General features: G+C 36.5%; 6 protein-coding genes and 2 long non-coding RNA genes across 9 annotated transcripts; 2 read left to right on the top strand and 6 right to left on the bottom strand.

The window, feature by feature from the left end:
- Positions 1–12369: 12369 nt before the first annotated feature.
- On the bottom strand, positions 12370–12705 carry LOC110935377. The gene has a single exon (XM_022177770.1). It carries the CDS (start codon positions 12703–12705, stop codon positions 12370–12372), a length of 336 nt encoding a protein of 111 aa, XP_022033462.1.
- A 2930-nt stretch (positions 12706–15635) lies between these two features.
- On the top strand, positions 15636–16729 carry LOC110934259. The gene is made up of 2 exons (XR_002588186.2): positions 15636–15966; positions 16094–16729. It is a non-coding gene; the product is annotated as an uncharacterized LOC110934259 (long non-coding RNA).
- A 2189-nt stretch (positions 16730–18918) lies between these two features.
- Positions 18919–20273, bottom strand: LOC110935439 (RING-H2 finger protein ATL3). Its single transcript, XM_022177822.2, has one exon. It carries the CDS (start codon positions 20133–20135, stop codon positions 19314–19316), a length of 822 nt encoding a protein of 273 aa, XP_022033514.1. The 5' UTR covers positions 20136–20273; the 3' UTR covers positions 18919–19313.
- Positions 20274–21686: 1413 nt separating this feature from the next.
- LOC118491291 lies at positions 21687–23387 on the top strand. Its single transcript, XM_035988925.1, has one exon. It carries the CDS (start codon positions 21687–21689, stop codon positions 23385–23387), a length of 1701 nt encoding a protein of 566 aa, XP_035844818.1.
- Positions 23388–25804: 2417 nt separating this feature from the next.
- On the bottom strand, positions 25805–30400 carry LOC110935438 (protein STRUBBELIG-RECEPTOR FAMILY 7). Its single transcript, XM_022177821.2, has 16 exons — positions 29628–30400; positions 29226–29358; positions 29066–29137; positions 28919–28984; positions 28781–28852; positions 28614–28685; positions 28447–28518; positions 28302–28367; positions 28153–28215; positions 27768–28075; positions 27381–27664; positions 27032–27291; positions 26826–26958; positions 26441–26559; positions 26212–26368; positions 25805–26134 (listed from the first exon to the last, which is right to left on the bottom strand). Exons 1-16 carry the CDS (start codon positions 29704–29706, stop codon positions 26000–26002), a joined length of 2091 nt encoding a protein of 696 aa, XP_022033513.1. The 5' UTR covers positions 29707–30400; the 3' UTR covers positions 25805–25999.
- An 8756-nt stretch (positions 30401–39156) lies between these two features.
- LOC110935437 lies at positions 39157–41228 on the bottom strand. The gene is made up of 2 exons (XR_004891879.1): positions 40887–41228; positions 39157–39849 (listed from the first exon to the last, which is right to left on the bottom strand). It is a non-coding gene; the product is annotated as an uncharacterized LOC110935437 (long non-coding RNA).
- A 7450-nt stretch (positions 41229–48678) lies between these two features.
- Positions 48679–53472, bottom strand: LOC110935436 (vacuolar cation/proton exchanger 3). Of its 2 annotated transcripts, XM_022177820.2 has the most exons (12): positions 53137–53421; positions 51756–52167; positions 51403–51678; positions 51247–51314; positions 51138–51166; positions 50813–51009; positions 50520–50732; positions 50184–50435; positions 49364–49417; positions 49166–49282; positions 48993–49083; positions 48679–48921 (listed from the first exon to the last, which is right to left on the bottom strand). In XM_022177820.2, the coding sequence occupies exons 3-12, from the start codon at positions 51676–51678 to the stop codon at positions 48911–48913; spliced, it is 1308 nt and encodes a 435-aa protein (XP_022033512.1). In that variant the 5' UTR covers positions 51756–52167; positions 53137–53421; the 3' UTR covers positions 48679–48910. The 2 variants fall into 2 exon arrangements, with proteins under 2 accessions (XP_022033512.1, XP_022033511.1); XM_022177819.2 differs by lacking the exon at positions 51756–52167 and having other exon boundaries at positions 53137–53472.
- Positions 53473–56502: 3030 nt separating this feature from the next.
- LOC110935435 (mitogen-activated protein kinase kinase 4) lies at positions 56503–57854 on the bottom strand. The gene has a single exon (XM_022177818.2). It carries the CDS (start codon positions 57691–57693, stop codon positions 56641–56643), a length of 1053 nt encoding a protein of 350 aa, XP_022033510.1. The 5' UTR covers positions 57694–57854; the 3' UTR covers positions 56503–56640.
- Positions 57855–72089: the final 14235 nt, after the last annotated feature.

The following is a 72089-nucleotide window of genomic DNA, read 5'->3' as shown; positions in this document are numbered from 1 at the left end:
CATGTGACAACGAAGATGGATGGAAATTCTAAGTGATTACGATTGTAATATTCAATATCACGAAGGAAAGGCAAATGTAGTTGCAGATGCCCTAAGTCGTAAGTATCATGAAAAACAAAGACGAGTTCGTGCTCTTAGATTAAATCTTCAAGTAGATTTAATGGAACAACTAAAGAATGTTCAGGAAGCAGCAATCAAGGATGATGCTGAAGGAATGAAGGGACGGATAAAGGAACTAGATCAAGGAGTTGATGGAATTTGGAGATTCCACAAGAAAAGAATTTGGGTACCTAAACAAGGAGACTTAAGATATAAAATTTTGGAAGAAGCCCATAAATCTAGGTATACTATGCACCCTGGAAATAATAAGATGTACCAAGATTTAAGAAATAACTTCTGGTGGATAGGAATGAAAAAGGACATAGCTAGATATGTATCTAAGTGTCTAACTTATTCGCAAGTGAAGGCAGAACACCAGAAACCTTCAGGGTTATTCCAACACTTAGAAATGCCTGTTTGGAAATGGGCACTAATAACCATGGATTTCATTACTAAGTTACCCAAAACCAGAAAAGGTAACGACGCGATTTGGATAATTGTGGATCGATTAACCAAATCAGCTCATTTCTTACCCATGAAGGAAACTTTTAGTATGGAAAAATTAGCCAAGTTGTACGTAGACGAGGTAGTATCCTTACATGGAGTCCCACTCTCCATTGTATCAGACAGGGATAGTCGCTTCACATCACATTTTTGGACGAGTTTCCAAGAAGCAATGGGGACCCGACTCAATTTAAGTACTGCATACCATCCTCAAACGGACGGACAGAGTGAAAGGACGATCCAAACCCTAGAAGACATGCTTAGAGCATGTGTGATAGATTTTGGTGGAAACTGGGACGACCACCTACCCTTATGTTATCATGCAAGCATTAAAGCTGCCCCGTTCGAAGCACTGTATGGACGAAAGTGTAGAACTCCGGTTTGCTGGGCAGAAATAGGAGAAAGCCAATTATCAGGTCCTGAAATCGTACAAGAAACCACTGACAAGATAACTCAAATCAAGGAAAGACTAAAGACGGCTCGAGATCGCCAGAAGAGTTATGCAGACAACCGACGTAAGCCGCTAGAATTTCAAGTTGGAGACAAGGTACTCTTGAAAGTTTCTCCTTGGAAAGGGGTAGTCTGATTTGGAAAGAAAGGAAAACTAAGTCCAAGGTACATAGGACCATTCCCAGTAATTCAGCGTATAGGACGAGTTGCTTATCGTTTACAATTACCAGAGGAATTAGCCGGAGTACATGACGTATTTCATGTATCTAACCTCAAGAAATGCTTATCTGATGAATCACCAGTAGTACCTCTTCAAGACATAGAGGTAAATGAAAATTTAAAATTTGTTGAGAAACCACTCCAAATAGAAGACAGAAAGGTCAAGTTTCTCAAGCATAAAAGACTAGAACTGGTCAAGGTCAAGTGGGATTCAAAAAGAGGACCTGAGTACACCTGGGAGCTGGAATCGGAAATGAAGCGAAAGTATCCTCACTTATTTCAGTAAATCTCGAGGACGAGATTTTAAATAAGGTGGGGAGGATGTAAGGACCTGCAAAAATGTCCCAAAACGACTCGTAAGTGAAAACCCGGACCCCTGAAACCCTAATATGCATAAAAAATCAAGAAACTAAGAAATTTGGGTTCCACGCGGGCCGCGTAAGACATAAGGGTAGTCTACGCGGGCCGTGACAGATCGAATTCACCGGATAAGCGAACAGGCCACGTGTCGCACACGTGGCCGACCTACCTGTGACACGCTAGCCCTAATTGTAGAATAGATGGCCCTCGCGGGCCGCGTAAGCTCTTGTTAAGGTTTACGCGGGCCGTGTAAAACCTTAAAATCAGCTATAAATTGCCTGTGCATGGGACTTGCTTCTGTGTTCGAAAATTTAGATCAAAAACGAAGTTTACTGCTCAAAATCACAATTTCACTTAGGGAAACGCTGCTACGGGTACAGGGTATTAACTTGATCACTGCTACGATACAATGTCCGATTGATTGAAACCGATCCGATGGATGTTTAAGTGCTGCCCGTATTTGGGCTATATTTTGTCATTCGTCGTGAGGGTTTTGATTTCATGAGCTTATCGAAATGTTGTATTAAGTTACTGACCTAGTTTCATATGCATTGTTATTTAAATTAGGTTACAAGGTTAAATCAGTAGGAAAGGTTCTGTCCCGTTAAACTTGCAATGTGAGTCATTCTCTTTTTATCAAATTGCTTAACAAAACCCTAAATGTTTTCCAGTTATACTTTACAGTGATTAAGTCTTTGCTAATCTTTAATTACTGGCAGTATGTGGGGGTTTTGTGCACATTACTACTAACGATTTATCACGGTTAGGTGGGCGAGCCTAACTAGTGGTATGTCCACAGTCATAGATTCGGTCGAGTGACAGCTGAACCAGTTAATTATATGATAAGGGCAAATATAAAAACCCTTAATGCTGTATAATTATAACAATGTGTCTTTTGTGCAAATTGAATGACTTGCCAGTATTTCCCCGCTGATAAAATCTTTTTAAACATGTTTCAGGTGACTTACTGTGAATCAAGGAAAAGTGCTAGGTAGAACTAAAAAGCTTGAAGAGGTGGCTTAATAAAATAAATAAACATGTTTTGTAAAATAAGGGATTTCCTCATGAAATTTCCTTTACTGTAAATTATGGGGGTTTGTCCCAAATCGTGAAATAAAATAATTGGGCATTTTCAAGTTTTAAAAGATCATGTTAAACTTCCGCTGTCAAATCAAATAATAAATACCACGGGTTTCTGTCCCGCGGCTCCTGGACCGGGTAACACCGGGACGGGAGCCGTGACAGTTAACATGATTCAAAAAAGAAGAAAGAGACTGGTGACAGAGAAGATTTGGAAGTTCGATTGTTTATGTATTCTTTTTTTTATTTTCCTTTTCAGTTAATTGTTATATAATAAAAACGTCATATATAATAAAAACGCCAAAACAGCCAAAATGTTTGTTTAAACGATATCATCCAGTTAAACGCCACCAAAAAACTCTCAAACTATAATAAAATTACTTTGAAAAATTATTATAAAAAACCCAAAAAACATTAATAAATAATAAAAAGCAAACTTGAAAATGTAACTAGAAACAGTAAATACAAAATTAGTAATACTGAAGAAACTAAAACGCCAAACTTGAAAGATGGGACGTGTTACAGATTTCAGAGATAAAGCTTATCAAAAACATTAATTACAAAACAATAACTGAAAAGACGAATACTTTATTATAATAATGCACCGCCTAATTTAGGCGCCAAAAAGACATCCTATAAAATGATACGTCTCAGCAACTTCCATTTGATCAAACCAAAAAAACAAACGCCAATACTACTAAATACCACCCACTGTAAAACGCCAACAAATAAACTGAATGAATTGTTATCAGAGGGGAGTAACTCAGAAAGATTTTGCTGCATGAGATAGACAAAATTTCAAGAAAAAAATACTGATGCCAGTCATATGACATTTTGTATTTTTTGTTCTTGAAGAAGGTTTGGATGAGGAGAAGAGATCAATGACACTGAAGAGTGGGTTCACTATAAAGATGAAGATCCGGATAAAGAAAAAGCGAAAAACCCACTCACACGCCATAGATCTATGTCCCCAAACATCAACAAAAAAAAACCAGTTCAACAGACGAGCAGGCAAAAAAAAAATCAAACCGATGGGTTTGTTAAGTTTTACATAAAACGTCATATATTTGGTGACAGTTCTTGTACTATTAAAGAAGAGAGAGACCGATGACAGTGAAGATTGGGAAAAGAGATCTGATTAGGATTTTTAATTTATTTCCTTCCCTTGTATTTTTTTTCTGTGGTTGAAATATAATTTAACAATAGTAAAACGCCAAAATGTTTATAAAAAATAATAGAACAATAGGCCATCTTGTTTAAAACCCCTTGGAAAACGCCATTCAAATATATTTCCTGCCCCCTGGGTTCCAATGGCATACGATGTGAATAAACGCCATAAAAGCCATAAACGATAAAATGTTGATATAATGAAACCATTAAACGCCATTAATTATTGAATTTGGTTAACGCCAAAAATCTTAAAAACCAAAAATTAAAGCAACATTGGGAAAAAGCAGAACTGGAAAAGCAGAAGATGAAAGGACAAAAAAACCCCTCCGCCCTTTTTTAAGCGGCGTGACACGTATTGGACCAGGAAGCGTTCTCACCGTTCTCACACTTTTGAGCGTTTTCTCCCGATCCCGTTTCTATATATATATATATATATATATATATATATATATATATATATATATATATATATATAGTAGAGAGTTCAAATGAGAAGAATTAAAAATTAAGAATAAAAAGAATAAAGGATACAAAGGTAATTTTCTATTATTTATTTTTGTTATTCAAATTAATGAACTCTAATCATTTAATGAGCCTATCTTATAAAATAGTTGTGCATCATCTTACACAATAAAAACAATCATGCACATGATCTTACATTTTCAACGTTTTCTACACCATTAAAACAATATGTTGGTATAGGATACAAAATATGTAGGACTCAAACACTTTTAAATAATTTTGTGACTCATAATAAAATATGTGTAGGACACAAAATTTTTAAATAATTTTGTCACTTCTAATAAAATTTGTGTAGGAGCCAATACATTAATGATGGTGAAGGAGGAATTTATAGCCTATATATATATATATATATATATATATATATATATATATATATATATATATATATATATATATATATATATATATATATATATATATATATATATATATTTCGGACCAAGTTTCAAATCAAGGACTCACCAAAACTACACATAATCGACAAGTGTACTGGTCGCACAATAGTATAGACAGTAAGATCGAGTATCGAAGCTACGGACTCTATGTAGCAACTCTTAATACTTAACCTCTACCCAATTCCCAGCCTAAAGTTGATTTGATTTTAAGTGGGTTTTAATTAATTATTTAACCTAATGAAAACTAATGAGAAGTAACGAAACTAAGACAAAGACTTAGGCAACTAGCAAGTGGAGAATTAACCAATGAGAATGAACAACCACCCTGGTAACGAATCCCAAATGACATGCAATGACCCCTAATTTGACAATTGACCAAGTTCTTATTTTAGACCCGACTAATCTCTCGTTAAAGAAGGTAAATCCTATAGTAATTAGACAATTCGGAATGTGACCCACACTCACAAAATCCTAGAAACTGATATATGTGAAGTGCAATCAAAACGTGTGTATGAAGTGCTAACATGGAATCAAGTTTCCCTACAAATCCTGAATCCTACAACTATCTGAATTGGAAAAGTAATACCATAACAATCTTCTAATCGGGAAGCTAGTTCTAAGATGATCCACTGAAAACCTAAGAATCACTAAACGCAAATAAACAGAAGAACCTCGGGCTAACGAGTGTCCATCGCTATGAAACAACACAGAGATCAACCTAGCAATCCCAAATCATCTTTCAAATCATCAAATATTGGATGCAGACTTGTAACACCTTGGAAATTCTTGACGAATAATATGGCAACACGTATCCATTTAACTCTCAAATAATCCCGGTAAGTTGGACGAGAGAGACCAATTATGTAAAAATGTGGAAGTTTGGATGTTGAGGGGTCAATTGTGAGAAAAAGCCAAAATAATGGTTTCTGACGGTCCCTTACAGATCGCAAGGCATAATGCCTTACGGTCCGTAAGGCATTCAAAACAATGGGCGCCAAAAGCCCTTACGGACCGCAAGGTCGTACCTCTTGCGGTCCGCAAGAGCATCGTTGGCAGAATCATTGCTGGCAGCAGCAGCCTTCCATTTCTGTCACCTCTCTCGCAATTTTGCCACTTTGATCCACCATTAGACACCTGCTAGGACACTCCTCAGTGTCTCAAAGCATCTGGGACATGTGGCATGATCTTGTAGCTCTTGTATAAGTATAAATAGAGGTGTTCTTGAGCCATTCAAGAGTTGCACCTCTCAAATTCTCATTCTCTAATCTTCTTGGATAGCTTCTTCTATATAGAGGCTTCTCTCCTAGAGTTATAACACTCCTTTGAACACTTGTAAGTGTTCTAACTCAGTCTTGTTTCATTTATAGGCTAGTTATTAGCCAAAAGTCAAGCAAATTGACTTTTGCTTTGACTTTTGGTTATGACCATTTTGGTCAAGCTAATGTTCGGATCGAACATAGCTACGTGATCGTAATAATGTAGCTGTTAATCCCATATGAGGGTACCTTCTTAAGACACGGGCACATCTAACAAAAAATGTTTTGTTTGTCGTGATCGTTAGAGTGGCCACGAAACCCTTATGGAGGATTATTTTGTTGAGGACCCGAAATACAACGAAGATATTTTTCGTCATAAGTTCCGTATGTCAAAATGTTTGTTTCTAAAAATTGTGAACGACGTGGAAGCGAATAACCCGTGGTTTTGGTTTGAAGAGGGCGTCGATGCGAGAATGAAGAAGGGTTTTACATCGTTGCAAAAAGTTACATCGGCTATTAAACAACTTACAACCGGTAACCCTTCATACGAGAACGACGAGTATTTACATATGGCCGAAAGAACTTCGCGCAAGTGTCTAGAATATTTCTGCGAAACGGTATGTAAAATATACGCTCCCGAGTTCTTACATAGGCTAATAAGCCACGACATGGCGCTTTTGTACCAAGCTCGTGAGGAGAAACATCACCTTCCTGGTATGATCGGTAGCCTTGATTGCGCCCATTTCGTTTGGAGAATGTGTCCCATATAGTTTCGGGGCCAATATTTGAGAGGAGATCACCAATACCCGACAGTTATGCTCGAAGCGGTGGCCTCTAAAGATTTGTGGGTTTGGCATGCTTTTTGCGGTCCTCCAGATGCACAAAACGACATCAATGTGCTTCGGCAATCTCCATTATTTCTTAGTGAACGAAATGGAACTGCGCCAAAATATCCATTTTACGTTAACAACCACTTATACAAACGTGGTTAATATCTCGTGGATGAAATCTACCCTACATGGTCCGTGTTTGTCAAATCATTTCCATATCCTCACTTACTAGACGAAAAGAAGTTCAAGAAGCAACACGAGGTGGTAAGAAAAGACGTGGGACGGACTTTTGTTGTTTTGAAGTCAAATGGGGTATAATGAATCGGCCAATGCGAGCTAGGAGTGTAAAAAAAAATTAGGCATGTGGTGTATACGTGTACTATTTTACATAACATGATTTTAAAAGATGACGGAAACGCGATAGCATCGGTACAAATTGGGATCCTCCAGTCGAACCCGCTGGTGACAGTGTGTTAAACGAGCTTATGGATGAAGATACGCATTGGAGACTAAAACATGATCTCGTTGAGCATCTTGTAAGACTATATTTATCTCACCTATTTGTGGAATCCGACGAAGATGAGTAATTTTATTTAGTTTAATTTAGTTTATTCTTAATTAAATGTAATTTTAATTATTTTTAATTTGATGTAATTTTTTTTTAAATTTATTATACTTTTATTTTGTTAAAAATATGTTTTATTTATTAATTATGAATAGTTTATAAAAAAAAGAAAAAAATAGTTTATCATTATCTAAGAGTGGTGACCACTCCTAATGTTTTTTTGGGCAAGAAAGCATTTAGAAAGAGAAGTTGATATGAGAGCATTCACATCCAAGGAATCAAATTATGTGTGTGTTCTTTTTAAAATATAATGAATATAAAAAGTGATTGTGAGTGGAGGAGAGAGAAAATGTTACTGTTCATCTGTATATTTGGGGGACACTGTTCACCCCCTATAATTTTTTAGTATATTTTGAAAGTGGTTGTGAGTGGAGGAGAGAGAAAAAGTAATGATAAAGGTATAAAAAATATTATTTAATTGAAAATGAGAGAGAAAATGTAGTGTTTTTTAGTGTAATTTAGGGTGAAAATATAATGGATTAGATGTGAATGCTCTGACAATAGATGATTAGATGGGTAAAAAGTCTACCACTTTTGAAAAAGTGACCACCCTCTCACCCTAAGATTTTCCAATTGAGGCTAACGACACGACAATCTGGAGAGTTGTCGAGAGGGGAAACCCCCAAAACAAGGACAAACTTCTTTTTACAGAAGTGGGCCAAATCCCAAGGGAGGATCAAGAATGGGCCTAAGTTAACTGGACCAGGTCCAGGCTTCCGTTTTGTGACAGACTATCATACATTGAATTGAATGAATGGTACTAGGAATTCTTTTTATTTTATAATCACCATGTTTCTCTTGTGGGTAGGACATCATCTTTTCAAAATAACTTGTGTAATAAGTGAAAAGAGATAACAATAGAACTAGTGCTGTTCAAAAAGCTTACGGCTCGGAGTTTGCTCGGATTTAGTTTGAAAAAAGCTCGCTCGATGTGGCTCGGTTTGAAAGTGAGCTGAGTCAGCTCGGCTCGGTAAGAAAGTGAGTCTAGCTCGGATCGGCTCGTAACGAGCCGGATTAGCTCGGTTTGGCTCGCATACTAACTCAGCTCGGCTCAGCTCAGATGATTTTACTCTTGATATATTTTACTTTTATATACATTATAATAAATCACAAAATTGATTATTATTTACATGTGATTAGGAGTATAATTTGATATCTATACCACATTTAAAGGTTGATTACCATGCTAATGAACTTCTATTGTATATTCTTGAAATTAAGAACGTATGTTGTGTAAACTTGATTTTGGCTTGTAATGTATTAGGTTGAGCTTATTTTGGATATGTTCTTTTGAATTATTGAATAATATTTTAGATTACTGAATTTTGAGAGCCATGTATTAATTTTTCTTTTCAAAATCGAGCCAAACAAGTTGAGCCGAGCCAGCTCGGTTTAAAACCAAACCGAGCCCGAGCTTTGATTTCCAGCTCAGTTTCAAATCCGAGCCAAGCCAAGCCAACTCGGTTTATAATCGAGCCGAGCCCGAGTTTTGACTTAGCTCGGCTCGGCTCAGCTCGTGAACAGCTGCCTACAACCTACACATGGTTACTAATAAACGTATAGAAAATATAATTCTAAACTAACTGAAACATGTTGGAAAAAATTGGTGACATGATGAAACTTATTAACTTTGAACAAAGGATAATTATGAAATTAGTGTGTTTGTGGGTTTCGTGAACTCTTCCTAATCTTCCTAAGTTATTAGAATCAACTAGGATTTATTTGGGGTATGTTTGGCAAAAGTAGCTGGTGGTTGGTGGCTGGAAGCTGATAGCTAGTATTTGTAACTTTTTAGATATATTTGGTGTTTGACAGAGTAGCTGGAGCTTTTAATAAAATGTATAAAATTACCAAAATGGACATAACTAAAAATTTAAAAAGTTTGTGCATTAAAAATTCATTATCTTTAGAGGTTAAAATAGTCATTTTTCCCCTAAAAGCTTGTAGCTCCTTCTAAACGCTACTAGTAGGAGCGTTCAACCAAAAGATTCAAGCTCCTAACCTAAAAGCTTCAAGCTCCTTCAACCAAATAAGGTTTTTTATTAAGTAGGGGCTTTTTCTTAAAAGTTTAAAGCTAGAAGCATCTAAAAGCTTCATGCCAAACATACCCTTGGTAAGCTTGTAAGCATCTGGTATGTTTATTAGACCTTGGGGTGTATCATAACACCTGGGGCGTTAAGGGTGACATGGAATGTTAACGTGCACTGCACATGCACACCACTTCCTCTTTATGTTAAGGGCGTTAAAAGGGTTATTTATTAACATGTAACGGGATATTAAGAGATTGAATTATTATTAATTTTTGAGAAAACTGCCATTTTGGTCCCTGTGGTTTTGGGCAGTTTTGCCATTTTAGTCCAAATCTAAAACTTTTTAAATCTGGGTCCCTGTGGTTTGCATTTTGTTGCCATTTTAGTCCAAAACTCAAAAACTCTCATTTTTTACTGTTCTAACATCCCTTTTTTGTCTTTATCTGCAGGGGTAGTTTTGTCCATTTAGTTTTCATTAAACCAATTTCTTTATTAAAAAAACCCATAATAAATACCCCCTATCATTCTCGTTCCCAATTACATCATCTTCAACCCTCTTCTCAGATCATCTTCCCCTCTCCCAAAATCATCGCCGACTGCAATCTTGCCAAGACGATTCCGATGGACGACGATGGGGATGATTTTAGCTGCTGTGTTCGAAAAGAAGGCGTCAATTTTGATCCAGAAGTAAAATACGATACGTATTTGTCGTTAATAAGCTGGATTTGAAAACCCCTGTTTTTGATTGAAAGTTTTTTTCTTATTCCACAGCAAATCATCCCGAGTTATTCACCCTGAAAGTGCAACATGGTGGTGATTTCACTGACGAGGATGATTTTGAATACGGCGAGGGTAAGGTAGACAACGTTGATAATGTGAATTCTAATATGTTTTCGTTGTTAGTGATGAATGATATGTTGTTAGCATTTGGTTATTCAGAAGAGGATGTTGTAGTTTACCATTTTAGGGTTCCAGGGGAAGATTTAATGTTAGGTTTAAGGCCTCCAGGCACTGATAGTGATGTATTGAAAATGATTAGCTATGTTGAAAAAAAAACAAGGTGCTAGATGTGTATATTCAACATGTTAGCAGGTTTTCGAAAAAGGATGTTGAAAAGGAACCTGAATACGTAGACCTTAGTGATGAGGGAAGTTATGAGGGTAGTGATCAGCAGGATGAAGACAGTGAGGATAGTGATCAACAGGATGAAGATAGTGAAAGTGAGAGTGTTGATGGTAGTTATGAAGGATCCTATGAAGGTAGTGCAGGTGAGGGTGAAAAGGCAGAAGGTGTAGAGACCGCCCCTAGCAAACGTGTAAAGTCATTTCATAGGAAAAGTGTAAAGGCTAAGAATAGGAAAGACAGAACTGATAAGGTGGGTCAGGATGAGGATGATGAAGATCCAGATTACATCTTTGAAAAAGATAATGTTGTGGAAGATTATAGTGTTGATATGAAAGAGTATTATGCTGAGGTAGATGCTGACATTAGTGAACAATATGAACAACAAGTTGATGTAGATGAGGATGATGAACATGTTGATTTAGATGGCTTCGAAAGTTTAACTGATTCAGATGGTGACACAGCTTTTGAAAGAGCTTGTAGGAGTGTTAGGAAAGACAAAAGAAGGTCTAAAACATCTGGTGAATGGGTACATCCAATGTATTGGGTTGAGATTTACAAGCATAATGTAGAACCAGTTAATGGCAGTGATTTGTGGCCTAAATCTGCATGCCCAACCACTTTGATCCCTCCAAAGTATCATGTCCAAATTGGGAGACCAAAAAAGAAACGAAAGAAGTCTGCACAGGAGATTGTAGAGGCTAAACTTGCAGCTTCAAAGGAAAAAAAAAGAAGGCTAAAGTTACAGAATCTGTTGAGAATGTCAGCAACATGATCCCTGCAACTGGTAAGTTTCCAAGGAAGGGAGGCTCAGTGACATGTAAAATCTGCAAGGGTGTGGGGCATAACAAAAGAACTTGTGGCAAGTCTAGAAGGAAAGGGGCACAAGCACAGGCAGGGGCACAAGGTCAGGGGGGCCACAGGCTTAGGTTGAATGTTCAAGCACAGGCTTAGGTTGACTACAGTTGACATTTTTGCAGTTTGTTTCAAACTGTGATGTTTAAAGTTTGTGTCAAACTGTTTTGGTACATTAGTTCATGTCAAACTGCTTAACTTTTAGTGTTAATGGTTGTTTGGTACTTATGTTTTGGTACATTAGTTCATGAAAGTGTTTATGTATGTTTGGTATTGATGGTCAGTTGTAATGTTAAAGACTGCACTTTGTAGATCTGTTTCGGTATGTTAAATGCTGCATATTTGGTATTTGGCTGCACATTTGTTATGTTAAACTGTTATTTAGTATTTGGCTGCATATTTTGTACACATTTGGTGCACATTTGGCTCACATATGTTAAACTGTTTGGTACAGATTTGGTAAACTGTTTGGCTGCACATTTGGTGCAAATTTGGTGCACATTTGGTGCACATTTAGTAAACTGCACATTTGGTATTTGGTGCACATTTGGTATACTGCATAGTGTCATAAGACATTAGATGCACATGTCGGCACATTTCGGCACATTGTCATAAGACATTAGATGCACAACACATTAGATGCACATGTCGGCACATTGTCATAAGACATTAGATGCACAACACATTAGATGCACATGTCGGCACATTGTCATCAGACATTAGATGCACAACACATTAGATGATTCATTACAAAAAGCCCCAAACTTTCCATTACAAACTTACAAAACAACCATATTAGCAGGTCGATAGTACAGACCAAACTTACAAAATCCAAACAAAGGTCAAACCCTAACCAGACTTAACATAGTAAAACATGAACAACAAAAAACTGAAACCTAAGATAACTTTAAGCATCTTCTTCTCCTGTGCCAATTTTTTAGCTTCTTCTTCAAGCTTCATATTCCGAGCAAACATCTGTCTTGCATTCTCTTCATGTCGCTTGATGGTGTCCAACAGTGCAGGAATCATCACAGCCGGGTTATCAATCTTCGGTGGCTCAGCCCAAGCAACGAATCCACAGCTTGATGGTTTGTTGCACCGGTGAAAACGACGACCTGGGGTTTGTGTTGTCCATGAGGTTCTCAGTGAGGTTGAGGCTCCACAAGTGCAACCCACCATTGTCATTGCTTCGATCTCCTGTGGGTTAGGGTTTTTTTTGCGTTTGATCTCTGGTTAGGGTTTCGCTCGGGAGGTTGAAGATGATGATGTAATTGGTCTGCCACAGGGGGTATTTATATTTGGGGGGTTTTTTTAATAAAGAAATTGGTTTAATGAAAATTAAATGGACAAAACTACCCCTGCAGATAAAGACAAAAAAGGGGATGTTGGAACAGTAAAAAATGAGAGTTTTTGAGTTTTGGACTAAAATGACAACAAAATGCAAACCACAGGGACCCATATTTAAAAAGTTTAAGATTTGGACTAAAATGGCAAATCTGCCCAAACCACAGGGACCAAAATGGCAGTTTACTCTTAATTTTTTTAAGCCAAAAGCCACTAAAAATAGGATTAAGTTAAGTTAACAAGATTAAACCTTTTTTTGGTGTGGGGGTGAAATGAGAAAATAGGGTGATGTGGCATCTAAGTGGAGTTGAGGAGGGTTAAGTTTACCCTCGCATTTCGGTACTGGTATCGAAAAATACTGGTGCCGAATTGATACCTTATAGTAATTTCTAGTAAAATGCGAACCAAATGTAGATTTATAAAAATAGAATCTATCTAAGAGGGTAAGGATAGTGTACAAAGTGTCTAAAGTGTGAGAAGTGTAAGAAGTGTTTTAAACCATTATATCTTTGATCTAATGGTTGAGATCAATAGGGACCAAATTATAAATTGTATTTTAATTATTTGGATTGATTTGAAAATTGTAGGGATAATAGTGTCTTTGTATGTGTTGCAAATTGGGTAACCTCTCCTAAATTCTAGCGATTCACTCCTAAATTCTAGCGATTCAATTTTAAACTTATTCTAAAATCCGGACATTTTATAAAAATCCAGAAATGTGTAACTGCTAGAAGAAATATATAGCACTATACATCCATCATATAACACTATATAACACCATATAACACCATATAACATCATATGACACTATATAACACTATATAACAATATATAACACTATACATCTATCATAGACATGCTATCAGAAAAATATAACACTATAACACTATATAACTCTAAATAACACTATATAACACCGGGGAAGGATCCACTAAAAAGTGGATTTTGCCTAAGAAGGATTGTGATGATGACATGTAACACTCCTAATAAGTAGGAATGAATGGCATTTTGGTCCTTATAAATAGGAGTGAAAATGACATGTGGCACCCCTTTTGTTTTTTAAAAATACAACAAAAAAAATATAGTACAAAAAAATCTAGCACAAAAAAATCTAGTACAAAAAAATATAGCACGGAAAAATTCAGCAAAAAAATGTAGTACAAAAAAATCCAGCACAAAAAATTGAGAAAAAAAAAGTTAAGACAAAAAAATTCAGTACAAAAAAATTAGCACAAAAATATAGTACAAAAATTAAGCAATACAACATAGAAATACAACATATTTTAGTGGGTTTTTTAGTCTTTATATTTTATATAGCAATATGGTACTCAAATTAAAGATAAAAAGACGCTCGATTTTATGGTGAAATTTTTATAAGAAAATAATGTCGTATAAAAAAGTTATGAACGTTTAAAAAATGAGAGTGGAATATGCATGTGCCTTGCATGTGGACAGAGAAAATCCATGAATATGATTTTCCCAAGATACCCTTGCACTCCTCCTTTCTCCTACACTTTCATCTTAACCATTGATTTGAAAAAATGAATGGTTAAGATTCCTTCTCATCCTACTTAGGCAAAATAAACTTTTTATTTGATCTTACCCCATATAACACCATATAATAATACCATATAACACTATACATCCATCATATTAGAGCATTCACATCCAGCCCCCTAAAATTATACATACACTCCACTAAAAAACAACTCCTATATCAATATATTTCCACTAAAAACAAATACTTTTTTTCTCTCCTTTTCAATTAAATAATATTTTTATACCTTTATCATTACATTTTTCTCTCTCCTTCACTCATAACCACTTTCAATATATATAAAAAATTATAGTGGGTGAACAGTATCCCCCCAAATATATAGATGAACAGTAACATTTTCTCTCTCATCCACTCACAACCATTTTTTATACTCTTTATATTTTAAAAACCCCACACTCACAATTTAGTTCTTTGGATGTGAATTAACACCAAAAAACACTATATAACATCATATAACACTATGTAACACTATATAACACTATATAAAAATATATAACACTATACAATCCTGAATGGTGGTTGGAGTGTTATATATAATGTTGTAGTGTTATATAGAGTTATAAAAGGGTTATATGGTGTTATATGCTATTCGTAGTGTTTTATAAAGATTTGTAGTGTTATATAAAAACCTTCATTCTGCATCCATCACTATATAACACTCTATAAAAATAGATTCTATCTAAGATATCTATTAGTTGGTATCATTATATATATGATGGTTTTTTGGCAGGTTTCAGTTAACATGTTTTATTTGAATATAAAATAAATGATAGTTTTTAATTGATTCTGAAACTAAAATAAAGTAAACTCATTTCCCCTATATTAATTATCAGTTTTGCTTTGTGAGGTAAAAGTACTATTCATTTTTTTACAAGTAGATAATGCACATTATCCTCTTATACAATTAGTAACTTAGGGTGACATGGTATACACATACTTTTTCATATTGGTTTCCTATTAACCTACCATCGCAATGTTTCATTGAAAAGCTTCCGTTTGATTTTATTTATCTAACAAATTACGAATAATCTTACATTCCGAAACGTCGTAGTACATATTTGTTTATGATTGCGTACTTGCGTCGGTTGGTATACCACGTTTTATATAACAACTATAAAAGTAATACATCTCACATTTAATCCTGTAACCGCCACATGAATTCACATATGCATGAACCATCGCATCACATCAGGTATTTATTACCAAGCATTGGAAATCAGATATGCATGAAAAGCCACCTTGGTTAAAAAATTAAAAGGCATGCACCCCTTACCGATCAAACAAACTATACCCATCTATTACCCAACATCTTTCTTAAACCAATAATAATATATAAATAAAATCTCAAAACCACATATACAAACAAAATCTCAGAATTCCGATGACGAAAGTGAGGAAGATTGTACAATTAGATCGTGACAGACGAAATTAGCAATTACGGCTACCGTTACCGAGATAACTTGCGGAATTTGAAGTTCTTGAGACTTATGTCACGTCGTGTTCTTTGGTGAAGACATGACGGTTCATCGGTTGGGTTCAGGCAGGTATAAACACGCCGGTAGGATCATTTGTATTTTCGTTCATATAGAAATTATATTACGTATTAGTTTGTGTCAATTGATTATATGTTGTTCTTGATTTGGTTATTATGTGTTCATTGATCCTTTTAAGGGCCATCAATTTGGTATTAGAGCAAAGGTCACCCACCAAGAACGAATCAAGAAGGATAACATGATTAGGAAGTGAGTGATTTCGATTACTGATCAAATCGGAAAAAGGAAAAGAACCAGACTATGATTTATTATTGAAATCGGCATGTGTTTTCTGTTGTATTTAAAGAATTGCATAAATTGCGAATATGAAGAAGACAGGCGAAACGGAATTCGAACGGGTGTTAATCAAACGGAGAAGAAGCATAGGAAACATCGCAGAGGGGACCAGCGACAAGAAATAAGAATGAAGAAGAATTTGAACCGCCGATTGCAAAAGGTTTGAGCATTCGCTTGAGGCCGGCGGCAGAAAAATCACAAAGTGATTGGAGGAGAGAACCGGCAAGGAAGAAATAGAATGATGCGTTTGTGAATCAAAAGTTTGACCAAAATTCAAAACTAAAGAAAGGTGTTTAAATAGTATTCAAACACAATCACGTTCAGTCAAAATTAGAATTATATTTTTTACTCGAAACTTAAAATCCGTTTTGAGGTCTTTTTTGTATAAAAAAGGCTTCTTAAATCCTTTTGTCTTTTCAGTTAGTGTAATTTCGCTTAGGTTTTGTTAATTAGTAGATATCTGCATTTAGAATTGTTCTATTCGGATTTGATTGTACATTTTGCTTCACGGGAGATGAATATTACATATGTATGTTTCAAGAATTATCTTCCATCAGATCCATGTTTCGCAAATCCTTCAGATCATAAATAGAGGGTAGATTTTGATACATGAGGGCATACAGAGTGGGCGGCAAAGGGATTTGGCAAAGTGACTTTGCCGCTCAGGGCACACTGCCGCCAACCTCCTTTGCCGCTCGGTGAAGATGGAGAAGCGGTGATGGGTTGCCGATGCGGGGAGAGGGAGGGTAGGAGAGAGAAGGGGTGTGTGGGGTGGGGTCCATGTCATCTCAACCAATCATACCTTTTTCTTTTAAATAGTTTACCAATTCATGAAGTGTCTAACCATTGCCTTCACTTTTGTGCATAGTTTAAACACTTTTCATTGAATGACATGACACATTCTCATTGGTTGATTTTGAAGTTTACCACTTTCAAGTGTCTAACCACTCCCTACACCCTGATAATGGTGCACCGTCTATTGTTTTTTGCTTTGCCGATTAACTTGATGTGTGATTACATTTTTTTTTCAATCCGTATACATAATGGAATTCCTTTATAGTATATATAATTTGTTCTCCAAATACCTAACCTCCCCATGCTAACAATTGCGTATAAACATGGATCTTTTTTTTTCTGCTCAGTGAACAATATTATTGGAAAACAAGAATGGGCATACATCTTATAAAGGAATTCCATTTAAATATCCCCCTTATCTTCAATTAACCAGGGCTTGGCTGGGGTATGTCGTTGGCTGGCATTCAAATTTCAGATATATATTCATATGTGTAATTAAGGATGAGATAGGTACCATACCGGTATCAATGTCAAAATTGAAGAAAAGTGTGTATCAACATGTACTAAAAGCATTCTAATCAATATCTCATATAATGATAATAAAGACATTCATAATCAACATCCGCTGCAACGCGCGGGCTGCGTCAACTCGTTAGATTGAGTTTACAAGTTGGTGATGTATTATCACCCTTCTTCACTTTTTCAATACAAGTATGTTTCCCTCTCCTCTTTCACTACTATTCAACCTTCAAACACAAAAGTATCCCAAAATCACACTACACAACCTCGCCGGAAAACCAAAACACCCGCCACCGGAGTTGCTTGGTGGTGGACTACCGGTGGTACGAACTTCATTTGGATCGGGGGAGACGAAAGGTTCATCACCATTTGCGTATTCTGCCAAACAATCAAAAAATACCCGAATGATAACATTCCGGCAGTTCTATGTTAGGGAGAATGTTTGTAGAGAGAGAATTGGGGCAGTGGCGTTAAGATGGCGGTAAGATGGGTTGTGGTGGATGGAGGTGTTGACTCTTAGTTTCATCAATAGAGAGAGATAATGAAGATGGTGATGACGGTGTTGCCGTGTTGGTGTGGTTGTGGTGCTGTCGTGGTGGTGTGCTCCGGTGGTTGGTGGCGGTGGCATTTTGATGGTGCTGATATTGTGTTGTTGGTTATGGCAGATACAGAAAGAGATGTAGAGATGTTACATTGTATATAGTGTCATTATTGTAATTAATGATTTATATTTGGGCCTTTTGGTAGATAATATATTCGGACCAGCATAAATGGCGACTAAAAATTAATGTTTACAATATATTTTGCTACTAATTTCTGTATTTTACTATTAATGATATATTTGAACAACCCATAAGAAAACACTATCAAGAAATTGAGTTGGAACTAAAAATAGGCTTAAGTGTATTAGGTCGCACCAAAGGTTGATGGTTAAACGTTTTAATGTCTATTTTTTCGGTTTAACATACCCGGCGTAACATGTGGGTTTTGAAAACTCGTTTGAAATCTAATTAACAAATAAGAGAAAAAAAAAAAGATGACAAGAGCATAAGATAAGAGACACACAATCACTTTGAGTTATAGGTTTGGGTACTTAGTAGCAATACTTCATGTGTTATAAAACAAATGTTAAATATGCTACACATACACATTGTATATTTCTTTTAGATTTAAACGTAGGCACAATCACAATAACAAGAAATTCCCTAACTACATTACCCAAAAACGTCCCCATTGGAATAGAAAGTGTCAAATGTAGAGAAATTGTGTATTTGTTTCCTATTGATTAGCCATAAATAATAGTCTTTTTTTCTTAAATGAATCTTGTATTCTACTTGTAATCAATAACAAAAGTCAACAAATATGCTCAAAGCAAAATGAATAAACCCTTTTTCTCTAACAGCACAATCATATTGTGACTTGCTGAATACAATCTTGTTTGGAGTTTCCAAACATTTTTCAAAGCTTTAACACAAACTTGTACCTCCTTTCTTTTTATGTAGTTGCCAATGCAATGCAATGCAAAACCTATCAACACTCAACTTAACTACCACCACTCTTCTGCAGGAGAAGAGGGCGGAACCCAAACTACTTACAACTCTACCCATTCTATCAAACAAAAACAAAATAAGAAAAAAAAAAAGTCAAAAATTAAGGTTTTGTGTTGTGAACACGTTTCTAGGTAAGTTCACATGCCGTATACACACATAATCAACAAATAAACAAATTTTGATTGATCCTTACTTAATTCAACTTTGGGGTTGTTCAGAGGCAGAGGCAGAGCCAGGGCTAAAAGGATTAAACCTTCTACTGTTACTCAAGATTCTCCTTAATGATCTCATAATTGGAGTTCTCTCATCTTCTTCTTCTTCCCCACTACCCTGCCTTGGTATATCAATCACTAAATCTGACTTCAATCTATCCTTATAATTATTAGTCTCTGATGATGATGACGACGATGAAGAAGCTGTTGGTTCAAATGGTAGAACAGGACCTTGATGATTGTTAGTATTGGCTTCTTCCAGCTGGGAAGTCAAGGTGCTTACTTCGGTTTCATCACCCCAAAACAAAACATTTGTCGGGAAATCCCCTGACCGTTGTTGCGTCTCGAGTAAACTCTCCACTGAAACCTCGGTGGTTTGTTCCGAAACAGGGTTTCGACAAATGGGACAGGTTGAATGTGAATGAAACCACATGTCAATGCATTCTGCATGAAACACATGGTTGCATTTAGGCAAAACTCGAGTGTTTTCTCCTTGTTCGACCTCCGACAAACAAACCGAACATTCCAGCCCGTCTTTGGAATCGAATTGTGAGATGGGTAAGGTTTTGAGGAAGGCGGCGTCGAGGCCGCGGCGCAGGACGGTTACGCCGGCGTGCTGGTCTAAATTGCGGCGGTTGTTGGTGGTGTCTATGGCTTGCTGGCGGCGGTGCCATAACCACTTGGCGTAGATGTGGAACAAGAAAACGAGGATGAGTACGACCACGAGAGCAATGATGGTGGCAATCAAGACTCTTCCGGTCACCTCCATCAAACCTGGATCATTCAGATTTTGACCAGTACTACTCATTTTTTAATTAATTTATCAAGAATAGCAAAAGCTTTGGACTTTTTTATAGAAAAGGAAACCCAGAAGTAGTTTTTTTCGAGAAAACTGAAATGGGGGGAGAATATAATGGGATTGGGGAGGACGTGACGGCTTTTTAGGTTGCCAAAGACGAAGAAGAAGAAGAAGAATTCAAAGTGGAATCCATTTTCTCTTTGACCACACATACATACATACCCATTGACGAATTCAAAACGGTTGACTTTTTTTATCTAGTAAATATATCCGTAATTGGCTAAAAACATGCACTGTTTCTTATTATAATCTTTATTATTTTCTTGATTATGAAGTCAGTCATAAAAAGTAAAAGTGGTAATATTTCATTTTGGTAATTAAATATTGATCCTCCTGTTGGATTGTGGAGGTGGAAGGGAGTTATGAACGGGTGGCCTAACTTCCAACTTCCAAGTCGTGGGTGGTCTAAATTGGTTACTTGTTTGAAAAATATGCAGTCGGCCAGGCCTATTATTCATTTCTAGAACTTTCATTGTCACAACTTGTTTCTTTATATCTGTATATCAATACACGTGTATATATTATGCAAGTGTTTCCATTAAATTTATCATGTTGAGTTGCTCCGTGCAGCCTATACTATATATATTATGTCTCTGTGCTATTGGTTTACTTTACGGCAAACGCGACATTAAGAATATAATCCATATGCTTTTTGCAACTTATTTAATAAGCACTTGTTTATAAGTTCACCCAACCTGTTTAAAGTTTAGTTGTGACCCTTTTAGATAAACGGTTTACAGTTTAGTTACAACCATGGTTGCAAAAGTCGCTAGGCGCTCCCTAGTCGGATTCGGGAGTACTCGGGATATACTCGGCTTAGGCGGAGATTACTCGGGGAGTAATTGGCCTGGGAGACCAGTACTCGTGCCTCGGCAGCCTACCTTGTAGCGAGTACTCGGGGAGTACTCGGAGCCTAGGCGGGACTTTTACAACCATGGTTACAACCCTTGAATAGTGGGGGGGATGCTGTGGTTCCTAGGATGGATTCCGGAAGGGGCGAAGACAATAAAAAGGATCCCAATATCAAGCAATGCCTGCGAAAGGTCAGGGATGGGCATTTCACGGCGGCGGTCAAAGTTTTATGTTCCAGTGGGGTTGCCCCTTTTGGAGAATCGACCATGAAAGCTCTTATTGATAAACACCCTGTGGTACCACCCCCATCATTGCCTTCCAACCCTATTGTCCAACCCACTATTATTGCAGCAGAGGATGACGTGCTTAAATGTATCCAATCCTTCCCTAGAGGGACATCTTGTGGCAGAGATGGGATGCGGGACCAACACTTGGTGGACACTATTGGTTGTGAGGGTTCGGTAAGTTCCTCGGGTTTGCTCAAAGCTATTACGGGAGTTGTCAACCTGTGGCTTGAGGGGTTGTGCCCTAAGGTGTTGGCCGAGTTTGTGGCCTCAGCCCCCCTCACCCCCTTATTGAAACCTGATAATGGTATTAGGCCTATCGCCGTGGGGGGGCATCTGGCGTAGGTTGGTCTCTAAGGTGGCTATGAAGAAGGTTGGGAAGGACATGGCCCAGTATTTGGGGGATTTTCAATTCGGGGTTGGCACACCAAATGGGGCGGAGGCGGTGCTTCATAGTGCGAACAGGTTCCTGAACTCTTTTCATGAAGATGGGTCCATGGCCTTGCTTACGGTAGACTTCACCAATGCTTTCAACATGGTTGACCGCTCAGCGTTCCTCCAACAGGTCCACCAACGTTGTCCATCTATCTATCGGTGGGTCCAGTTCCTGTACGCCCAACCCGCTAGGTTGTATGTTGGCAGCGAGTGTTTTAGGGCCACCACTGGAGTGCAACAAGGGGATCCCTTGGGGCCCCTTCTCTTTGCCCTAGCTTTACACCCCCTTATTCTCCGTGTCCAGGAGCACTGTAACCTCCCCTTTCATGCTTGGTATTTGGATGATGGCACGATTATAGGTAATGCAATGGAAGTTGCTAAAGCATTGGAAATCATCAACACGGAGGGACCATCCCTAGGGCTCCATCTCAATATTAAGAAAACGGAAGTGTACTGGCCATCTTGTGACGGTCTCAAGGTTCAGGACGGTCTTTTCCCGAGAGGGATAGGTAGACCTGAGAGGGGGGTTAAACTCCTTGGGGGGGCGGTTAGCCGAGATTCTGTTTTTATCGAGGAATTAGCAGGGCGGCGGGCTTTGACAGCGGTTGACCTTATGAAACTCTTGCCCTGCCTCCAGGACCCCCAGTGCGAGCTTCTTCTTTTAAGGTCATGCATGGGGGTAGCTAAGTTACTGTTTGGGCTGCGGACCTGCCAACCCCACTTGATGGCAAATGCGGTATCCTGTTTTGATGATGGTCTTCGAGAGGCTATCGAAGACATTGTTGTTTGCGGGGGGTCCTACTTCGGTGACCTTCAGTGGCGTTTGGCATCTTTGCCGATGCGTCTGGGTGGTTTGGGCCTCCTCTCAGCTCAGGATGTTGGAGTTTATGCTTTTGTGGCATCTAGAGCTCAGTCGTGTGTATTGCAAGATCATATCCTTCGGAACAGTGGGGTTGTTAAACTTGACGTAGACTACAAACAGGCTCTTGAGTACTTAAGGGTCTCTCTTCCAGACTTTGATATTGGCGGTTTCTATAATATGGACACCGCCCCCCCAAAGCCACAAAAAACTTTGGCGAATGCCCTATTTGACAAAATCGCTCGGAGTCTGGGAGAAGTGTTTGATTTGTCTCCCCGCCAGAAGGCGGTGATTGAGTGCTTGAAAGGCCCCCATGCGCAAGACTTTTTAACTGTTATCCCGATCGAGGGGCTGGGGCAATGCATGTCGGCGGTTGAGTATAGGGCTATCCTCAAATACCGGCTGATGATCCCTATGTATTTAGAAGACGAAATCTGCCCAATTTGTCGTAAAGCCTGCATGGATAAATACGGGGAGCATGCTATTCATTGTAAGGAGCTCCCTGGTTTCAAATATCGGCACGACTGGGTGAGGGATGTTTTGGGGGACATATTGAGGAGAGCGGGGATTTCTGCCAAGAAGGAGGCCCCTGTGAATTTCCTTACAGATCCCATGGAAGGAAGATCTACATTGAGACCAGCGGATCTGCTCGTCTTTTGGCTGGGCGGGAGGGAAACATGCTTGTGTGGATCTCACAGGAGTCTCCCCCTTAGCTGGTTTAAGGGAAAGCGGGTTTGTAGCAGGACAAGCTATAAGGAAAGCGGAATCTAAAAAGGTGGATAAACATGCTAAAGCATGTGCTGATAATCAACATGCTTTTGTCCCCTTCGCCTTCGACACATTTGGCTCTCTAGCTCCAGAAGCCATCCGTTTGTTGACTAGGGTCCAAAAGGTTGTCCACAGCAGCTGCTCATCAACAGGGGGGCAGGGGTTTATCTTTAATAGGCTAGGGTTTGCTATTCAGAAAGGGGTAGCGGCGCAGCTTGTTGCTCGCTTACCTGCGATATTGATGTAACTCGGCCAGTTTTTATTAAACTAGTAAATAAAAAAAAAAAAATTCGAGATGGAAAAAAAAAAAAAAACAACCCTTTTAGATTAAAGGTCAAAACAGGAACACTTGATGTGGTTTTGTCTTAACCAAAAGATTGAGAAGATGCACTCAAATAATTTCAAACTTCATTCATAAAACTTTTTGGGTTTTATAAATTGTTTGAATACACTGTAAAAGCTTATTTTGTGTAATTATATACATGAGAGAAACATTTTGACATGTCGTATGTCAACGTAGCATATTTGCTTCTGTTGAATATTTCTCCAATTTTGGGATTCGAAGATAATACTGTCGTTCCACGCATTGCCTGAGAGAGCAACGGTGTGCTTGTTATCATCGTATTTTTGCTAGAGATTTGAAGGTCTTTCCACGGTTGTATTCTCGTAATTGATGTATGTGTTTGGATTTTTAATGCCATTAAAATAAACCTTTTATGACAAGCAATGTATGCACCATCAAATGTCTAGACATACATAAATAAATATATGTACTCTATTCGAGTTTAATAATTTCAACTTGTTGAATTGACACAATTGTCACCTCCCTAGTTGATGGTGGCGTTAAAGACAGGTTTAAAAAGTTTTGGTCTTTGTACTCAGTAACTTTTTTTGTGTGAATGAAGAAATGAAATTTTCAAGACTTCAACTGAAAAATAAAATGCATTTCTTTTCGGATTTATGTGAAACATCAACGAAATTTATTTGTTTGCCAAAGAGAGTTTGGATTTCATGACAATTTGTGTCCATCGTCACGGGTGAATCGGTGGGGCCACCGAAATCCAAAACGGATATCCTATACAGGCCAAGGCTTACTTTCGGTGGGCCTTTCGGCTTTCATCTACACATAAGCCAATAATGAAAAAAAAAAATAATAAATCCAAAAAAAAAAGATTCAGAGTTTCTTTAAACTTGTCATTTTTTCACTTTTTGATTGATAGCAAGTTATATATAAAAAGACTGAAAATTGCTACGTTTTATGAAAGTTTAATAGTGACGTAGTTAGGTCCTAAAGATGTTTTTGATTCACGTAATTCAATAGAATACAGTGATACATTTTAATTTTTATTATAACTGTCAACCAAGTGCATTACAAATTCAAATTTCTTTGATCGAACCTAATTTCTTTATATCTAAATCATTTTGGCTGATTTAAATTTCAAATTCATTTTCTTCAGATTCCAATTCTCTTAGCAAATTCTAATCTCTTTAAGAATCAAACACATTCTAAGATGGGTAAATATTTGTGTTGTTTTGTCTTTAATATGTAGTCAGTCACTTGCCATACATAAATAGATAGAAAACATGGTTATAGTACCACAAACCAACTTGATTGTGAGACACATTATAGTATTATACGATGTCGTTTTCACACAACGTTGTTCATACTCGCCCTTATTCGACCGTGGTCTTATGCTGCCCCAAATGGCATGAATATAAAAGATTAAAAGACCGGCCATAGATATCGACTAACAAAACACATCTTTTTTTCAACAAATGCTCAATAAAAAGACCAATCTTGTTTCACTCTTAAGGCTAAAACAACACGTCAAAATAAAATAAAAAGGCTAAAACACATCTTATATTGCTTTCCAAATGTATGAATATGAGGTGTATCCTTTGTCAAGATTCTTAGAATATAACCAGTAACATTCGACTTTTTGTACCAACTTATATTTGTTATTTGACCACAAGAAGTTCATGGCTTTATTTTTGTTTGTCCGGGTGGACCACGCCTCAAATACCACCAAAGCATTTTTTGGTGTATTGATTGTGGACAAGATGAGTATTGACTATGGATGAGATAAGTTTTAACGTGCTTGAGTGCGAATAACTCAAGAATGGATGACGTTATGGTAAGTCTTCACCCAGGCAACAAAAACAAAACCATGAACTCCTAATAGGCAAAACGAACAATATTAGTTGGTATGAGAGTTCAGGTGTTACCGTTATTATTGATAATCAGGACCAACCAAAGTGTCTCTTTCAAAGCATTGCAACCCTTCCAGGGCAACAACAACCGCAAGAGTCGCTAGTCGAGCAACACAACTGATCTGATATCAATTATCAAGCAACCTTTGACACGAGTACGTTACATGTCATTTACAATTAGTTAAGGGTTGGTTTGGAAAAAGTGGCCATACAATAAAGAAGATATAATTAAATTAAAATTAATTAAAATACAATAAAGAAATGTCTTTGCCACATGACTATTGTTTCTAACTTATACACTCAATGCAAGAACGTATAATTATCAAAACAAACCAACTGTAACAAAACTATGATGATAAACTAATGGTAAAGTAATAAACATAAGGGAATATGGTGGAGAATGTTTATGGCGTAAATTCCTGGTTGCCAGATCGTCCTTGTTCGACACCAACAGTTCTCTTGCTCATATTTGCCCTCTGCACAAGTCGAACCAATGCCTGAACCACTTCTGACATGGCTGGTCGAAACTCTGGCTCCGGCTGACAATTTGTTTCTTGTTTTCATTAGTAACAAACATACAATTATATACAGATGGAACTTGGAAATATTACATTACCTGTACACACAGGGCGATTACATCTGCAAAACGAGAGAGAGATTTGACTGGATACAGTCCTTTTAGTGCTGGATCAACCATCTTTGCAAGAGCATCCATGTCATGAAGCTGAGGTGTCGCCCACCTCACCAAAGACTGTTCTGCCCTCGTCCTTGAGCTGTACCATTAAAACTTGAGCAAACAGAACGCCACCTTAAATAAGTTATGACAATTTACAAAATACTTTTACCTATCGAATGGTTTTCTTCCCGTAAGTAGCTCCAACATGGTAACACCAAAACTGTATACATCACTTTTCATTGTGTACTGTCCAGACATGGAAACCTCAGGGGCACTGTATCCAGAATTCTGCAAATGCAAAGGTTAATTTAGCAAGGGTATTTAGGTAATTAGGTATATGATGTCCTTTTTGGTCATTTTACATGAATAAGTTAAATCAAACACCTTTTCTAAAACTCCTTATTGCCTTATTGGCTTTCCCCACCACATAAGCTAATCCAAACGCTTCTTTTAAAACTCCTTTTTAATAAGTCAAATGTCAATAAGTCCTTTTGACAAAAAAGTCCTTTTTGAGTTAAATAAGCAATCCTAAACACCCCCTAAATGTAAAGTACCTGATCGGCATCGGAGATGAGGCTTGCTAACCCACACTCAGACAGATGAGGGTTGAGCTCTGAGTCTAGTAAGATATTAGCTGATTTAATATTCTTGTGAATAACAGATGGCGAGCATATTTCATGTAGATATCTGAAGACCACAAACAAAACTACAACCGTCAATAAAGATCGCAAGTCAACTTAAAAAATGAACTTTGACTCACTCCAAGGCGCGAGCTGTCCCTAAAGCAATTTTGACACGTGTGTTCCATATTAATGGCTTGCTGTATTCATCAGCGAGATGCAAGAAATCATAGAGAGAGCCGTTTTTAAGGAACTCGTAAACAAGAAGGTGTTGACCATGTTCTGAGCAGTAGCCAACGAGCTCAGTTATGTTAGGATGGAGTAATCTAGATACATTCGAAACCACGTCAATGAAATCATCTGAACTGGCAGATGATATTATCTTCTTAACAGCAACAACCTAATATACCATGCGTCAGAGATAACGTAACTTTGAATATACAATACTTGTACATGAATTATGAATAGAAGATATAGAAGATGGTATACTTTTCCATCTTCAAATTGAGCACGGAAAACACGCCCAATAGATCCTTCACCAATGAGGTTATCAGCACTAAAGCTGTTTGTGGCTAATTGAAGGTCAGCTACTGAGAATGATGTGACATCTGGTGGGGCCACGTGTACTTTCTTGGGAGTAATAGGAATCGCTGAGAAACCATCGTCATCAAATGATTTTTGATGATCAAAGGGTGGTGGTTTTAGGTCTATAACAGCTTCAGTTTCAAATGTTTTTGTGTTGACCATGGAGGAAGCTTGATCAGGCTTCATTTCTACAAAATAAAATACCAGTGTTAGAATATAAAAATCACTTTTCATATTTAGACAATCAAGATTTCTTGAAGCATATAACTTTTAAGAAGAGAAAATTTAAACCTTCAACTGACTGTTGAGCAACATAGGGAAAGGAATGGTCCTCGGTCTTTTCTATATCGGTAGATGATTTTTTGGATCTTTTTTTCAACAAAAAGAAGGCTATTATTGCACTAACAACCAAGATGGATATCACAATTCCTGCTATAGCTCCACCACCAACACCAGACTTCTTCCCACCACCACCACTAGAACCGCCAGCAGACGGGCTATTGCCACCTGGTTGTCGATTTTGACCGCCCCTTTCGGCTGCAGGTGTGCCAGGAGGAGGTGGGGGTGCAGGCCCAGAGTTCCATGAGTTACCATCCTTTCTGGCACAAAAAAAAAATATTTGAATTTCAAAACAGTTTTCCACTTTTTTGTACATGACTTTGAGTCAGATGCTTACTGCAGATTTATGTTGTTTAGCTGACTAGGAACCCATCCCGTAAACTTGTTATTGGCAACATTCCTGAATCATTAGAAAAATAATAAGAGTAAATAACCAAATCACATAAAAAATAATAATTTTAAAGGTTAATTGAAACAAAAACTAACAGATTTTTAAGGGGAAGATTGGCAAGGACATCAATGGTGCCTGTAAACTGGTTGTTCTGTAAAAACCTACACAAGAATAAAGCATCAAAAAGATGATTGAATGTGATGTTGACTGCCATGTCAGATTACAGATTCATATACTTACATATCAGTTGCACTGGACAGCAAGCTAAAGCTTTCAGGAAGGTCACCCATAAATGCATTCGAAGATAAATCCCTGAAGCATATAATATAGTTTTAAGAGGTTGTTATAAAATGTATCAGCTGAAGAGAAAAATGGCGGAGAATTGAAGCACAGGAGGAAGGTCATACAGAGAGTTTAGAGCTGAAAGCTGCCCAAACATGTCAGGCAACGGGCCACTAATTTGGTTGCGGGCAACATTTCTGTTTAAATATAAACAAACAAAGAAAATACGATAAACATCTATCTATCTGTATGCAGCTGTTACAGGAGGGAGGAAATATTGTAATGGTCTCACAAGAACTTTAGAGAAGTCATTTGTGATATGGAATATGGAAGGGTGCCACTAAATCCACATCCGGCAAGATTTCTGTAATACAAGATGACAAGTGAGAAATGGAACCCATTCATTAGGTAAAAGAAATTAAGATCATACAATCTTGTGACGTTTGGAGGAAGGCTATAAGGTATCTGATTTCCAAAATTGTTGTTGCTTACATCACTGCATCACCAGATGATATCATGTGAGCGAAGAAATTATTAAGACTTAAAAGGAAGGAAGGATGGCATTGCTTGTTCTTACAAGTTAGTTACTGATGTCAAACTTGAAAGTTGATATCCAATTCCTCCAGAAAGCCCAAGACTTGATAGATTTCTGATGGAAAACAAAAGGAGTTATAGCAACATCATACAAGTATGTCATTTAAAAATATATATATATACAGAGTCAGAGGAAGTGATACATTTCTGTGACTCTTGAGCCAGAACAGGTGATGCCTTTCCAGTTTTCATCACAGGGGTCGCCACCGCTTAAGCTCCATTCGGTTAATTGGCCCGGAGAATTTAAACTCTGATACATGGCATTCAGAGCAGAGACTGCACATGATAATAATATTAAGAGTCAGTCACATATTGAAGTATGCCCTACTAGGAAAGTGAGGATTGAATGAAATTTGATGTAGCCCTAACCCTAACGGCTATCAAATCCTAAAGTGCGAGTGCAAGTGTTGATAGATTACATAATAAGTAGTTTGTTTGTGTGTAAGATCGGAGAAGATGATTCATGTAATTATAAGATTAAAGCTAGCCTATGAAGGTGGAAATAGTTATTGAGAAGACAAGTGTAAGAATAGGAGAATACAAACCATCGGATGGATCTGTGTCGGCGATGATGGAGTTTGGAGGCAGAAGAAGAAGAAGGAGAAGGAAGAAGAGTGGTGCCATTTGAGTAGTACTACCACCGACACCTAGCAAGCAGCTTCAGGATGGATATAAGCAGCAGCAGAAAGGAAGCAAGCATGCATATGATATGTATGAATAGTTTTGTTTTGGGGATTCAATTCAATTCAAGGAGCAAATTGCAATAGAATAATAATAAGCTCTCTTTCTCTCTCTCTCTCTCTGCTCTGGTTTACATTCTCTAGAGAGATTCTGAGCCCCGAGAGAGAATCTAAAGGCGCACAAATAGTCTCTCTCTCTCTCTCTCTCTAACAAACATATGACTGACTGATTGTGGTTATGACCATCACCACATCACATGCATCATAAATTTTGTTTACTTCTTAACATGTGCCGCCCTTTATCATCTCTAACTTAAAACTATACTTTACTATTAACCCTATCCAAAAACCAATTTCTGGTTGCTACCATTCATAAACCAGACTAAATGTACTCACCCAGTCACCCTAAAAAATAATGAGCGTAAACAAAGGAAAAAATAAATAAATTTAAATGAAAGAATGTTATGAACGTTAGTGAACAAACAAGACATATGTTCATTAAAATAAAAGTTACGTCTATATTGTTCGTTTATTAAATAAACGGGCATAAGCAAACTTTCCGCAAAACCGCTCCCATACACTTTAGTAAATGTTTGATCCTCTTACAAAACCTGCTAGTTGCTTGCGTCATTTACATATAACCGACACTCAAGGCTCAATAGAATGTACATATTTCGAAAGTGTGGTCTAAGATGATGCATGAGTCATCCATCATATCATTATCATGCCGTGTGCCATTTTACTTTTAAACAATAAAAATGAAATTATTTGTAATCAGAATTAATACTTACTGTGTCATTTTCATTCGTCGATTACCAATTTGATTAAGTCTTGATTGATTGAAGGGTATTTGCCTACTACTCCTATATTTACCAAAATGTCTATCGAATTTGGTCACTTTTACCACTTTAGTCTAAAACTTATATCTTTTGAATCTAGGTCCCTATGGTTTCAATTTTATTGTTATTTCATCCAAAAGCAAAATCTGGTCAAACTTTTTAGTTAACATCCAGTTTTCTTTCTTTTTTTTTTTTTTTTTGACTTTTTCCTCCCTTTTAATGAAGGGCAAAATGGTCTTTATCCATGAATACATTCCGTTTCTTCGAGATCTCAACAGAAACTGCCGGTAGAATCAACTGTTGTGGTGGTTAAGGTCGGTTTGTTAAAGAAATCTGTTACGGATGCAATGACGTCGTTTGAATCACCGACGTCTTCGTTTGCGTCTTCGTTTGCTAGAGGAAGTGTTGAAGAAAGCATTTCGAACGACAGGCAGGTGTCCTCTTTGAGGAAGTGTTGAAGAAAGCATTTCGAACGACAGGCAGGTGTCCTCTTTAGGTATAGTGGCTTCGGCACCGTCGTTCTCGTCAAGGAAACCTCCGCTACCATCGTCTCATCGGAAAAGACACATCACTGAGATGACGTCAGCTTCATTCCATGGATCTGGAAGAGAGAACGTTTCCGGCACCGGTTGTCACTGTTGCAAAAGACCATTTTGCCCTTCATTAAAAGGGAGGAAAAGACAAAACAACTGGATGTTAATTGAAAAATCTAACAGATTTTGCTTTTGGATGAAAATGACAATAAAATTGAAACAACATGGACCCAGATTCAAAAGGTTTGAATTTTGTACTAAAATGACAAAAGTAACCACCCTAGGGACCATTTTGGTAGTTTACTCTAAAAGAGAATATATCTGAGTCAATTTTTTTAAACTTACAGCATTTAAAAATAGAGTAAATTACAAAGTTCGTCCTTTATGTATGTCATTTATTACACAGTATGTCCTTTATCTTTAATAAGCTCAGAAAACATACTTAATGTTTGAAAAACTATTCAGGTTATGTCCTTTACCCTAAACCTAGTTTGTTTTCCCAGTTAAATCAGGTCACGTGAGAAGCACATGAGGGCATTAATGTCATTCTACCTACCATCCTGTTATAAAAACCCTAAACCCCACAAAGAGAGCCACATCCACCTCCCACTACCGCTACCATCGGACCTCACTCCCACTACCACCGCCGCCGCCACCGCCGTCACCTCTTCACCATCCTCTTTCTCCTCTCCTTCGCCTCAACATTCTCTCTCTTCACTACGCTTCCGCTTCCGTACACCACCACCTCCGTTGCGGCCACCCACCCGCCACCCAACCCTGGGTTCGACGCCGTCTGAGGCGAAAGGTGGGGATTTGTGGTTGTCTTCCTCCCTCATCAGATCTGCAACTCATCAACATTGTCCGAAAAATAAGACCTGCAACCCATCACCATTGCCGGAAAATATGAAGTAATCGGCCCATTTGAATGGTTGGTTTTGTGGTTTTTGTTGAATCGTCGGTTATCTTCATCTTCATCGGTGCTTCAATGGACGGGCCGGTGGCGATAATTAAGCCGATGTTATGGTTGAAAGTTTAATTAGATTTTTTGCTTTCAAATCTATCTGATGCAATGAATGAAGAAAGAGTCTAGAAAGTCAATAAGTATAGTTTCATTTGAAATCATGTTTATTTTGTTTAAAATCCAAAGCAGGTTATAACGGCCGATGCTAGTTTTGAATTTGCCTGCTAAAATAATTTAAGGTTGTTATTTGACAAAAGAAATTAGTTGAATCAGGGTTGAGGCGGTGGTTGGCTGGTCTAGTGGTGGTTGGCTGGGTGATGGTTGCGATGGTGATTGGCTGGGTGGTGGTGGTAGTGGCGGCGACTAGGAGAGAGCGTACAACTTGCAATGGTCAAATTTGGATCTTGTGTTGACGGACGTACATGACAATGTTTTCATCACTTCGGTGGTGGCAGGTGAAGTAGTGGTGGCAGATCGGTGGTGGTGGTGGGGGTAGGATAGTTAGAGAGAGAAGGGTAATATATTAGATCTGTATATATTTATAACTATATATACATATATAATTTTAAAATTGTTTTATTTATTGTTTTTTATAATGATTTATTTTAACATTTTGGATAAACTGACCAAAATACCCTTACGTGGGGTTGACTTAGTCAAATTTAACCTTAAAAACTAACTGTGTTATGACTAAAGGACGTAACATGTAAGGGTTTGCAAACATTGAGTATGTTTTCTGAGCTTATTAAAGATAAAGGACATACCCTGTAATAAATGACATACATAATATGATATAATTGCGATGATTATTGTTTCTTACTTTTTTTATTTTAAAAGAAATATAAAAAATAATTTAATTATTCATTTATGTATATGGGTTATGATCAAACACAAAGTCTTCTAAAAATAAAAAGTCATAAGATGGGTATCAAACAAACTCCGATTGACCTCATTCAAGCGGCATTAGAACCGTCTCATCGAACTCTATGATATTAAATTTTAGTTATAACTAGTAGGGGCATTTTAGTCTTTCATTCCTCAGTCGGAGTTGAGACCACTCGGGAAGTACTCGGTCTAGATGGAGAGTACTTGAACCATGGCAGTCTATCTTGTAGCGGTTATTCAGGGAATACTCGTTCTCCGAGATCTTATTTTACAATTACAAATTTGGACTCAAATAATTATAAATTGAAAAATCAGGTACTCAATTTGCTAAAAAAATATATTAACCTCAGAAAGTTAAAAGCTCCTAAAACACAAGTACTAAAAAGAAATATACTCATAAAAAAATATTTTATGGTTCTTATATACATAATCTACATATTGTACATATAAGCAAAAAAAATATATATATGAAACATCAATAAAAAATTGAAGGGTTTATATTTGTTCTAAAACTTAATGTTTTGAAATGATCCCTACTTATAGCTTTGTTTTCAGTTAGGTAACATGATTTTTGTTGATAACATGCTTCCATTCAAATCTCGACTTAATCATATCTAAACTAGACTATTTATCGATCAGTAGGTTAAGACTTAAGAGCAGGTTAGTTTACGGTTAAAAAAGCAGTAGTAACTCTTTTATTAACTATGATTTATTAATTTGTTGCATGTTCTTTTTTAACAAAATCACTTGTAGCATGTAAAGTAAAATTTGGTCACGAATTAAATAAGACAAACGGTGGTTAATCTTTTTGATTATGGTGTGGTAGTAGTGATGGTTACCATTTTTTATCTATTTAATTAAATCGATGTATACCTGGGACATTTATTTGTTTTTATATTAAAAAGAATTATAAAAAATGGAAGTTTGATGTTGAGTCAAATTGGGTGCTTGGCTGCATTTCATTAGCTCTCACGAGTTGCCCAACGTCTCCTATATTTTAATTTCATCGTCTTATATTTTAATTTCTCTACTACCTAACTTTTTTTTTTAATATTTAAAACAACTTATTATGAGAGTAAAATGAATTTCACAATTTATGCATATATTATTTTGGTTAAACAAAAACACTTGCATGCGTTATTTGTATAAAACAACGAGGGAGGGATACGGATAGCTGCAGAAAGTAAATAATATGATCTCCCAAATTTGTAATTAGTGTTTGTTTAAATATAAGAAAAACTAAATCTTAGTTTGGCTAAAATAAAGGAGTTCAGGGCACGTGCTACGACTTTATACCATTCCCATCACTTCAGCAACACGGCAGTCACTCGTATTTGATATTTCCCGATCCCATCCCAATTTATTTTATAAAAATGTAATATATAATTTCTTAGTTATTAGCAATTGTTTCAAAAGTTTTGTTTAAGTCAATCCCAAAAAAAAGAACTAAAAGAAAAAGAAAACCCCTCTATAAGTATCTAGTGATGATAAAGATGTTTTTAGTGAAAGTATGCATCATACTAACGGCCATATTTTTTTACTTTAGTAAACTCTTACACCCGATGTCAACTTTGCACCCTATTTTGAAAATTCATCAACTTTACGCCCCCCCCCCTCGTTTTCAAAATACATCAATGTTGGACCCTCTGGTCCAAATGTTTTCATTTTCGTCCATTTCGCTAACTCTGTCTATTTTTAACGTTAAGTTATGGGCATTATAGACTTTTTACATATCCGTTTTTATTTTTTATTTTTTTCACCCCTTTTTAAATCTCTTTCCCACCCAACTTTTCCATCTTAATTGAACCACCACCACCACCACCACACTAGACCATCGACACCTTGCCGGATTCACCATCAACAGCCATAGCAACCACCCACAGTCACCTATAACCAATGAGATGTTTCCAACCATCATTAACCACGATCGTTCACCATCACCTAAGCCAGAGCTGCAACCACCGGCATCCACAACCACCCACTTTCCACAGTACATTCCTGAAATCTTAACCGACCACCTTTTCACTACCACCGTGTACCATCGTAATCGCCCACCATCACCATTTAGGATCCATCGCCTACGCCATCTCTGCACACCATTAACTCCATCATTGTTGTAGCACCATCGTCATCATCCATCTTCACATATTTACAACAGAGAGAAAGAATATGGGTAGGGGTGGGTGGGTTGTTTTAATGTATTTTTTATTGTTTTTTTTGTTTAATAATAAAATGAGTGAAAAAATTATAAATAACAAACAAATATGTAAGCTAATGATAATACTCTAACTTAACTGGTTTTTTATTAACTAAGTTAGGGTGTTGGTCGAAAATGATAAAAAATTAGAAACCTCATGAACACAAATAAGAAAAAAAAACTATTTAGACTAAATTAGCATTTCTTGCTAAACCACATAAACTAAAACGACAATTTACTCTACAAATAAATACAAAAGAGACACAAATAAAGGATCATATAACTTTAGAGGTTATTAAGTTATTTATGAGAATACAAAAAAGTAGTAGTCAGGACATAAATATTGGTAAACACAACATTGCAATACTAAAATCTATCACCTTTTCAGGAAAAATATTTTTTTAAGTTTAAACACCATAAAAAAAACTAACATACTTTATGTTTTTTTTTTTTTCTGATAAAAGTCTCTTCACTTTTTTAACATATAAAAAAGCAAAATACTTTCTTTTATTTGTCTCATGAAAGTCTCTTAACTTTTCTGCATATATAAAACCAATATACTTTCTTTTTCGACTCATAAAATTCCCTTAACAGCTTTTTACACTTAAAAAACCAACATACGTTTTACTCTTTTATCATACAAGTCTCCTAATTTTAACAAGAAAAAAAACCTCTTAATAATGATAGGATTAAATCAAGAAAACATTATTTGACAAATCATATTATGCTTATGAAAAAATCATTTGCTTATAACTTTTTAACGATTTTGAATTTATACATACCATTTATATATTTTTTGTTTTTTATTTGGGTTATTGGATTTTAATAATCCTAAATAGCACCTGTTGACTGATAATAATCCTAACTTTAAAAATTTTCTCTATTGACACCAACTTGTAAGAATTTGGCCCCTATTAATCTTTTTCTAACATTTAAGAATTTGATATTCTCAATAGATTCAACTGCACCTGCAACTTCCTTAATAGATTCAAGTGCACTGCAGTTAGAAAAGGATCGATAGTGGCAAAATTCTTATAAGTTGGGATCGTTGAAGGGAATTCTTAAAGTTAGGATTATTATCGGCCAATAGGTGAAACTTAGGATTATTAAAATCCAATAACTCTTTTTATTTTGTTTTATTTTGAGTTACATCTTCCAAGCTCGTGTATATTTATTATCTTGTTTTTTGAATCATATTTATGTTATCATTTTATTGAATTGAATTAATGAAAAGAAAATACAAACATTGAATATACTTGGTGGTCATATATCCAATTGAAAAAATTAATTATTTCAATTCTTTTATCAGGTGGTATTAGTAAGTAAAAAAATCACAATATTGTTCAAATTTTAACATTTGAAAGGACTTTTATATGCAAAAAAAAAAAAAAAAAAATTGTTAAGAGACTTTTATGAGACAAAAAAGAAAATATATTGGTTTTTTAATTTAAAAAAATGTAGAGAGACTTTTATAAAGAAAAATAGAAAGTTTATTGTTCTTTTATAAGGATTTTCTTTTTCTAACGATCGTATAAAAAAGTGGCTCCAAATGTCGGCTAATGCAGCACTTAAAAAGCATGTTCACAAAAGATAAATACATAAAAATAAAACAGGAGGTAAATTGTAAACAGAATTTGGCTAACACACTTTCTGTTTTGCAACATCCAATCATATATATTTAACTTTCAATTAATCAGCCATGTTCAACCCTCTTAATTATGATCTTGTTATCACACTAATTTTATAAGTACGTAAGCTTTTTATTAATGTGTATACCTCATGGTAACGTGGAACAAAAACAATACGACTAGTCTAATACGTTGAAATCAGTTTTCGACGGTATTAAACCGTTTGGTTGACAAAGCTTGAGCTCCCCACCAATTATCTTTTCAAGCTATTAAACCATTTAATTTGGTTGACAAAGTTTGAGTTCACCACCTTAATTTGTTTGTGTCCTATTAATTAAAACTTAAATTAGTAATAGTGCCGGTGGGAGGACTTAATTCAAACCAGGATTGCACCATGAATATGGCTGGCTTCCCAATTCGCTCAAGGCCGATTTTACATAGCATATAGATATGGACAAATTGAGATGATGTATCTTTACTTATTTAAAAATAAAAGAGAAAAATGCCCGGATAGTCCCTGTGGTTTCGCATTTTTTCACCTATAGTCCCCAACTTTCTAAAACTACCTGAATAGTCCCCAACTTTTCATTTTTTGTTCCCGGATAGTCCCTGGGTCTAACTTCAGTTTGTTTTCTCTGTTAAGTGGGTGTGAAATGACCAATTTACCCTTTCCTTTAAAAGGCCAAACCACAGGGACTATCCGGGCATCTTCTTCATTTTTAGAGAAAAACCCCACCACCACACTTCATCTTCAACCTCCACTCACCATCACCCTCCTCCACCCTCCACCATCACCACCACGGTCACCTGAACTGCCATAATCCTACCATCAACAATATCGCCTGAAACATCACATCGGCTGAAACATCATCATGTCCGGGGAATCAAGACCTGCTGTCCCGTAAACCACCATCGTCTTCATCATCATACTACCTCCGCTATCACCGTCGGTCACCAAAACCACCATCGTCTTCATCATCATACTGCCTGAACAAGCTCAACCCGGAAACCAAATCTGAGTCATCGGAGTTGACTTGTGTCCATGAAACAAACGAAAATCGGGATACTGTCTAGCTCAGCAAAAACCCATGTCAAACCGTTTATAACCCCTTTATTCGCCTTGAAGTATTTGTATGTGTAGTGTTTTTTCGAAACAGAATGATGAATTTGTGTAGAACAAGAGTGATGAAAACAAATAAATAGAATGACCAAAATATCGAGTAGTATAGTTCCGCCCATTGACACCCCATGACAAAAAACTCCTTCCATGTCCATGACAGGTCAGCACGTAACCCATTTAACGAAAAAGGCATCAATTCGGTTGAAACTTTAACACCGTTGTTATCAACTGCTTGGATTTCTAGCAAATATCTACTAGGAGATGGATCCACAAATGCTTTTGAGTTCCATGGGGCAGTGTATAAGTTATCCTTTTTACTCATGGAAGCTTCTAGAACCACCATATCAAGTCGGCTAGAGTCGTATATTTTTACCTTAACGGATGCGATGATAGCTGATGAAAAAACTAGGGCTCTGATATGAGATGTATCCTCCGTTGATTGCCATTTATATTTATTCAACATATACCGAGAATCCAATGGATAAGCAGGGCTCTGATATGAGATGTATCCTCCGCCGCCGTGATTCCTTCTCACTTCGCCACGTGTCACTCTCTGCCTCTTAGCGCCGCCGCCACCGGACAGTGGTGGTGGTCGGCCATCCAGCAAATTCGAGGGAAAAGGGGGTGTGGCTGCGGGGGGTGAGGTCGTCGGAGTAACAGGGGTGTTTTGTCGGAGAATCCACCTACATCGTCTCCGATTCCACCAGAGAGGGGAGGGGTTTGTCGGAGAAACTCGAGGGGAGCAGATGTGTTTGGCCGAGTTGTGGTGTGTCTGTGGATGTATGTGTGTATTTAGATTAGGGTTAGAGAACTAAGGCCATTTGAAGAAGATGCCCGGATAGTCCCTGTGGTTTGGTCTTTTAAAGGAAAGGGTAAATTGGTCATTTCACACCCACTTAACAGATAAAATAAACTGAAGTTAGACCCAGGGACTATCCGAGAACAAAAAATGAAAAGTTGGGGACTATTCAGGTAGTTTTAGAAAGTTGGGGACTATAGGTGAAAAAATGCAAAACCACAGGGACTATCCGGGCATTTTTCTCAAAATAAAATAAAAATAAGTTACATTAGATTTAATAAGGCTAGAACATGCATACATACCTTAACTTAAAACTTAGATTTAACATATAGTAACAACTAGAAGTGATTCCCCGCGTTGCGGGGGCGGTTAGGCGGTTTTTCTAACGTGATTTGAGCAAACAACCCAAATCAAAAACCGAAAGCAAAATACTGGTCAAAACAAATTATATACCGAAACGTTAGAAAACTTATGCATTAAAGAGTTGCAATGCATGCGAAAGAAATAATAAAAAGTAAATAGTACATGATATGAGTGGCAATGTGGCATCAACATTGCTGTTGTTTTTTGTTTGACTGAGTCGACTCACCTTTTGACTCAAGTTCTGCCTTGATAACCAACTATGATCATCGCACCCAATCAGGACCTGTATCTTGCTCGTATGCGCAAATGGTCCTTCGTCGCACACAGTTCTTTGGGCCCCCTATTGATCCTTCACCGCCATATTCTGCCATCATCAAGACCTTACTGAATCTGAGCAGTTCCAATCACAAGCATCATCATTGAAGGTGCCTCATCCATAAACAAATTCACAATATCAAATAATGAATATCAATATATTCAACTGGTAAGTATATCATACTTCACCTGAACTATTAATCGGCATCCTCATCTAAGCCGGCAGCCACCTGTTGACCAAAGTTCCTTCTGTGACAACAGGATCATATTGGTAACCGGATTCTTCACCGGAGTCAACTTAGCTCAGAATGTTTTTAAGACAGATTACCCAAATTTGGTCCACTGGACTTTACCTTCGGAAAACTTAACTTTTTAAATTTATTAAATCTGGAAAGCATATCAGTTGGCCTAGCCTTTTGCATGGATGAGCTGATGATTTATCAATTTCTACATAATTATAATGTGCAAAGTCATTAGATTGCTCTTTTAAACTCAACAAAATTTATAACAAAGTTAAAGAATGGGTTGCAACATGTACATATAACAAACCCTGCCAAAACCCACTTCACAAAAAAAAAAAAAAAAAAAAAAAATTGTGACCAAAATTAGCAATAACAATTAAGCATCAGCAGAAATAAATCATAGTCTACATCTTAATTTCTATTTCTTGAGAAAGCCACTCAAAAGAATGTAAACAAAACAGGAAGCAAAAACATTAGACATTAATACTCAAAAATGAGAACCGATTGAAAAAAACTCATACCTTGGAGAATAATATAGGACGAATGCGATTCAGCGGATATCATGAAACAGAAACCCAACTGTTGCAAGTGTGTTTTTTATTTATCATTTCTAAGTTTGTATACATATTTTTCTAATCATATTCATGCTGAACTATGACAATCTAAACCAATTCCTACAAATACATTTATAGAGGTCCGTAACCTCGAATGTATTTCTAAGTAACTATTTTTCGTAACAACAAATGTATACAATTTTACATAACAATTCGATGCTACACAAATGTAGATAACAACAGGTAACAGCCACAAATCTACACAAGCCTTCCTAAGAATTTCATGCTATGCAAATATGCTTTAACCGAAAGCATTACTTATTTTTTTTTTTCTTTTGAATGTTTAGATTGAATACAGATAAGTAAAGTCATAACCTAGTTTCCCTTATGAACCTGCTCCTGCAAATCTACAATAGGTGCTTGCTTACATTTAACATAGATTCTTTTATTTTTGTTGTTGTCGTTGTTGTTTTGAATTCTAAGTTCTATATTAATATGAAGGTTTGTGGGATTTGTGGTTTTATATTCTCACACATGTAAATAAGCTTCTAATTCTTGTTGAGACATTTCATCGAACATTTGGTGTGCAACATCAATATGCATAGAATGTCTTTTATATGAAAATCCAAGGTCAAAGTGCAATCTGATTCCTTATCTCACAAACGACGGGGAAATCATAAAGCCATACCTGCTGGCTGCTTTCTGCGAGCGGAGTGGAAGAATACCCAGCAAAGGTTCACTCCTTCAACCATAATCAGAAAGGGCCAACGGAAAACCTAAACTCGCCGCCATCAACTGATTCCGTTTCCGGTAGGAAGTGGTGGCGGAAACAGCAACCACCGTCGTCTCTCTTTCTCTTTCTCTCTATCTCTCTCTGTTATTGATTTCCATGTTTGTCTGAGTAGATATACAGTGGAAATGTTTGTCGCCTGAAGTGTATTTGGGGCAAGACGGTGGTTCTCGGTGGTAAAAGCAGGTGGGTGACATGTGTGTGCTATTATATAGCGGTGGTAATGACCGGTAGGTGTAAGTTGGCAAACCGGAACTGTATCTAAGAACATACCCAAAATGTTATATAACTAGTAAATTCCCCGACGCTTCGCGACGGGAATTTTGTCGTATCGGTCTATTTCGTAACAATATTGCTACGGTATCGACACTCGGTACAACAACTAAATGAGAAAATCTAAAAAGAAAAAGCCATGATTTTCCTGAAATGATGCCTACATATGTTTTATGTGTCACGATCGAAATTTATAAAAACAAATATTAATGAGGTTATAAATATATTACAACAAAGATACTATTTATATATATACACACACGCATAACTTCGGTTTCATTATAAATATGTTGTATATAGAAAACCAAATAAAAAGGTATTTGATTTGTTTTACTTCTTTCAAGTTATTAACTTGTTAAAAAATATATAATATTATAATATAATATAATTATTAATTGTTTGACAATCATTTTCAAACAACCAATGCATCCCTAGTCTCCTCTCTCCCTATTAGACCAAATAAAGAATGGCAGAAACGTAAATAAGATTCAAAGTTTGGATAATTGTTTTACTGTTTATAAGACGATACCCTAAATGTTATTATAGATAACTAGTTATGAGACCCGCGCGCTGCGCAGATGAAAATTCTGTCAATTTCGGTGCACTCACTATATCAAAGGAAACATAGTTCGATTTTTAAAAAAATTAAAAAGAAAAAATAAATAAGTAAATACAAAGAAAACAGCTAAAAAATATTAAAGAAGATACAAAAAGAAATGATTTTACCAATTCAATTCTTTATGGTACTGACTGTATTTGACCCGTTTAATCTTGAATGAAACTCTTATCAAAACATAGACGTGAAAATAGTGGAGCCGTTCTTTTTCTGTAATATTTTTTATCTGTATCGAATTTTTGAAATTTAAAAGATTGTTCGTTAATATATAGAATATATACTTGATGATATATTTTAAGATTCTTTTTAATCTATAGTGTGTTAAAATCTATTTTAACTAATATGTTTATTTCACATACTTTTGATTATCATGTTCATTAATATTGATATTAACGATAAAATTACTCTAAGGGTGTACGGTGTGGCATGCGGCAAGGGGCGGCAAACTTGTTTGCCGATCGGCAAACACCGCCGCCAACGTTTTGGCGACGCGGCAAAGCACACAAATCGGTGACATGTTACTGACTCGGGAAAGTTGGATTGTTTGAAGGTGGGGGCCAGCCTAACGGTAATATTACCGTTTACATAAAAAAAATATTTTTTCTTTAAAAAAATAAAATATAAATATCAAACCAAACCATTTAACCAAATACCTTCAAATATATACCCAACCAAACCAAAAAATACCACCAATTCTTCCCAAAAATTTACCATACAAAATGGCGGATGAACTCCCGTTATGGTTCCCACCATGAGTAGCGACGATTCATCCGATAGTAGCATTCTTTTTTTTCAAAATCTCATCGAAGAAGCCGAACTTCAAGATACCGGCACATCTAACCGAAGGAGATATATTGAACGTCAACGTGAGGAGGGGCATGAGACACTCATGGCGGATTATTTTGTCGAAGACCCGAAGTACAACGAAGATATCTTTCGGCATAGGTTCCGTATGTCGAAACGTTTGTTTCTAAAAATTGTGGCCGATGTGGAAGAGAACGACCCGTGGTTTGTAGAGGCCCCCGATGCGCGAGGTAAGAAGGGCTTTACGCCCTTGCAAAAGGTGACATCGGCTATTAAACAGCTCGCAACCGGAAACACTCCAGACAAGAACGATGAGTACTTGCATATGGCCGAAAGAACTTCCCGCGAGTGCCTAGAATATTTTTGTGACATGGTTTGCAAAAATACGGTCCAGAGTTCTTACGTAGACCGACATGGCACTTTTATACCAAGCTCATGAGGAAAAACATCACCTTCCAGGTATGTTCGGTAACCTTGATTGCACCCATTTCGTTTGGCGTTTTTGTCCGACAGAGTATCGAGGCCAATATATGCGAGGAGATCATCGATACCCGACTGTTATGCTCGAAGCGGCTGCTTCTCAAGACTTAGGGTTTTGGCATGCTTTTGCCGGTCCACCGGGTTCTCAAAACGATATCAATGTTCTAAAACAATCTCCGTTATTTTTAACGGAACGAAATGGAACCGCGCCAAAATGTCCATTTTACGTTAACAACCATTTATACAAACGTGGTTATTTGCTCATGGATGGAATCTACCCTTCGTGGTCCGTGTTTGTGAAGTCGATCCCTTACCCTCACGAAGTAAACAAAAAGAAATTCAATAGGCAACATGAGGCGGCAAGAAAAGACGTCGAACGGGCTTTTGGTGTTTTGAAGGCGAAATGGGGTGTATTGAGTCGACTGATGCGAGCAAGATCCGTTAAAAAAATTAGGAGTGTCGTGTACACGTGTATTATTTTACACAACATGATTTTGAAAGATGAAGGAAAGGCGATAGCACCGGTACACATTAGGGATCCTCCGGTCGAGCCCGCTCTAGACGATACGGTGTTGGGCGAGTTGATGAATGAAGACACGCATTGGAGACTCAAACACGATCTCATAGATCATCTCGCAAGTCAAGATTTACCCCATCTTTTGGTCGATTCCGACGAAGACTAGTTTAAATTGTTTCAAGTTAATGTAATTTTATTGTTTTTTAATTTAGTGTAACTTTGATGTTTTTAATTTAATTTATGAAAGTTTATTGTTTTTTAATTTAATGTATTTATTCTACATTTATTAATATTAAATAAAATAGTGCACAAAAAAAAATAATAAAAGTTTACCACTTCAGCAAGTGTTTAAACCATTGCCAACATTTTTCAGCAAAGTTTAAACACTTTTGCCTGATTGACATGGCGCGCTCTGATTGGTCGGTTTTTTAGTTTACCACTCCAAAGTGTTTAACCACTCCTTACACCGTAAGGGTGGAGGGTGTGGTTGGAGCCCCCTAGGGGCTTTATCAGTCCACCTAAACGCCATGTAGGAGCCATGTCAGCCTGGGGGCTTTATCACGCCCCCGTTTAATTTGTAGGGTGTGGATGAAGCCCTATAGCACCCCTCCTTATTCGGTGGGTGTGGTCAAATGCAATAACTCTCCTGGATCCACGCGCTGGTTGCTCGTCATCACCATGGCGGACACCCTATAGCGCCCCTCCTTAATTCGGTGGGTGTGGTTGTATAGCGCTCCGGGGCGCCATAGAGGGTGAGCTGGCGGGGATGGTGCCCCCAACACCCTCCGGCCTAATGTGTTTATAGATTTATTTCTAAGAGGTTGTTCTTTTTTTATCAGCACTGGATTTCAATCAATTTATAAAAACTATTCACATCCGGATTCTATCTTTTTTTCCACACCATCAATCCAATTTATAAAACCACTTATGTATAATATGTATAATTCGTTCAAACCGCCAATCTCAAACCCGTAAACCTCTTGGAAAAGTTGTTATCGTAAAAAAAATGAATGAAAACATATGCCAATAAGATTGTGACACGTGGAGGCGCAAGTTAGCATACTTTCACTGTTCCTAAGAGCCTATGGGAAATGTTAATATATATACAAGATTGGGATCCCAGCTCTGAAGAATATTATCGGGATCGTTCAAGCTCCGGCGAAGCGTGTGGAGCGCGTCGCCTACGGAATTAGCGGTGACTGTTGACGTAAAAGCGGATGCTGCTGCTGCTGCTACTAATACGATGATGATCAGAGCAGATGCCATGAAGTGGTGTGGTTGATCAACAAACTGATTGAGAAAAAGGGTTTGAGTTGTGGAATATATATTGGGAGTCAAAGATATTGACCCCAGTGTGCAAAAGAAACAAACAGGTGTCTTTCTTTTTGACCATAGATTGCTCACTTGCTCTTGCTTCCAATATTATATTTGCAACAAACCGGCAGATGCAGGTTAAAATAACCTGGAAACCGATACTGTACTTAAGATCCTACCCAAAATGTTATTATGTATAATATAATATAATAGAATATAATTATAGGATGATAGTACTTGTGGTGAATGGTGATTTCATACTACAAGTATATGGGGCACTATGCGGGGATGGCTGCGGTGACCCAAGTCTCCGAGCGGGAACACCGCCGCCATCACCGCGGGGAGCGAAAACGGGGACCAAGATCGGTGTGTATTCACCGATGAGAGGAACGAGTTTAAACGGCTATATAGTCGTTACACATTTAAAAAAAAAATTCCTAACCCCTATAAATACTACCTCTTTAATCATTTTATTTTTCAAACCCAAAACAACTCTCACCCATTCATATCATCTAATTTTTTTAACCAATCTTTAAAAAAAATGGATTCCAAGTTCCCGTTTTTTTCTCCCCTGCCCGACTTTCCCGACGATGAAGATTCAACGTCAAGCGATGGTAGTTTAATTTTCTTCCAAAATCTCATCCAACAAGCGGAGCTACTAGACACGGCATCGTCTAGTAAAAAAAAATTGTCCGTCGAGATCGTGTGGGAGGCCACGAAACACTCATGGCCGATTATTTTGTCGAAAATCCAAAATTTAATGCCGATATTTTTCGTCATAGGTTTCGTATGTCCAAGTCTTTGTTCCTAAAAATTGTTAGTGACGTGGAAGCGAACAACGAGTGGAAGTGAGTTCCGACGACGAGTGGTTTCAACGAGTGGAAGCGAGTTCCGACGACGAGTAGTTTGTTTTTTTATTTTTCTAGTTTGAATGTAATTTTTATTTTTAATTTAATGAAATGTCTTTTATTAAATTTTATTAAATTTTTATTAATATTTGTTTAATTTATAAACATGCATAATTACAACAAATAAAAAAAAAGCAAGTCCCCTAAGAGAGGAGTGCCGTCATTAAATTGAGGGTGTGAGGGGAGTTAAGAGGGGAGTTGGCGTGCTGATTGGGTGTGTGTAAGAGAGGGGACTCCTCTAAGAGAGGAGTGCCCCTTAGGGTGTAAGGGGTGCTCACCTAATAGGTGAGTCCCCTCTCTTACGCCAAACCAATCCTCGTGTGCCACGTCAACTCCCCTCTTAAACTCCCCTAACACCCTAAATTGATGGCGGCACTCCCCTCTTAGGTGAATTGGTTTTTTTTTTTTTTTTTTAAAAAAAAAAGCATTGATTGGTCCCCTCTCCCTCTCTCCTCTCTCTCTCCTCCCCCTCTCTTCGGCACCTCCCCACCGGATTCACACCCTCTCTCTAACTCACCTAATGGATGGCAGCACACACCTAATAGGCAAATATGGTCACCGCATGGGGTTGCCGAAGGCACCCCGTGCACCCTTACACCCTAATAACTTTATTCTTTCAAAAATTAAATCCATGTTATGGTCATCACTTTTCGCTAATAACATGTCTTATCATTTACACTAACTCATGTTAAATTTTTGTTAGCTTTTTTTATGAAATGGCTATTATAGAAATGACGGTAAAATGCCTCACTGTTGAAGATTTGGACATATAAAAAATGAAAGGGTTTTCAAGGGAGTATACACCACAAATAGTACAATCTTGGAAGACATCATGGAAGGCACTTATATATGGTTCAAAATAGGGCCAAATTGGAGTATCTTAGTTTTGAAAATTGGTGTAATGTAGGCTTAAGTGCTATAGTTGGATAGCTGGGTTAACTGATGTAATTGTAATCTGGTTGCTAGCTTCTGGCTAGTGGTTTGCAATAAAATCTCCTTTTATGTAAAATATGTGTGTGTGTGTTTGTGTATGTGTACGACTAGTGTAATTCGAGGTGGGGATGTGTCGACGAAAAAAAGCACACACTGAAAGCCGATCCATGCATCTGTCTCACTAACACCATAACTACCGATCATCACCCACCAAGCTAGCCAACCCCTTTTCGTGTACGCTTTGCAATATTGTAATTCATGTAGGTTTGTTGTAATTTGGAAAGGTCATATCTCTTTGAATCGTGTATAAATCACTCACATTAAGGTATATAAATGGTACATCTGAAAGTTTAATCGGATCAAAGATAAAACAAGAACGAATGTGTGATTTCATGTTCTGAAAAAACATGTAATAGACTTTAGCCCCAAAACTTTCGTTTTATAGTTGGAGAACCATCACAATGTTTAGTTAAACCAACACAACACTTTGTGAAAGAGTGTGTCAGTTGGCGGTTAAAACGATTGGTAGTTATTTAGTATTCATTAGTGGTATTCCAATAGTAGAAACTTTATCGGCAAGAACTCCTTGTCATTGATGATTGACTTCTGTTAGTAGTAAGCCAGTTGATGCTAATCGCAGTTACTCTTAATGACGTATTGGCTACTAAACCATATCCTAAGCAACTAAACCGTATCCTAAGCAATTTAGTACCGATGATCAGTTAATACTACAACTCAAGCAACTAAACCATATCCTAAGGAATTGTCAAAAGCTTTCAACATGGCAATTGAGACCCCACCATCGAGCGATGCCCTTTAAACTGGGGCTTGAACCCCAGGGCCGCTAATGCCCCCTCGGAAGCGTCACTTATTCTCCCCGATTGTGACTAATAGAATGATATGCGCCTCGATTTTCACCTTTAACCAACCACTATCACTACCTTAACTCTTTTTGCATGTCCCTCTCAACTCTTTTACACAAACAACACCAGTGTAGTAATTTTTTTGTCCAATTTGAAGACTATAAACATGTATATAAATCTCGTGGTTCATGTTATTTGCTCGTATTGTATCAAAACATACTCGCAACTCCTTTTAGCCTCACACTAAGTGGCCCCAACCCTCTTGGCTCTTGCCAGATAGATTTAATTAAATTTCACAACTTAGCATTTTAAGTCCCTTAAGTTGGATTTTGCGCTATTATTCATCTCAAACTTGATGTTCATCCATTAACACCGTATGTTCCGATTAACTCCTTATCAACACAACCAACTTAATTAAAAACCACAAAAACCTTAAAAGTAAAATTATCGCATATTATTAAATAATATACCCAAAAGTGGGATGTTACAAATAGGTCGGGTATAAGACACGGTTTTACAATCCAATACGAAATCAGTGTTACCAATACGAGTCCCAAACTAGTCTCATTGCCATCCTTTACTCACAAATCGCAAATTCAGAAGAGGTGTCACCACCAAAGGCAGAGAAGAAAAAGTGGAGGTTGGGACTTTGGGTTAGTACATGGGTAGAAATGTTATCTTTTTTACATGAGCATAACAAATTTTTAGTGAAAAAATCCAACAAGTTATAGACTGACAAACAGTGAGATCAAAGCTGTAACAAAACCTTAGTTTGAATGAACAAATCATAACTAGAGCAGCAAAAGAAGAAAAAAAAAAAAAAAAAAAAAAAAAAAAACACCGCTCAATTTTAAACCGTCATTTTGTCATGTCTATATATAGGGTTTTCCTTGGGATATTCGTTCTTTGGGATATAATAATCGTGTACGAAAGGAAGAGCAGGTGAGGTGATGCTTTCAAATGATTATTTAAAAAATTTAAAAAAAAAAGCGGTTTACTGTATAAAAGGGAAAAATACAGAAACAAATAAGTAGATTTTTACATGTAGTTGAAACAAGGGCAGGCATTTCATTTCACTAGTGGCTGGCTGCTTACATCTAATTTTCAACCAAAACCATATAAATTTTTTCTTTGTTTTCCACAATTCTACATCATCAACAACTAATAGTTCGTTCGTTCCTCACAAAATTACAACAATCGCCATCACTCCCAGCCTACTCATCATCTGCATCATTCAAACACGTCGTTAATTAACATGGATGGAACCATGAAGATGCACAAGTTTATGATACTCACCAGATTTATCCACGTGTACAAAGAAACTCGCAGCAACAATCAGATAGCATAGGATTAACATCACACCTTTGAAGTAATTTGATGTTCCTTCCTGCACACACACACACACACCAAAGCATTACTTACAAGTTACAATACACACACAGACACGGAATGAGAGACGAAGAAGATACCTGCAGCATAAATGCAACAACTAACACTGTGATAAAAAGAGTAGCTGTCTCAAAGAGCTGAAAGTTCAAGTCCATTGGCTGCCCCATTATCCAACCAACAACCACACAGAATGGGATCTGCATTTGTAAAAAGAAAAAAGGGTCTCATACCACTTACATTTATTAACCGGTTTGTGAGAAAAGAATACAAGGCATTACCACAAACATGGATATCTGAGTTGATGATCCAATTGCTACTCCAAGTGTTATGTCCTATAAATTAAAAAAAAAAGGATTTAGACAGTTATAAGAACTATTTAGAAACGAGCATTTTATTCTTTTTAATTTGACTATATTATTGCTATAGTTTTTTTTTTTATAAAAAACTTGATATGTTAAGTGATTAACACTCATTGTTAAATTAATAATGTCTAGGGTGAGCAATAACTGAAACCAAACCGAAAGCAGAAGAAACTTAACCGAAATCAACCAATAATCGAATTAACCAAAAACCAAATTAACAAAAAATTGTTTATCGATTTGTTTTTGTATTCTCGAAAAACCAAAAGTAACCGAACCATCCATATTTTCATGTATTTCTTACTTTTATACCTCCATTACATGTATTTCATGTTATATACTTCCATTTCATGTGTTTATACTTCCATTTCATGTATTTCTAATGAAATTTTAACCCAAGTTTGGTTTGGTTATTAACCAAACCGAACCAAAAATCAAAATCTAACTAGCTATATTGAACCAGTTAACCAAAAACCGATTGTTTAATAAAATAGGTTAATCAATGACTTTGGTTTCGATTTCGGTTGAGGCTAATAACCGAACCAAACCGTGCACACCCTTGACAATGTATGTGTTCCCCGCCGCATCACGCGGGCACCCTTCTAGTATAATTCTATACATGGGTTGAATAATGAATACAGTATCATTCAAAAGTCTCTAAATAGTAGTTATAATTGAAATTAGGTATTACATAATCTATATAGAGGAAAATTATGTCTATGAAGCAATTAAGACTTACAAGTTTATCTTTCATGGCAAACATGATGGCACTTGCATGTTCAGCTGCATTACCAACAATGGGAAGCAGGATTACACTAATGAAAGAGACAGGCATATTCCATGAGTCAGATGCTCCCTGTATGGCATCAACGAGGTATCCAGATAATACAGAAACCCATAATGTCAAGATGGTAAGCCAAACAATTGATTCCCACATTGTAATTTCGGGAGCCTCTTCTTCATCAGAATCCTCCTCGTTATTCTCTCTTTCCTGCATACAAACACATCAAAATAATAACCATCCCAACACACAAACCTATTTATTTATTTATTTAAAGAAAGAATAAATAAATACCTCATCAACTGAATCATAAAGATTAGTATGACTTTTCAGTTGAAAGAAAAGATAGCTTGCATATGCCACCAGCATTATACAGCTGCTGAACCTTGAAAGTGCCAACTCAGACTTCCCAAAATGAACTTCTGTGTGTGTAAAATGAAGCACCGCTGGTAATAGTATACCCATTACAGCCATCAACAGCAGCCCTGAACTAACTATTGCAGCCGTCTGTAATTACACCAAAATCAGTGATTCAACAACATTTCCACTATACTTAGTTCAAAATACTATAGTGATGAATTACTTACTTGGTTGAAACGCTGAACTTTTGGATAATGAACTACACCACCAGTAAAGAAAGCACAACCAAGCACCAACAGCATGTTTGACAAGATGGAACCTAATAATGACTGCTGAACAACCCTAATCATCCCATTCTTTAATGCATATATTGAAATAATCATTTCTGTTGCATTGCCAAACGTTGCATTTAGAAGACCTCCAACTGCAGATTCAACCAACAAGATACTTAATCCTTGTTCGCTATTATGCGCAACAAAAAAATAACATGTTCTTTTTTTCGTGTTATGCAAGTTTACAGCAGCTGAATCACAAAAATGAGATGTTAATTACCTGTATTCCCTGTATAACATGCAAGCTGCCTGAAACATAGCAAAAAAGTAGGTAAAATATCAAAAAGGAAAGTAAAAAAAAAGCAATGAGATGAAAGAGTAAATCTTACTCGGTTGCATAACCCAGTCGTTCAGCTAAAGGTGTAATCCCCAGTAAGCTAAAAAAGAAGACCCATCCCTGATATTCAAGAAAAAAAAAAGAGAGAGAACATTGTGAACAGATTCTTGATATGCTGGTATATGAGGTAAAAAGAGCATGTTCTTACATGGCGGCCTGTGAGGTAGTGTAGTAATACTGCAAGAGGTCCAAAAGGAAGCAAAACATTGATCTTGGCTTTGAACAAGACAACGTTGACACTGTGGAAAGCAGTGTATTGTAACTTTTTGAGGACTTGTGATTTGGATTTGGGGACACTTGTATGAGGTACCTCGAACTGAAAAGATTGTTTTGCAACTGCAGATTGTGATAATGTTAACGGGCTCTCCTCATCCGAATCCAAATCGATATTTTCTGATGATAACTCCAACATATTAGATCCCATCTGCAAGGTACAATTAACTTGACTGAATAAGTACAGCCTTTATATGAATAACGTTGGCATAGATAAATGTGTTTTACTTGGTAGTGTTTTTCCAAAGACTTCCCACAAGTAATAAGGTGTTGGTGTTAAAGGAAATGGAATGGAACTTGAAGGACTAAGAAGTTCAAGGGCACTTTGGCATGAAGCTGTAACGATGAGGGAGCGGAGTGTAAAGGTTTAAGTCAATGTGTCAAATACAAAAATAGAAAGCATTGTGTTGAAGCCATATTTGTTGAAGGCGTAAGGGTGAGCCTTGGGCCAAGACGCTTTCCTTGCAATTCACTTCCCTCGAAACCTCTCAAGAACTGGTGCAAACCAACAGCCCCTTGTAAAGCAGCACCCCAAAACCCCAATTTGGGAAATTGACCATTCCAGATTTCAACACCCAAACCGCCGACCACGAAGGTTTTTGAAATCGTCTCCTTCTTGTCTTCCCTCTCGTCTGAATTTCTAATTTGATTATAGTTTCCAAACACGGATAAAATCATTATTTGGTAGTCTAGATGAAATCGTTACTTAATGTTTGTGATATTTTTTTTCTTTTTTGATTTGATTTTAGTTTCCAAACTCAGAGATTAGATTTGATGGGCATGCTGCATTAATCGCTAACTATTTTAATTTTCAACCACTTAAATGAAAAAGTTGTTTATAGTTTATGATTAGATATGGAACGTCTGGATGGCGGCAAGGCGCTTTCCTTGCAACTGGCGTTACCTAAGGGCCTAGGCGCGTGCCGGATGGGCTTTTGACAACATAGGTTGAAATGGTTATTTCTTTATCTGTACACTTCCCGCCCACCCGCCCGTGTCCAAATGTGGCCGTTATCGACTCAAAAACAGTTGTCTGGAGTAAGTTTCGTTTTAGAGAAATGGGTATCGAATAAACCATATTGGCATTTGTGTGTTGTTATATAAGTTTTTCATAACAAGTTGTCTCTCTTTTTTTTTTTTTTTTTTTTGTATTAAAAAAGTGGCATTAAATCTTGGATTATAACTAGAAAAATAAAAAGAGAGAAAAGCAAAAGCATTGATTGATGATGATAGCCCAAATGGCGAAAGCATTTGTGGTAATTGGTAAAGAATAAGTAAGGTAAGCAGCAGCAATTGAATTGAATAGAAATTAAGTAAGAAATACAATTCCATTTTGGATAGAATAATAGGTTTGTATTGTACTGAAATGAGATCTAGGATCCTAATGATCGGAGTAACTAAATGGGTATAGATCATTTAGATGAGTAAGGGTTAAGGATAATAATATAAGTAAGTAGGCAAATCATAAAGGAGCAGAAATGTAAAAGTGGACCCAAAGAGCAATGTGAGACAAGTGATAGATCGCAGTTAATAACTAGATATAGATATAGATGGTTGGTTAGTGATCGAAAGTAAGTAAAGAAGTAAAGAAGGAAACTGACTGACTGACCTTGATGCAGAGATGAAGGAAGAGGTTTAAATAGGTGGGCAGATCATACTGGAACCGCTGTCTGCGAGGAGGAGGAAGATGAAGATGAAGTCAATAAACGGAGTCTGACTGATGCAGATGCAGATATGTAGATGCAGATGCAGATGCAGATGCAGATGAAGTGAAGGAAGGAGGATCTGGATTTGGATTTGGATCTGGAATTGAAAGAGGGCGGAGATTGGTGGGTTGAAGTGGGCAAGGCGGCATGTAGGAAGGAAGGAACCTTCCTCCTCCCTCACCTTCTTCAAATATATTTCTTTAACTTATTATTTTAAAACACGATAACACATCCAACGGTGGACACATTTTGACCAGGTCAATCACCCTTCACTAAAATTCCTTTTCCATTTCTTCCTCCAACAATACCTTTAAGATTATACAAAACTAATAACATTCAGGGGCGGACCTAGAAAAAATTTTCAAGGGGTGCGGATAAGGGGTTTAACCAAATTTTCAAGGGTTCAAGGGGTGCGGATAAGGGGTTTAACCAAATTTTCAAGGGTTCAAGGGGTGCGGATAAGGGGTTTAACCAAATTTTCAAGGGGTGCGAGGAGAATTTTACCTTATAAAATACACTAAATTTTTTTTTCAGGGGGTGCGCCCGCCCACCCTGGACTCTTACTAGGTCCGCCCTTGATAACATTTAGAGAAAATTATAAAAATGATGGTTGATCAAGAGGGTTTTCAATTTTGTCACTCTTCTGTGTCCTTGGAAGGACAACTGATCATGAGATGAGTCGGCGTATCATGTTGAAGAGTCCATGTATCACGCTCCTTAGGAAGAGTCCACCGACTCTTCCCATGATGTGGGACACGTGTCAACTTCTAGGGACATGCTTTAAAGGCATTAAACATTCTTAAGAATATGTTTTTTTTACTTATAAATTGTTACATTTTACATTTTATTTTTCACATATAGGATGTATACACTCACATAGTATAAAACCTTTTAGGCATACCCAATAAAGATTTGAAACATCCATAAATAATAAAGCAATTGCCCAATCAAACAGATGTAAAGTAACTACCACATAGTTTAGATTTAGACGTTTATGATAATTGTGTTGTTTTCTTTGTTTTGTATTATTGTAGGATAAAGCTAACCAAGTATTATTATATTTACACGAGGTGGAGAAGGTGCCACTCATCGATATCAGCATGGAACTTTAGAGCAGATTACTTCAAAATATGGTTTTGAAACTTTGGAGCAGATTACTTCAAAATAATTAAATGTTTGTTGTTACAAGAACATCACCATGATATATATTTAATCATGTAAATACTATTTCATACATTTATGTTATTTAACTGTATATTGTTTGTCGTTACGAGAACAACACCATGATATATAGTTTTGACATCTATTTTTTTCATTGAGTTTAACTGTTTTCAAGGATATCATCCCTGGGTATATTAATATGAATTTAAACAAGAATTTAGATATTGAAGTTTATATAAACTTGATGTCAATCAAAAGATGAAAATAGTAACCTTTCGTTGATCTATTAAAGGTTCGCTGGTATGTAACAAGTTTTTGGAGAGGGAAGTGATCACTCTGTTCGGTTTTGGGTTTGTACCGGTTAGGGTCGTATATTGTCTGTTCGGGACCTCTTTTAACCCTTAGACGTGAAGCCTAAGTTTGGAAAGGCCTAGAAAAAAAATGATGATCTACATGGGATTCAATGCCGGTAGATATTATATGTTTGTGTTAAGCCACCCGCAAAACTCGCGGGATCTTAGGCTAGTTATATTTTAAAACACGATAACACATCCAACGGTGGAGACATTTTGACCAGGTCAATCACCCTTCACTAAAATTTCTTTTCCATTTCTTCCTCCAACAATACCTTTAAGATTATACAAAACTAATAACATTTAGAGAAAATTATAAAAATGTTGGTTGATCAAGAGGGTTTTCAATTTTGTCACTCTTCTGCGTCCTTGGAAGGACAACTGATCATGAGATGAGTCGGCGTATCATGTTGAAGAGTCCATGTATCACGCTCCTTCGGAAGAGTCCACCGACGCTTCGGAAGAGTCAACTGACTCTTCCCATAAACATGTGGGACACGTGTCAACTTATAGGGACATGGACGCATCAACATAACATGCGGACTCTTCCGAAGCTCAGTGGTCCTTCCAAGGACGCAGGAGAGTGACAAAATTGAAAACCCTCTTGCTCAACCAACAATTTCGTAATTTTCCCTAACATTAACCTACAACATCAAATCCAATATCTAACCATGAACAACTTATATAGTCAGATTTTTTCTTTTAAATAAAAACTTTATCCTATTATAGAGAGTAAAGTTTTCGTACAAATAACTTTAACGAATTAAACATATGAATAACATGAAAAAGGCAAAAAAAAAAAAAACGCGGTGGCGTTTTTCGTAATTATTTGCTCGTAGAGTAATTATCAAAATTACTCTACAAATGATCATGTTCAGTAATTTTGATATTGTAGAGTAATTTTGTAAAATGTTCTTATAGAGTAATTTTGATCTTGTAGAGTAATTTTGTAAAATGTTGTTGTAGAGTAATTTTGATTAAAAAACTATACCTTACAAAAAAAAAAAACCCCAAAAAACCTAACCCCCCCCCCTCCAAACTAAACGCTAAAAACTAAACCATAAAACTAAACCCGATAACTAAATGCTAGAATAATTTTACAAAGTTACTCTACAAGAACATTTTACAAAATAACTCTACAAGATCAAAATTACTCTACATGATCATTTTACAAAATTACTCTACAATATCAAAATTACTCCACAGAATCATTTGTAGAGTAATTTTGAATTGTATGTTGTTTGATAAACTTGCAAAATAATTTTGATACACATGTAGAGTAATTTTGATAATTACCCTACAAGATCAAAATTACTATACAGAAACATTTTACAAAATTACTTTACAAAGATCAAAATTACTCTACAGTATCATTTGTAGAGTAATTTTGATAATTCCTAATAATTATGAAAATGCCACCGCGTTTTTTCAGTAAAACCTTCAGTTCATACGTGTACGTTAAAATTATTTGTATTTCATCTTTGTGATATATATATATATATCAAAAGTGTAACCAATTTGAAATTGGATGATGTGAGTTTTAGATTAGATAGATATATTAACTACTTAATAGTTTGAAAAGTAATAGCAGGATTGTGACATGATAAAATAAATTATTAAAGAATAGCGTGTGTGAGTGATTTACGGGTGCTTTACTAATAAGCAATCAACTCTAGATTAATACTACTGAAAACAAACATTATTAAAATAATAATATTTGTTATTTGTTATTACTTTAAGGGATAAATAAATAAATAGGAACAAGAATGCTATTTTCTAACCCATACATTAACTGCTTGCTTCAGGAAAGTAATAAAATACATTACACATACATACATACATGTACAAGAATAAAGAACCAACCAACAGTAGAATAATAATAATGAATGAAGACTAAGAGGATGATGAAGAGGAAGAAAATTGAGGTGGTGGAGGAAGTAGTTGATACGTCGGGTGCACCTGACTACTACTACTAAGACGACTACTATGGTTGTGGTTAACCACTGCCCCTCCTGTAACAAACGGGTGTCGCAACAACTGCGCCGCAGTCCACCTCCTGGCCGGATCCATCTGCAAACAGCGCCCTACAAAATCTCTAAACTCAGCAGACGCATTGGCGGGCGCCTGCGGTGGCTGGGACATGCATATCGCACACATGAGGCTGGCCCAGTCACCCTGTCTTCCCACGTTAAATGGGAAGCGCCCTATGTAGAACTCCAAAATGCTCACACCCACGCTCCATATATCTCCAGCGCACCCGTCGTACTTTCCCTCGTTTATATCCGTGTTTATTCTTTCCGGGCTCATGTAAGCGATGGTACCCACCGAGGAGTTACAAGGATCCATTGTTTGTTCCAGGATTCTAGACACACCGAAATCCGCAATCTTCACTTGTTTTCTGGAGTTAATTAATAGATTGGAGGGTTTGATATCACGGTGGACGATCTTACGCCTGTGGAGGTAATACAGACCGGACAGAATCTGACGTGTAAGATCCGCCAAAGATGATTCGTCCGACAGATGAGTGCCTTCAAGTGATCCACCATCCATGTACTCCAGAAGGACCTGAATCTCGCCTGCACGATCAAACATGTCGTGACACTTGACCACGTTCAGGTTGTCCACCCCACGCAGGATCTCGATTTCACGACGGATCTGGTGGCGGGCATCGTGGTCGTGGGTTCCGTAGATCACTTTGAGGGCGTATAGGGTGGCAGTGGGCCGGTGGAGGACCTTGTAGACGGTACCACCGCTGCCGCTGCCGATTCTGTTGAGGCGGTTGAGTTCGGAGAAGTTGATGTGTTGGTGGGTAGCGGCAGAGGAGGAGGAGGGTGGAAGAGGAAGAGGAACGGCTATCTGCTGTTGTGGTTGCGGTGGTGGTAAGGGTAAGGTTAGATCAGGACGACGGCGGGGGCGAGTATTGGGTTGTTGGTTGATGGGCTTCATGGTATTGTCCAAATACAGAAATTTGGAATGTTGGTAGATGTACTACGACTGTACGTGTGGGTGTGTTATATATAGGATGAGATAATACAAGAAAAGGGTTTGGGTTAGAGGAAAAATAACACAATAATAATAATAATAATAATAATAATAATAATAATAATAATAATAATAATAATAATCGATGAAGTAAGATGAAGCAAAGCAGTGAAGGTTCCCTGAAGATGGAACTAGTTATGTATGTTGGTTTTAAGCATCAGCAGTAGGAAATTGACTTCCTTTTAAAATGAGGAGTAATGTTAACTAAGGTTGACCCGGTTGCAACACAATAAAAAAAAAAAAGAAAAAAGAGCGTTTGTTTATTTCTGAGCAAGTGCAGTAGGAATAAGAAATTAGGAATGAGTCAGGAGTAGAAGAAAGAAAGAAAGAAAGAAAGAAATGGTCTTTGATTTTGCATCCCACCCAAATTGGACTTGAAACAAAATGAAAATACACACCAGTTGACTACTCATTCTATCCTGACCAAGTCTTCTTTCCTCCCTCCATCCTAAAATTTATTTATTCTAATCCATCTCTTTCTTTCTACCTCCAAACTCAACAAATTAAATACTGGAATTTGTTAATTACAAAACACTTAATCGCCCAAAGATAACAATGTCAACTTTATCTTTTTATTTACTAAAGCTTTTTATGAATTAAACCCTTAGGGTGGAGGGTATGGTCAATCACCCTAGGGTGTTTGAGTGAAATCCTATCCAAGAATATTAATATTATGTCATGTCAACTCCTCATTCTCCTTCACATTTTACACTCAATCACTAGGTATGGTCAAACACCCCTCAATTAAAAAAAAAAAAAAAAAACTTGATTGGTTGAGTGATCCTCTCTCCTCTCCCCTCAATCACATCGGTGAACAATCACCGATTTTTGTTCACTCTCTCAAACTCACCACATAACTCAAACAAGTGGGGGTGGTCACCGATCGGTGACTCCAACTCACCGCTCCTTATACCCTTCACCCTTACGTGTGTTATGTTGCTAGTAGTAGTAATTTGGAATGAAGAAACTACCCAAGAAGACCAAAGTAATGGTGAAGCCCATATATTGAGATAGCGGAAACAGTCCAGCATATTTTAAAGGCCCAACAGTTTTCATACTATATGTTGTGCAAACAAGATCTGGCCCAAGTTAAGTGGGCTTATGATAAAATTAGTCACCGGACTATAATTAGTGCAACTTCTATAACGATTGTTTCATTTTGGAATTATGTTGTTGAGTTAGGGGCTGTTTGTTTACCTCTTAACGAGACTTTTAGTGGTTCAGACCTCTTACTGGCTTAGCACTCAGGGGTTGTTTGTTTAGCTCTTAATGAACCTTTTAATGGTTCAGACCTCTTACTGGTTCAGCACTTAATGGTTCAGACTGTTTGTTTCGGGAGCAGATGTCTGAATGGTTCAAACATTTGCCTCTGAATGGTTAATCATTATACAGAGTCTGAATGGTTAAGACTTGTACTCTGAATTGGTCAGACATTTGCATCTGAACTGTTAAGCATTATACTGACTCTTAATGGTTCAGACCTCTTACTGGTTCAGCACTTAATGATTCAGACCTCTTACTGGTTCAACACTTAACCATTCAGAAGTCGCCAAACAGCCCCTTAATGGTTCAGACTGATTGTTTCACGAGCAGATGTCTGAATGGTTCAGACATTTGTCTCTGAATTGTTAAGCATTATACAACGTCTGAATGGTTAAGACCTCTAATCTGAATTTGTCAGACATTTGCCACCGAACGGCTAAGCATTATACAGACTCTTAATGATTCAAACCTCTTACTGGTTCAGACCTCTTACTGGTTCAGCACTTAACCATTCAGACGTTGCCAAACAGCCCCTTAATCAACCCAAACCAACCAAAGACCACAATAAGGGCATCACTATCTATTAATTTTGAGTATCATGTATTTTCGGTTCGTGTTGGATTAAAAGACTGTTGAACAATGCCATGTCAAAAACGTGAAGATAATCCTTTGGAGCTGAAATCACACTAAGGGGACGTTTGGTTCGCGGAATGATTTGGAATTGGAATTGGAATTTATATAGGAATTTGAATTTGAAGGAATTGGATTTGGAATTTAAACATTCCAATTGGAATTGGAAATTGTTGGAATTGGAATCTCAATTCCATTTTTGTTGTGTTTGGTTGTCAAATGAATTGGAATCCATCACCCTGGCACCCACAACCACCAGTTCGGGTCGAAATGGTACGAGTCGAAATGGTTCGGATCGAAACGGTTTGGGTCGAAACGGTACAGGTCGAAACGGTTCGCGTCGAAACGGTTCGATTCGAAACGGTATGGGTCGAAACGCTTCGCGTCGAAACGGTACGCGTCGAAACGGTTTACTTCAAAACGGTACGAGTCAAAACGGTTCGCGTTGAAACGTTACGGGTCGAAACCGTTCGCGTTGAAACGTTACGGGTCGAAACCGTTCGCGTCCAAACGGTACGAGTCGAAACTGTTTGCGTCGAAACGGTACGAGTCGAAACGGTTCAGATCGATACCAGTATGATTCGAAATGGTTCGGATCGAAACGGTTAAAGATTCCAATGAATTTCCTTTAATTCCTTCACATATAGGAAGGATTTTGAATTTCTATAGTTAAAGGAATTTGAAGGAATTCATGCCTAATTCCAATTCCAATTCCATTGTCAACCAAACACATGAATATTGGAATTGGGATTCCAATTCCATCAAATTTTGTGAACCAAACATCTTAAGAGATGGAATTCAAATTCCAATTCGCTTAAATTCCATTGAATTCCTACAAACCAAACGCTCCCTAAAACTTCATGCAAACCAGTGAATTGATAGCATACACAATTTTCATATCAGAATCCAATGATCTAAAGTTAATCTTAATACAGTTTATTTCTTTTGGACATTTGATGTAACACCCCATCAATAACCCCAGGTGATTACTCACAATTGATACAACTCACCAGTGGAAGAAAACACTACTTTTACTTAAAATGTAAATATTTATTACATCATTCTTCATAGTTCATTTACACCACATAACTTAAGGAAACTAGCCCTTCAAGTGTAAGCCTCAAGCATTGATCTCTCATTCCTATCAATAGAGGCTAGAGCAACACGACGGCACAACCCGCCTTTGTAGCACAAGCTACCACTCTCTGTATATAGTCTATTATGGGAACATCCCATGACACATGCTTAAAATATGATGCCAGCTTACACTTACGCTTGTGAGTTTATAAATATACACAAGTTTTCAATTCGCATATTAACACATCATGACTTGCGTATGCCTATGTTATTATAGCACCAAGTCAGTTCGCGGCAGCGAATATAAGGGTCCCCAATATACATGTGTATGCATGCTCAGGTTATAGACATGCGTTACACAATCATAAGTTTTCAAGATACAATCATAAACAATTACTACTAGCTAGAACATGCATGTTCATGGAGAAAATGCATTCATAAAACTCATGTCTGACGTGCTCTAGCAAGAGTTGCTAACTAAGCAGGATTTCCTTCTCTAGACCCTAAGCCAGTAAAGTTCCTTCCAATCTTAACAATTGATCACCCTAGCCTCGAGTCCTCTTATTAAGGGATCATGGCTTGGTCCATGTCCTAGACTAAGATAATAGCTTAGCTAGTCAGTACCATGGTTAGCTTTGGACAACTCTACCTTGATTAAGCATGGGTGATGAGTCCAGGCCTAACTAAGGTTAAGTTACCCAACACCTACCTTGACCAAGACATTAAGACCCTACCCTAAATAACCAAGCCTAATCTATAAGGAAAAACCACACCTGATTACGCATAACCATACCTGATTACTATTTATGGATACACCAAGGATGGCTAGCTCGCAATACCCAATGGATATCGCAAGCCCAAGAGTCTCCACAAGGAGAACGTTTCCCGTTCGATTAATGTAACAAATGGCTTGCTAAAGACTTCTTTTTATAGGTAAGGTCGGCCTCTTTAACGGATCGTTGGGAGGTGGTGATGGCTCGTCACCAACTTGGCAAAGATTAGTCACCGGATATGTGTCGATTCTGGCACTTTTGTGGATTTTGCAGTGTAACAAATTGTTACGAATAGTGTATTTTTATTGGTATCGTAAGCTATAGCAAGTGTTGATACCATACCGGTATCTTGCAAACATCAGTACCGGTATTTGTATTCGTTAATATGGTTTTTGATCGATGTAAAATACGTATCAATATCCTTTTGACGTATCCCTTTTTGTTGTTATATCAAATACCAATATTATACCGATACCGTAATAAATGAAACAACTACCAACCAAAAGCGCAAGAAATTCCGCTAGTGGAAGAATAATAATTGTCAAGTCTTGTTGAATACACTATAATCTATAGTATTATTGGAGATATTTTTTTTTAATTCCGGATGTGTGGTAGTGCCTGAGAATCAAAATTTTGAACTAAAAAGAAAAACACACCTTCCATTTAATATTACGGAATGAGATTCAGACATGATTACCAGAATATAATTGTCCATAATATATAATTATCAAGTTCTATGACGTGGTGTTCATTTTATTAATTGTTAATGTTCTTTATATAGTATAGATTATTAACGAACTTTATTGAAAGGATTCAAACATAGAAAAATAATAAATTAAAATTACAATCATGCATCTAAAAGTTCTCCCATGATACTTGTATACTTCTATAGGTACTTATAATTGTTTCTACAAGAAAAAACAATACATGATCTTTTAATTCGTATAAAGTTGGCATTATTAACGGACGTATTGAGGAATTTATTTTGATCGTGTCACTGACTTTAGATGCGCCAATTTTATAAAACTCGATATAAAAATTTTCAGGTCAATTCGATAGTTCAGGTCGGGGTATGTTGGTCACATGATACATTCCATATCACAAGGATAACCAACACACTTAACTATTTCTTTCAACATATCAACTCCTAAATTATCTATATCAACAGTATCAATGAATGATATGTTACCATGTAGGTATTTCCTACCCGGTTGCTCAGGGAACTCACCTCCATGAAATATTTTTTATGTAAACCGTGTGGGTTCCTCAACTGTAACAACAGAATACCACAATGTTAGTAAATTTTCAGTTCAATACACATTTTGCTTCCTCAACAACAAGAACACACAGGAAACGATACTTACTATATATTGAGTATGGGTTGAATTGCTCTTCAATGCCACGAATTCTCTAATATCCACCAACCATTAGTCGATTTGGAGTGTGAGTCAAAGTGTTCTTCTACGCGTTAGCTGATTTGAACTTGCTTAGAGATTACACTATTGAATTTAGGTGTCTAAGTATTGATTATTTAACTTTGTTATTAAGGTACGATCCAAGGAGTTACACTTCGGACGACGAAAGAATAATATTTAAGTTTTAAATATTATGAATCACAAAAGCAGATTAATTGTGGAGAACGAGTATTTGGTGAAATACTAGAGATATTAATTTTTTGCGAAATGATTAATTTAGTGGAAAGAATTGGTGTCGTTTAAAGAGTTAAACGAGAAATGATTTATTATTTAGAGAATAAATTAATTAGTTATTTTATCAAGAATAAAGTAAAGTCAAAGCGTTTTGTCAACAATTTAAGTTAGTGGTGAATAATAATTTTCCGGTGGAAACAAAATATTAATTATTATTGGATAATAATAATTATAAGGGGTTGTTTTATTATTAAATAATAAAACAATGTCAAAGGGTTGATCGCTAATTAGTAATTGATCTAAGATTAATTACTTGGAAGGAAGGTCAAAGGTTGATGAGATAGAGTGTAATTAGAAGTTTTTTCAATAGAACTTTAACTTGAAACCCTAATTGCATAAGATACTAAGCAAGAGAGAAAACCTAAAACCCTAGCACCCTCCCCCCACTCCTTTGCATCGCCGGCCACCCGCCACCTGGACCTCTGTTGTCTGCCACCACCGACGTACCGCCGCCACCGCTGGCCACCTCCGGCCACCTCCGCCGCTGCACGACACCGTTGTCTAGCGTTTTGCGACTCAAATCATTCGTTTCACTTGTGGAATCTTATGGTGTTCTTGGGGATTGTGATCAGGCTTACTAGCAACGCCATTCGTTGCATCTTTTGTGCAAGTTTTCGGTTTTCGTCAATGTATAACCCTAAACCCACTATTGTTGTGCATTTATGTAATTATCTGAATATAGCGTAATTGGTTCATTGGTGGGATAAGTTTATTTGTATTTGCGTTTAATCACGCTTCCGCATCTGATTAATAATAAAGATTTATTATTATTTTAATATAAAATTGGATTTTATGAATTTAAAACAAATACCTAAGATTCCCTACATACACAGGGTTAACAAATTGTATTTGTGGAGAGTTTTAAGGGGTTGGGTGGTAAGATTATGCTTTTGCCCCTCATATAGACGGCCAAGAAGCATCCATTTGACAAAACATGCCATTATGTGATATTATAAAAGTAAAATGATGCAGAAACTTGAGGGTGGCAATCTGCTCCTGTCACCAAACTACAGAAAGACAAATTGTACTTTACTCTATTTTTAATTGAAAGAGAGATGAGTTTACTAATAGTTGTTTTTTTATTTTTCTAAGAACATAGATAAAAGAGCAATTTTCAATCAGTTTGACAAATTACAGGGATCAATTATGTAATATATTCTATAATTCTTTTTATTATTAATAATCATATATGATTAATCCCTTTTGCATTGAGTATGATTTTATAATTAGTATGGCCTACTTAGAAAGTAGTGTGTTCCTTAACCTCTTTTAACTTCAAGTACGTTGTGACCATATTGGTTAGTGATCATAATCAAACGTTGAAAAAACACCTTTTTGTAAAATGTATTACTGAAGTAAGAATATGAAAGCAAGCCGGTAACTAGAGGTCAAAGGGACTTAAAGCATCACTGGGTCGTCTCGCGAGACCTCGTGTGGCTAATCAGGTTGCCTAGGAGCCAACCAATTGATCCTGTTTATGATTTGGGTCACTGCCTCATTCTGCCTTGTACTCGTTAGGAGAAGGACAACAACTTGCGACCCAGTGGTGGAACTAGGAAAAATATTCACTGGTATCCCAATTTTTTTTATCTAGACCCATCCCTGAGAATTCGAGGACCCCAAAAGGGCCCTGTGCAGCTAGTAAAAATAGACCCTTAAATTTTCTTTTACTTAGACTCATCCCGGAGAATTCGAGATCCCTTAGGGGTCATGTGCGGCTAGTGTGTGTATATATAATTACTAGGTTACAGACCCGTATTGTGAAACTATTTTTAAAATGCAGAATTGTTAATCAACCTTTTTTAATCTATACTTTATTAGCCACTCTCTAATAAAGTGAGAGAATGAAATTATTTTAATTATAGGATCTAAATAAAATTTTATTTTTTACTTTCTAAAGCATATGTTAATTACCATTTTTGTATTAATAGGTGTACCACAAACATGAGAACGATATCAAATATCTTTTTATAAAACTTCAATTGTTATTTAGAAGTTTTATAAAGAATATTTAGTTTGTAATACAAGGAACACACTTACAAATATATAGGGGAATGGATATAATGTAAGATTAAATATATTTATTTTATATTTAATCTAGTAGCCATTATAATCATTTACATTATATGGATCAAAATATATAACAATCCTATTAAATAATTAGTTGGTAATTGTTGATGGGCCTAATTACCCTTATTAACTAATTAGGGTTTCCTCCTGGGTGCATATATAAGGAGAATAATGTGGAGGCTAAAGGGTTAAACAATTTCACAAACCCTAATAGCACATAACATCAATCTCGCCTCCCTCTCCATAACCGATTCCCTTGTCGGTTTCTTATCATCACCATCATTAGATTGCACCCTAAGGAGGAACCAGACCAAGATGACAATCATGTCAAAACTTATTGCTGTGTCTCCATCTGGATTCTCTGTTGGCCTGTACTGCTGCAATCAGGTATGTTTTCATGTTTTCCTTTATGTCTAAACAGAACTGATCCAACATGTGGTATCAGAGCATATGTTGATTAATCAGTTCTGTTTTTTATCCATTATTCTGGGATAGAAATCTGGAAAACAGAGTTTGAAAACTTAATAAACCATAACAGTAGGTTTCGAGTTCTTTGAATGTCACCGAAACCACTCTTTCGATAAACTGAATTGGTTAATAATGTGACTCGAAATCGAATAGGTTAATTTTTATATCCGAAATCTGTTTTAGAAGCCTTAAAATTCAGGTTTCGGGTTCCAGAATCATGTTTTTATTTTTAGGGTTCATCATGTTTTCTTAGGAAAATTCGAAATTCCTTTATGTTTTGGAATATAATTTGGATTTTTGAGTGTTATTTCCCTGTTTGATCCAATTTAATCTGTTAAGTTCATTCGAAAACTGTTAAAAGATATATAGTTATAATTTTCGAAATATTATGATAATATTAGATCATCACTAAAACAGGAAACCATATCTCAAAATCCCTAACAATTCGAATTTTCGGTTATGGTTTCACATTAGTAGCTGTAACAGAAGTTTCGAGATAAGTTTTAACCACCCGAGACAAAGGTCTCGATTCGAGACCACAAGAACTCGACTCGAAATCATAAGTGTTCTCAAATGTTTACAACTCGAGACAACGATTTTGACTCGAGATCATAAGGTCTCGACTCGAGACCACTGAGGTTTCGACTAAGGGCTTAAATCTGTACAACTCGAGACAAAGGTCTCGACTCGAGACCATAAAGGTCACAACTCGAGACCATGGTTGCGACTCGAGACCTCATAAGGAGTTGAGATCTCATAATTCACAGCAGTCGAGACCATGATTACGACTCGAGACACTGAGGTTGCGACTCGAGACCATTAATGAGTCGAGACCTCATAATGTTATAAGCTGAGTCGAGACTTGACTTGAGATCTCACTCGAGACCTCATAACTTGACTCGAGATCTCACTCGAGACCTCATAACTGACTCGAGATCTCACTCGATCCGCGCTAACAGGTGGTTTGCTATTAAATGATTGGGTTTTGTAATTACTTAGTTAATTAATGAGGATCAAATAATGTTATACAAAACCAAAATGGCTTAACTTGAATGAGCTTCTGATGTATCACTTCTGGCCAAAGCTGATTTGATGCATCTACTTATCGTTCAAGTATTACGAAAGCTATGTTAAGTGTGCATCATAAACATGAATGTCTTAATATCTGGCCAAAGCTGATTTAATTCCTTCATAGATGGCATACTTAACAAGTGCATAACTAAAGTGATTGTCTCAATTTCTGGCCAAAGCTGATTTGTTACAACCACTTTGCACACATGCTTAAATGATTACACTTCTGGCCAAAGCTGTTTTGTCTTCGTTTAAGTAGAACTTTAAGTAGTCTATTATTTTGATGTTAGTAATAGACGTATCACAACCTCTTCACATAATGATCCTTATATTAATGATCCTCAATTAATTTTTGTGATCATTTTATCTGCCTTATTCTTAGTACCCATAATTTTACTCAATATAACTTTCTTCTATAAATCTATATCTCATCCACTCTAATTCCTAAGTCTAATATGTTTTGCTTAAAGTTTCTATAAGAATTAGCTCTTAAATTAAATCCTTGATTATCTCTTAAGACACGATGATCCTATTGCTCTCTTCTGATAAAGCACTACAGAAGAAAAGTAGAGCATGATGAATATGACAAATCAAACATGATGTCTCTTATGATAATCAAGAACTCTGTAACATAAGTGCTATCACTAAAAGGTTATTCCAGATTAGGTCTTTCCTAAGACTAATCTATTATTGTGGAATAATCACTAGAACTCCTAAGATGCATGCCTTCATTTAAAATTCTAAATTATAAAGCTAAGTGGTATATGTGAATACATAATAATGTACAATACCATGACCCATAAAGTTAAGGGCTTACGCATGGAAATAACTACATTTTTTCAGTACATGACACACTAAGATTTTCACTTGTACAATTTGATGCCTTATAAATCAACTATAACACTCAAAAATACCAAAGTATAACGAGTGTGTTGATAAGCAACATATGTACATAGAAATAAATGTTTGAAACTGGAAAATAAGATGTTATTCACCTTACAACCACTAAAACCTTAAGAGAGGATTGTTCTAAGGTCCATAGACAAAATACAAGTACAAAATCCCAACTCTGAGGTTCTTCAAGGGAAAATCTCACTGCATAATTATGTCATTAGACTAGACATAAGCAACGAGACTATCCATTATTCTAAAGAACAGTTGGATAAATTAATTAGATAGTCACTTACTAATGATATTTAAGTCTGATAATTCATTAATATTCCTATTAACACATGATTAGTTGACTCTAGTTTTAAACGTTTCCTTACCAGAAGTCAACAAATAACTAACATGAGAGTTAGTGACAAAATTAAATGTTAATGCTATAAGAACCATAATAAGCAGTCTTCTAACAACGCTTTTCGATACCTTATATATTTTGAAGATTAATCAGAATATAGTATCATAATTAAGCAATGTTATGAAGGTTGTGAGGTTTGCATAGTCAACATAAAGTCACACTTACCTTAAACTCTCATTTTATTTGTTCTAAATATCTGGATTGAAACATTACTAAAATGAAACTAGATGATACCTTACTTTTTCACAACTTTTGTCATCATGCAAATGAGAATTTGAAAAAAAGGAAAATGAGACTTATAAATTTCATCCATTATAACCAAAATTCATGAGAAATCATAACATGGTTAATGAGGATGATTTTTCATCTAATCTCAGTTTAAGTGATTTTAAATCATGACGTTAAAGCCCTAATATATGACTTGGCTTAAGGAATAAGCATGGGTCCATCATAAGTCATTCATTGACATTCGTGGAACTTATTCCAAATAGAATATTCAGACATAATTCATTTATCATTTAACAGACTATCAACTTGTATCTAAATTTTGTCACATATGGCTCACTGTCTTAGAAGAACTCTATTCATATATGTACTTAATAAGATTTCTATTAAATATGTCCCTAAAGTTTCTTATGATATCTGGACATTAAAGAAATCAAATAAAGTCTAACGTATATGTGATAGGTTCCTACGTCACGTAGCTCATTGAAACTTCTCTTGTAGCATTCTAGAGATATTAAAGATCAGTGGGAGCATTAAGTGTCTTAATAATAACTTGCAATAGTTGCAAGAGGTGGGGGAGTGAAAATTTTACATTACCTAAATTTGCACTTCTTGTACAAGACACCGCTCCATCATGACACTGTTCCTTCAATACTTGCCTCCTTAAAATCTAATGCTACTCTTACAAAAGGTTCATTGTTGCTTAATTGTGGACACACTTAGATTTCTTACCTAAACTAACATAATTCTCAACAAGAGAAATCACAACGACTAACGTCATTAATTTGTTTTCTCTATTAGAATTTGTTGGTCGTTAAATATTGACCCTAAGCATGCTGAGTTCCTAAAGATTTCTAAGGTCAGTAGGAGCAGTCAAAGTCCTTATCATGACTTCCAAGGAATACAAGAGGCGGGGGGAAGAGTGTCATTTAATTTCACTCCGAATTTAACTCCGATTACACATCTTGTACACCATACTGCACCAACTCTTACAAACTTAGAATGAAAATGATAGCAACCTAACCAAGAGCTAATCCATAAAACTGAAACTTCTAATGAACCCAATAATCAACTCAGGAGGTCATCTAGGTTTAAAAGCCTACTAACTTTGATGATTACATAACCTCCCTAATGAAGTTGAAATGGATTTTTGGAAATGTTTAATGATCCTATCTCTTAAAATCAAGCCATTAGCGTAAATCAATCATCTGAATGGAATAAAACAGTTTTCTAGTAAAACTGATTTTATGTGTTCGTGTAACGTTTGGGATTTGATTGAATTACATAAGAGTATTCATAACTAAACCAAATCCTGATATAAGCGTTAAGACACTAAGAAGCATGATTGATTGTCAAAGGTTATACTTAGGAAGAGATAAATTATCAAAGATTTCTTTGAGGATCATCACTGTTCTAGTAGCTTATAATGGTTAAAAGCTACATTAGATGAACATTAAAACAATTTTTCCTAACAAATGGCTGACATATTTACATGTTCATTAGATAACAACCTAAAGTTTCAAACTGAAGGTTAAAGAACACTTTATTTGTAAGCCAATAATATCCATGTATGGGTTAATGCAAAAATCATAATGTGATGAAAAGCTAACGTAATTATTTTCATCAAGAATCAAGTGGATTAATGAACCTACCTCAAAATGAGTGGGAGCAACTAAGATAAACTTGCCTATATAATAGATCTCAGAGATGTCTCTTATGTAATAGATATCATAACGTACCGAGATAGACCCAACGGGACATTAGTTTCGTTCCATAAGTTTAACATTAAATGGATCCTTACATATGTAACAAAATACTGCTCTTCTTTAGAGGATAATAGGATAAATGAAATTATTTCCTCATGCTTCATTAATTGGAAGCCTTATGTAAGTTTAAGTCTATACTCGTTTAGATATTACTCACATTGCAACACACTAGATATGTCTAGATTAATGTGTAGCATCTAATGGAGTATTACAATATCTTTAAAAGAAACGAGAGACTACAATTTAAAGAAGAAGTGAGAATTAAAACCGGTTTATTACTCTAACTTTGTGATATTCAAAGATTACAAAATGTAATTTTGGGTATATCCTTATGTCAGCAGACAAACCTATCTCATGGAGGAGTCATAATGGACTGATATCAACAACCTAAGTTATAACGACATAATATAATCACTAAATACTGTTGGAAATTTATCAGTGGACTCATAAGTTTATTAACTCCATATAATTAATGTTTTGAAGAATTAGTGTGATAAAGTCAGCTACCATGATTCCTTGAACAGTAACAGTTCAAGAGGTGCTGTATTAAATTTCGATACACAATTAATTATTCGTTTATGAACGAATTGAGGAAACTAAGTTTTGTATCGAACACATTCATGATATGCTTAAGGATCCTATAACTGAAGGGCTATTACCCATAAGTCTTATTAAGAGAGCTCATAGACGGGTATTAATTAATGGCCGTGCACAATTGCATATCGTACTATGAATGACTACGTATTAGTTAATTTTCCTCATCAGTTTGATTTTGTATGTCTCTAAGAATATGTCAAGCTGGCATAATGGCATATAGACAAATAAAGTTACAAATCAAACAAAGGGCTTATGCGTATTTTGATCATAACGATTAGGTTTTAAATTAAGGCTATAGTATGATTAATGGGGGTCCTGAGTCGCATAATGATTCAACGGCTGTATTTCTCTGCTATAGTACTTGTTTAAGGCTAAAATGAGTGTTAACTCCTGATCAGGCTTATCTAACACTCATAGTAAATGATTACTCGGCTAAGTGGGAAAATATAAGATTAAATATATTTATTTTATATTTAATCTAGTAGCCATTATAATCATTTACATTATATGGATCAAAATATATAACAATCCTATTAAATAATTAGTTGGTAATTGTTGATGGGCCTAATTAACCTTATTAACTAATTAGGGTTTCTTCCTGGGTGCATATATAAGGAGAATAATGTGGAGGTTAAAGGGTTAGACAATTTCACAAACCCTAATAGCACATAACATCAATCTCGCCTCCCTCTCCATAACCGATTCCCTTGTCGGTTTCTTATCATCACCATCATTAGATTGCACCCTAAGGAGGAACCAGACCAAGATGACAATCATGTCAAAACTTATTGCTGTGTCTCCATCTGGATTCTCTGTTGGCCTGTACTGCTGCAATCAGGTATGTTTTCATGTTTTCCTTTATGTCTAAACAGAACTGATCCAACATATAATGTTCTAATATCTTTATCTTTAGTTTCATACAATTGGAGTTTAAAAATTGTTTTATTCATATATCCCTGAAATAGTATGGATAAAATATTCATATTTTCTTTATGTTTATATAATATTTCTTTACATTTAAAAATTTGAAAAGAACTGTTTATTTCCTTGTATTATTTTCACCGTTAAAAAAAACAAAGTGCTGATTCTGTGAAAATTATGATTTGTGAGTTGTGAGCGCATTGTCATTTTCAAGTAAGTTTTGTTCAGGTAAAATGGTAAATAAATAAAGTGAAAAAAAATATAGAAAAGTAACAGTTACAATAAGTTAAATAAGTAAATAAGTATTTAACTAAATGATTGTTCATGGCTTTATAGTCTAGTGGCATCTTGGGGGTGGGATAAGACTTTGTGACCAATAGGTCCTGGGTTCGATTCCCACAAGGGGGTTTTCCCATATTTATTGGGTTTC

This window comes from Helianthus annuus, chromosome 4, assembly GCF_002127325.2.
Source record: "Helianthus annuus cultivar XRQ/B chromosome 4, HanXRQr2.0-SUNRISE, whole genome shotgun sequence".
Lineage (NCBI taxonomy): Eukaryota > Viridiplantae > Streptophyta > Magnoliopsida > Asterales > Asteraceae > Helianthus > Helianthus annuus.
The sequence above is the reverse complement of the archived record's forward strand: the minus strand, read 5'-3'. Positions and strand labels throughout refer to the sequence as shown.

Excerpts from the sequence above, each read along its gene's own strand:
- LOC110935435 (XM_022177818.2), bottom strand. The coding sequence starts at position 57,693 with ATGAAGCCCATCAACCAACAACCCAATACTCGCCCCCGCCGTCGTCCT.
- LOC110935439 (XM_022177822.2), bottom strand. The coding sequence starts at position 20,135 with ATGAGTAGTACTGGTCAAAATCTGAATGATCCAGGTTTGATGGAGGTG.
- LOC110935436 (XM_022177819.2), bottom strand. The coding sequence starts at position 51,678 with ATGGGATCTAATATGTTGGAGTTATCATCAGAAAATATCGATTTGGAT. Across the intron at positions 50,733-50,812 it reads AAGTTCAGCGTTTCAACCAA|ACGGCTGCAATAGTTAGTTC; the intron begins GTAAGTAATTCA and ends GTGTAATTACAG. Across the intron at positions 49,283-49,363 it reads CTCAGATATCCATGTTTGTG|ATCCCATTCTGTGTGGTTGT; the intron begins GTAATGCCTTGT and ends TTACAAATGCAG.
- LOC118491291 (XM_035988925.1), top strand. The coding sequence starts at position 21,687 with ATGAAGAAGGTTGGGAAGGACATGGCCCAGTATTTGGGGGATTTTCAA.
- LOC110935377 (XM_022177770.1), bottom strand. The coding sequence starts at position 12,705 with ATGACAATGGTGGGTTGCACTTGTGGAGCCTCAACCTCACTGAGAACC.
- LOC110935438 (XM_022177821.2), bottom strand. The coding sequence starts at position 29,706 with ATGGCACCACTCTTCTTCCTTCTCCTTCTTCTTCTTCTGCCTCCAAAC. Across the intron at positions 29,138-29,225 it reads GGCTCAAGAGTCACAGAAAT|AAATCTATCAAGTCTTGGGC; the intron begins GTATCACTTCCT and ends GTTTTCCATCAG. Across the intron at positions 26,560-26,825 it reads TCATCTCCGATGCCGATCAG|AATTCTGGATACAGTGCCCC; the intron begins GTACTTTACATT and ends TTGCATTTGCAG.